This window comes from Hyperolius riggenbachi, chromosome 1, assembly GCF_040937935.1.
Source record: "Hyperolius riggenbachi isolate aHypRig1 chromosome 1, aHypRig1.pri, whole genome shotgun sequence".
Lineage (NCBI taxonomy): Eukaryota > Metazoa > Chordata > Amphibia > Anura > Hyperoliidae > Hyperolius > Hyperolius riggenbachi.
In genome coordinates this window covers 986,529-1,051,213 of record NC_090646.1, presented here as the reverse complement: position 1 = coordinate 1,051,213, position 64,685 = coordinate 986,529, and the positions used below count along the sequence as shown (strand labels likewise).

Sequence of the window (64,685 nt, the reverse complement as noted above, 5' to 3'; positions counted from 1 at the left end):
GTTTTGAAGTGAATGGTTCTGCTTGGCATAGACCATTGTCCTCTCTGCTGTATCTCCTACCTATACATATTCCATCGTGACCAATGACCCCACCACACATCAGATGGGCTTCAGCTCAGGTAAACAAGTGACATGATTTGTTTACCTGGGTGCTGATATGCACCACTTGATATACAGTCAGTAATGGGACTTTTCTCTCAGTCTCAAGTTCCAGCCTCATAACACAGCTGTGGACATCAGAGGACTTGTGTGGCGTCACTGGCAGGAAGTGATGTCAGTGTGACGCAGGACTTGTGGCATCATGGCAGGAAGTGATGTCAGTGTGAGGCAGAGAGGACTTGTGATATTTTCCATAGATCTTCACTCTTCTGTACATCTGTAACTCTTACATGTTTTATAAAGAATAAAGTATGATCAAACAGGATGCTCCTTGTGTGGTGTTTACGCAACGTTTGTGGCTATTCCTTACTGATTCTTATTTCTGCTGCTGTGTCTGCATCGCGTTTCCAAAGTTAGAAGCAATTCTGAATGATATATGTGCCACTTGCTGCCATTTCCCTGCATATTGTCTCCATGAGTGCTGCAGACACAAGATCTATGGTAGTCACAGGGCAGTTTCTAGGCTAAATTGCACCTAGGGTGAGTGTGTAAATATTGCAAAACCCCCCCCCCCCCCCCTCCCCATGGAGCCAGGAATAGGTCCTGCAGTATAGGGTAGACATATCTAGTTGCCCTCAATATAGGTAGCAAGCTATAGGTTGCCCCCAGTATAGGTAGCCAGGCAGGTGTCTGCCTCCAGTATAGGTTGGCTAGGAAGGTGCCTCCAGTATAGGTTGGCTAGGAAGGTGCCTCCAGTACAGGTTAGCTAGGTAGGTGCCTAGAGGCCAGTATACAGTGGTGGGGGAGAGCGGGCATAGTTTAACTCACCTTCCGCAATCCCTGCACGCAGCCTCTCTTCTTCCTGTCCCAGGCGTCCATTGCATTGGTAAGCGCACCCTGCTGTGATGACGTGGTTATGTCATCAGACGCGATGGACACCTGAGACAGGAAGCAGAGGCTGCATGTGGGGTTTGCAGAAGGTGAGCTGTTAAGCTATGCCTGCTCTCCCCGCCGCTGCACCACCCAGTGGTCGCACTGCTCGCACGCACATACAAACAGGCCTGGGTAGTCACCCCCAGTGCTGCAGACACAGGATCTGTGCTAGTATGTCACACAGATGGTGTGCAAAGAAAACAAAATGGTGCTTACTTTGTGGATAGTGGCTGGATGACCACATGGACAGGACTCGCCTGATTTGGTACATGGTGACTGGTCACATGGGACAGGTCTCACCCTGGTTGGTATGTAGTGACAGGATGGCCACGAGGACAGGTCTCGCCTGGTTTGGTACAGTAGTGGCTGGATGGCCACGAGGACAGGTCTCGCCTGGTTTGGTACAGTAGTGGCTGGATGGCCACGAGGACAGGTCTCGCCTGGTTTGGTACAGTAGTGGCTGGATGGCCACGAGGACAGGTCTCGCCTGGTTTGGTACAGTAGTGGCTGGATGGCCACGAGGACAGGTCTCGCCTGGTTTGGTACAGTAGTGGCTGGATGGCCACTAGAGATGGCCTGAACTGTTCGCTGGAGAACAGTATTCTGCGAACTTCCACTGTTCGCATTTGCCCTGTTTGATTCACCCCCCCCCCCCTATACATAATCACTGAGCTAAACTTTGACCCCTTACCTCAGTCAGCAGACGCATAGCAGCCAATCAACTAGCACCCCCTCCTGGACCCCCCACCTCCCTATTAAAATGCAGTTTGCGGTGTCCATATTGGATTAATTCTCTGCTGGCTGCTGTTAGTGAGAGCAGGGTCAGACTTATTGCAGATAGATGGGGAAAGCATTAGCTAGGCCTGTGCTCTTGATCCTCACTGACTACCTGCTTAAAGAGACACTTAAGCCAGAAAAAAAAAGTTTTACTCACCTGGGGCTTCTACCAGCCCCCTGCAGCAGTCCTGTGCCCTCGCAGCCACTCACTAATCCTCTGGTCTCCAGCTGCCAGCTAGTTTCGTTTTTGCCGACAAGCCCGTCAGGACTGGCCACGCATAGCTTTTTCCGCATTCCCGACTAATTAGCACTATTGCGGGCCGCAACGCGTACAAAAATACGTGTTGCCGCATTACAAACGCATAGATATGCGGCAACGCGTATTTTTGTACGCATTGCGGCCCGCAATAGTGCTAATTAGTCGGGAATGCGGAAAAAGCTACGCATGGCCAGTCCTGACGGGCTTGTCGGCAAAAACGAAACTAGCTGGCAGCGGGGGACCAGAGGATTAGTGAGTAGCTGCGAGGGCACAGGATGGCTGCAGGGGGCTGGTAGAAGCAGAGCTAGCTGGCAGCGGGGGACCAGAGGATTAGTGAGTGGCTGCGAGGGCACAGGACTGCTGCAGGAGGCTGGTAGAAGCAGAGCTAGCTGGCAGCGGGGGACCAGAGGATTAGTGAGTGGCTGCGAGGGCACAGGACTGCTGCAGGGGGCTGGTAGAAGCAGAACTAGCTGGCAGCGGGGGACCAGAGGATAAGTGAGTGGCTGCGAGGGCACAGGACTGCTGCAGGGGGCTGGTAGAAGCAGAACTAGCTGGCAGCGGGGGACCAGAGGATCAGTGAGTGGCTGCGAGGGCAGAGGACTGCTGCAGGAGGCTGGTAGAAGCAGAGCTAGCTGGCAGCGGGGGACCAGAGGATTAGTGAGTGGCTGCGAGGGCACAGGACTGCTGCAGGAGGCTGGTAGAAGCAGAACTAGCTGGCAGCGGGGGAGCAGAGGATTAGTGAGTGGCTGCGAGGGCACAGGATGGCTGCAGGGGGCTGGTAGAAGCAGAACTAGCTGGCAGCGGGGGACCAGAGGATTAGTGAGTGGCTGCGAGGGCACAGGACTGCTGCAGGGAGCTGGTAGAAGCAGAACTAGCTGGCAGCGGGGGACCAGAGGATTAGTGAGTAGCTGCGAGGGCACAGGACTGCTGCAGGGGGCTGGTAGAAGCAGAACTAGCTGGCAGCGGGGGACCAGAGGATTAGTGAGTGGCTGCGAGGGCACAGGACTGCTGCAGGGGGCTGGTAGAAGCAGAACTAGCTGGCAGCGGGGGACCAGAGGATCAGTGAGTGGCTGCAAGGGCACAGGACTGCTGCAGGGGCTGGTAGAAGCAGAACTAGCTGGCAGCGGGGGAGCAGAGGATTAGTGAGTGGCTGCGAGGGCACAGGACTGCTGCAGGGGGCTGGTAGAAGCAGAACTAGCTGGCAGCGGGGGACCAGAGGATTAGTGAGTAGCTGCGAGGGCACAGGACTGCTGCAGGGGGCTGGTAGAAGCAGAACTAGCTGGCAGCGGGGGACCAGAGGATTAGTGAGTAGCTGCGAGGGCACAGGACTGCTGCAGGGGGCTGGTAGAAGCAGAACTAGCTGGCAGCGGGGGAGCAGAGGATCAGTGAGTGGCTGCGAGGGCACAGGATGGCTGCAGGGGGCTGGTAGAAGCAGAGCTAGCTGGCAGCGGGGGACCGGAGGATTAGTGAGTGGCTGCGAGGGCACAGGACTGCTGCAGGGGGCTGGTAGAAGCAGAACTAGCTGGCAGCGGGGGACCAGAGGATTAGTGAGTAGCTGCGAGGGCACAGGACTGCTGCAGGGGGCTGGTAGAAGCAGAGCTAGCTGGCAGCGGGGGACCAGAGGATTAGTGAGTGGCTGCGAGGGCACAGGACTGCTGCAGGGGACTGGTAGAAGCAGAGCTAGCTGGCAGCGGGGGACCAGAGGATAAGTGAGTGGCTGCGAGGGCACAGGACTGCTGCAGGGGGCTGGTAGAAGCAGAACTAGCTGGCAGCGGGGGACCGGAGGATTAGTGAGTGGCTGCGAGGGCACAGGACTGCTGCAGGGGGCTGGTAGAAGCAGAACTAGCTGGCTGAGGGGGACCAGAGGATTAGTGAGTGGCTGCGAGGGCACAGGACTGCTGCATGGGGCTGGTAGAAGCAGAGCTAGCTGGCAGCGGGGGACCAGAGGATTAGTGAGTGGCTGCGACGGCACAGGACTGCTGCATGGGGCTGGTAGAAGCAGAACTAGCTCGCAGCGGGGGACCAGAGGATTAGTGAGTGGCTGCGAGGGCACAGGACTGCTGCAGGGGGCTGGTAGAAGCAGAGCTAGCTGGCAGCGGGGGACCAGAGGATTAGTGAGTGGCTGCGAGGGCACAGGATGGCTGCAGGGGGCTGGTAGAAGCAGAACTAGCTAGCAGCGGGGGACCAGAGGATTAGTGAGTGGCTGCGAGGGCAGAGGACTGCTGCAGGGGGCTGGTAGAAGCAGAACTAGCTGGCAGCGGGGGACCAGAGGATTAGTGAGTGGCTGCGAGGGCACAGGACTGCTGCAGGGGACGGGTAGAAGCAGAACTAGCTGGCAGCGGGGGACCAGAGGATTAGTGAGTGGCTGCGAGGGCACAAGGCTGCTGCAGGGGACTGGTAGAAGCAGAGCTAGCTGGCAGCGGGGGACCAGAGGATAAGTGAGTGGCTGCGAGGGCACAGGATGGCTGCAGGGGGCTGGTAGAAGCAGAGCTAGCTGGCAGCGGGGGACCAGAGGATTAGTGAGTGGCTGCGAGGGCACAGCACTGCTGCAGGGGGCTGGTAGAAGCAGAACTAGCTGGCAGCAGGGAACCAGAGGATTAGTGAGTGGCTGCGAGGGCACAGGACTGCTGCAGGGGGCTGGTAGAAGCAAAACTAGCTGGCAGCGGGGGACCAGAGGATTAGTGAGTGACTGCGAGGGCACAGGACTGCTGCAGGGGGCTGGTAGAAGCAGAACTAGCTGGCAGCGGGGGACCAGAGGATTAGTGAGTGACTGCGAGGGCACAGGACTGCTGCAGGGGGCTGGTAGAAGCAGAACTAGCTGGCAGCGGGGAACCAGAGGATTAGTGAGTGGCTGCGAGGGCACAGGACTGCTGCAGGGGGCTGGTAGAAGCAGAACTAGCTGGCAGCGGGGAACCAGAGGATTAGTGAGTGGCTGCGAGGGCACAGGACTGCTGCAGGGGGCTGGTAGAAGCAGAGCTAGCTGGCAGCGGAGAACCAGAGGATTAGTGAGTGGCTGCGAAGGCACAGGACTGCTGCAGGGGGCTGGTAGAAGCAGAACTAGCTGGCAGCGGGGGACCAGAGGATCAGTGAGTGGCTGCGAAGGCTCAGGACTGCTGCAGGCGGCTGGTAGAAGCAGAACTAGCTGGCAGCGGGGGAGCAGAGGATTAGTGAGTGACTGCGAGGGCACAGGACTGCTGCAGGGGGCTGGTAGAAGCAGAGCTAGCTGGCAGCGGGGGACCAGAGGATTAGCGAGTGGCTGCGAAGGCTCAGGACTGCTGCAGGCGGCTGGTAGAAGCAGAACTAGCTGGCAGCGGGGGAGCAGAGGATTAGTGAGTGACTGCGAGGGCACAGGACAGCTGCAGGGGGCTGGTAGAAGCAGAACTAGCTGGCAGCGGGGGACCACAGGATTAGTGAGTGGCTGCGAGGGCAGAGGACTGCTGCAGGGGACTGGTAGAAGCAGAGCTAGCTGGCAGCGGGGGACCAGAGGATTAGTGAGTGACTGCGAGGGCAGAGGACTGCTGCAGGGGGCTGGTAGGGGCAGAACTAGCTGGCAGCGGGGGACCAGAGGATTAGTGAGTGGCTGCGAGGGCACAGGACTGCTGCAGGGGGCTGGTAGAAGCAGAACTAGCTGGCAGCGGGGGACCAGAGGATTAGTGAGTAGCTGCGAGGGCACAGGACTGCTGCAGGGGGCTGGTAGAAGCAGAACTAGCTGGCAGTGGGGCAGCAGAGGATTAGTGAGTGGCTGCGAGGGCACAGGATGGCTGCAGGGGGCTGGTAGAAGCAGAGCTAGCTGGCAGCGGGGGACCAGAGGATTAGTGAGTGACTGCGAGGGCACAGGACTACTGCAGGGGGCTGGTAGAAGCAGAGCTAGCTGGCAGCGGGGGACCAGAGGATAAGTGAGTGGCTGCGAGGGCACAGGATGGCTGCAGGGGGCTGGTAGAAGCAGAGCTAGCTGGCAGCGGGGGACCAGAGGATTAAGGAGTGACTGCGAGGGCACAGGACTGCTGCAGGGGGCTGGTAGAAGCAGAGCTAGCTGGCAGTGGGGGACCGGAGGATTAGTGAGTGGCTGCGAGGGCACAGGAGTGCGGCAGGGGGCTGGTAGAAGCAGAACTAGCTGGCAGCGGGGGACCGGAGGATTAGTGAGTGGCTGCGAGGGTACAGGACTGCTGCAGGGGGCTGGTAGAAGCAGAGCTAGCTGGCAGCGGGGGACCAGAGGATCAGTGAGTGGCTGCGAGGGCACAGGACTGCTGCAGGGGGCTGGTAGAAGCAGAACTAGCTGGCAGCGGGGGACCAGAGGATTAGTGAGTGACTGCGAGGGCACAGGATGGCTGCAGGGGGCTGGTAGAAGCAGAGCTAGCTGGCAGCGGGGGACCAGAGGATTAGTGAGTGGCTGCGAGGGCACAGGACTGCTGCAGGGGGCTGGTAGAAGCAGAACTAGCTGGCAGCGGGGGACCAGAGGATTAGTGAGTGGCTGCGAGGGCACAGGACTGCTGCAGGGGGCTGGTAGAAGCAGAACTAGCTGGCAGCGGGGGACCAGAGGATTAGTGACTGGCTGCGAGGGCACAGGACTGCTGCAGGGGGCTGGTAGAAGCAGAACTAGCTGGCAGCGGGGGACCGGAGGATTAGTGAGTGACTGCGAGGGCACAGGACTGCTGCAGGGGGCTGGTAGAAGCAGAACTAGCTGGTAGCGGGGGACCAGAGGATTAGTGAGTAGCTGCGAGGGCACAGGACTGCTGCAGGGGGCTGGTAGAAGCAGAACTAGCTGGCAGTGGGGGACCAGAGGATTAGTGAGTGGCTGCGAAGGCACAGGACTGCTGCAGGGGGCTGGTAGAAGCAGAACTAGCTGGCAGCGGGGGACCAGAGGATTAGTGAGTGGCTGCGAGGGCACAAAACTGCTGCAGGGGGCAGGTAGAAGCAGAGCTAGCTGGCAGCGGGGGACCAGAGGATTAGTGAGTGGCTGCGAGGGCACAGGACTGCTGCAGGGGGCTGGTAGAAGCAGAACTAGCTGGCAGCGGGGGACCAGAGGATTAGTGAGTGGCTGCAAGGGCACAGGACTGCTGCAGGGGGCCGGTAGAAGCAGAACTAGCTGGCAGCGGGGAACCAGAGGATTAGTGAGTGGCTGCGAGGGCACAGGACTGCTGCAGGGGGCTGGTAGAAGCAGAACTAGCTGGCAGCGGGGAACCAGAGGATTAGTGAGTGGCTGCGAGGGCACAGGACTGCTGCAGGCGGCTGGTAGAAGCAGAACTAGCTGGCAGCGGGGGAGCAGAGGATTAGTGAGTGACTGCGAGGGCACAGGACTGCTGCAGGGGGCTGGTAGAAGCAGAGCTAGCTGGCAGCGGGGGACCAGAGGATTAGCGAGTGGCTGCGAAGGCTCAGGACTGCTGCAGGCGGCTGGTAGAAGCAGAACTAGCTGGCAGCGGGGGAGCAGAGGATTAGTGAGTGGCTGCGAGGGCACAGCACTGCTGCAGGGGGCTGGTAGAAGCAGAGCTAGCTGGCAGCGGGGGACCAGAGGATTAGTGAGTAGCTGCGAGGGCACAGGACTGCTGCAGGGGGCTGGTAGAATCAGAACTAGCTGGCAGCGGGGGACCAGAGGATTAGTGAGTGACTGCGAGGGCACAGGATGGCTGCAGGGGGCTGGTAGAAGCAGAACTAGCTGGCAGCGGGGGACCAGAGGATTAGTGAGTGGCTGCGAGGGCACAGGACTGCTGCAGGGGGCTGGTAGAAGCAGAACTAGCTGGCAGCGGGGGACCAGAGGATTAGTGAGTGGCTGCGAGGGCACAGGACTGCTGCAGGGGGCTGGTAGAAGCAGAGCTAGCTGGCAGCGGGGGACCAGAGGATTAGTGAGTGGCTGCGAGGGCACAGGACTGCTGCAGGGGGCTGGTAGAAGCAGAACTAGCTGGCAGCGGGGGACCAGAGGATTAGTGAGTGGCTGCAAGGGCACAGGACTGCTGCAGGGGGCCGGTAGAAGCAGAACTAGCTGGCAGCGGGGAACCAGAGGATTAGTGAGTGGCTGCGAGGGCACAGGACTGCTGCAGGGGGCTGGTAGAAGCAGAACTAGCTGGCAGCGGGGAACCAGAGGATTAGTGAGTGGCTGCGAGGGCACAGGACTGCTGCAGGGGGCTGGTAGAAGCAGAGCTAGCTGGCAGCGGAGAACCAGAGGATTAGTGAGTGGCTGCGAAGGCACAGGACTGCTGCAGGGGGCTGGAAGAAGCAGAACTAGCTGGCAGCGGGGGACCAGAGGATTAGTGAGTGACTGCGAGGGCACAGGACTGCTGCAGGGGGCTGGTAGAAGCAGAACTAGCTGGCAGCGGGGGACCAGAGGATTAGTGAGAGGCTGCGAGGGCACAGGACTGCTGCAGGAGGCTGGTAGAAGCAGAACTAGCTGGCAGCGGGGGACCAGAGGATTAGTGAGTGGCTGCGAGGGCACAGGACTGCTGCAGGGGGCTGGAAGAAGCAGAACTAGCTGGCAGCGGGGGACCAGAGGATCAGTGAGTGGCTGCGAAGGCTCAGGACTGCTGCAGGCGGCTGGTAGAAGCAGAACTAGCTGGCAGCGGGGGAGCAGAGGATTAGTGAGTGACTGCGAGGGCACAGGACTGCTGCAGGGGGCTGGTAGAAGCAGAACTAGCTGGCAGCGGGGGAGCAGAGGATTAGTGAGTGGCTGCGAGGGCACAGGACTGCTGCAGGGGGCTGGTAGAAGCAGAACTAGCTGGCAGCGGGGGAGCAGAGGATTAGTGAGTGGCTGCGAGGGCACAGGACTGCTGCAGGGGGCTGGTAGAAGCAGAACTAGCTGGCAGTGGGGGACCAGAGGATTAGTGAGTGGCTGCGAGGGCACAGGACTGCTGCAGGGGGCTGGTAGAAGCAGAACTAGCTGGCAGCGGGGGACCAGAGGATTAGTGAGTGGCTGCGAGGGTCTCGCCTGGTTGGGTACATAGTGGCTGGATGGTAACGTGGACGGGTCTCGCCTGGTTGGGTACATAGTGGCTGGATGGCCACGTGGACAGGTCTCGCCTGGTTGGGTACATAGTGGCTGGATGGTAAAGTGACGGGGCTCGCCTGGTTGGGTACATAGTGGCTGAATGGTCACGTGGACAGGTCTCGCCTGATTGGGTACATAGTGGCTGGATGGTCACGTGGACGGGTCTTGCCTGGTTGGGTACATAGTGGCTGGATGGTCATGTGGACGGGTCTCGCCTGGTTGGTCACGTGGATGGGTCTCGCCTGGTTGGGTACATAGTGGCTGGATGGTAAAGTGACGGGGCTCGCCTGGTTGGGTACATAGTGGCTGAATGGTCACGTGGACAGGTCTCGCCTGATTGGGTACATAGTGGCTGGATAGTAACGTGGACAGGTCTTGCCTGGTTGGGTACATAGTGGCTGGATGGTAAAGTGGACATGTCTCGCCTGGTTGGTTACATAGTGGATGGATGGTAATGCGGACAGGTCTCACCTGGTTGGGTACATGGTGGCTGGATGGTAACGTGGACAGGTCTTGCCTGGTTGGGTACATAGTGGCTGGATGGTAAAGTGGACAGGTCTTGCCTGGTTGGGTACATAGTGGCTGGATGGTAAAGTGGACAGGTCTCGCCTGGTTGGGTACATAGTGGATGGATGGTAACGCGGACAGGTCTCGCCTGGTTGGGTACATAGTGGATGGATGGTAACGCGGACAGGTCTCGCCTGGTTGGGTACATGGTGGCTGGATGGTAACGTGGACAGGTCTCGCCTGGTTGGGTACATAGTGGATGGATGGTAACGCGGACAGGTCTCGCCTGGTTGGGTACATAGTGGATGGATGGTAACGCGGACAGGTCTCGCCTGGTTGGGTACATGGTGGCTGGATGGTAACGTGGACAGGTCTTGCCTGGTTGGGTACATAGTGGCTGGATGGTAAAGTGGACAGGTGTCGTCTGGTTGGGTACATAGTGGCTGGATGGTCACGTGGACAGGTCTCGCCTGGTTGGGTACATAGTGGCTGGATGGTCACGTGGACAGGTCTTGCCTGGTTGGGTACATAGTGGCTGGATGGTAAAGTGGACAGGTGTCGTCTGGTTGGGTACATAGTGGCTGAATGGTCACGTGGACGGGTCTCGCCTGATTGGGTACATAGTGGCTGGATGGTCACGTGGACGGGTCTCGCCTGGTTGGGTACATAGTGGCTGGATGGTCCTGTGGACAGGTCTCGCCTGGTTGGGTACATAGTGGCTGGATGGTCACGTGGACGGGTCTCGCCTGGTTGGGTACATAGTGGCTGGATGGTCCTGTGGACAGGTCTCGCCTGGTTGGGTACATAGTGGCTGGATGGTCACGTGGACAGGTCTTGCCTGGTTGGGCACATAGTGGCTGGATGGTCAAGTGGACCGGTCTCGCAGGGTTGGGTACATGGTGGCTGGAAGGTCACATGGACGGGTCTTGCCTGGTTGGGTACATAGTGGCTGGATGGTCACGTGGACGGGTCTCGCCTGGTTGGGTACATAGTGGCTGGATGGTCACGTGGACGGGTGTCGCCTGGTTGGGTACATAGTGGCTGGATGGTCACGTGGACGGGTCTCACCTGGTTGGGTACATAGTGGCTGGAAGGTCACGTGGACAGGTGTTGCCTGGTTTGGAGGGTTGTTCAGGTAAGAATAAGCTGATGTAAGCGTTCATCCCCCTCTGGTCTGAGGTCCGGGCTCAGGTGGTGGTGGTGATCTATTTTTACTTTTTGCGTACAATTTAGTAATTACGGTGTAGAAATTGATTTTACACAATTAGTAATTTTGTACAACTACAAATGTGGCTGATGTAAATGATTTCTTGCATAAATTGCAAAAAATGTTTGCGTAATTTTTCTTTTTTTGATTAGTTCTTTTTAGAAAATTGACTCTTTCCTCTCCCAACTCCCAAGGATGAACGATCCCTGCTGTAGCTAACAGCAGTGACACAGATCAATTTAAAAAAAGCGTTTGCAAGGAGCTTGTCTCAAATTATCAAATGCAAATTATCCCTTTTCGCCCTTGTTAAGCAAAGCAAGCATCCAGAACCGCTGAATTATACCAAGCTTTGCTTTTTTAGTAGGAGGGCTTTTTGGTCCCTTTTATCCCCCTATACATTCCGAGTAGTTTGGGTCACCCTGAGCTGCTTGGTTACTCTGTTGTACTGGTCCAAGCCCTATCTCATAAAGCCATATCAATCCCTGCCATGTACTGATGAGGACCAAAAGTCTGAAACAGGCTGTCTACATGTGGGTTTGATATGACTGTGTAAAACTTAAAGCTATAGGCTTGCTATACACCAGCGGTTCTGGATGCTTGCTTTGCTTACCAAGGGGGAAAAGGGGTAATTTGCATATTTAGTAGTAGTGCATTGTGGGTAACCACAAATGTTCACTAATAGCTGAATTATTGTAGATTTTCTTCTGTTTTAAGAAGGCAAATTACACCAAGCTTTGCTTTTTTAGTAAGAGGGCTTTTTGGTCCCTGTTATCCCCCTATACATTCCTAGTAGTTTGGGTCACCCTGAGCTGCTTGGTTACTTTCAATATCACTCTAACTTAAGTTCTCCTTTAAAGGGACTCCGAGCTCAAAGTAAAAATGAAATTGGTACTCACCTTGGGCTTTCTGCAGCCCAGTGTAGGTCGGGATGTCCCACAGCGGTGTCCTGGCTCTTCTCCCAGGCCTTCGCTCAGAAATGGCTGCCCGGCGGCTTCCCGCGACACTGGGACCGAGTGTCGGGCTCCTTCTGTATATGTCACGTCTGACGTCACCACGCCGGCTGCCTCGCGTCATCACGCCGGCCGGCATGACAGTACGGCGCATGCACGGGTCAAGGACCACAGGCTTCTACCCTGTGACAGGCCATTTTTTTTTTTTTTTTTTTTTTAAACTTTAGTGCTCTGCTGCTTTTTGTTGGGCTCTGATTGCTGGTCTAGAGGTGTGTGTATGTATATACAGTGTATTGTATAGTGTCTGTATGTGTTTATTTGTACTTTTAATTTTAAATACATTTTGTCTATTTTTATTTTTTATTTCCCCCCCCCCCCCCCCCAGCCAATCAGAACGATCTTCACTCATAGACATCGGCCTATAAGAGTGATGGCTCTGTGAGCCTCTCCAGGGGACAGCCGAGTGACACAGCTGTCCCCAGTACAGCCCTGCATTAGACCGCAGCGCTGTACAATGTAAATGGATGGTGGTTTTGCTGTCTAACAGTCTACTAGCGGTGGTCGCTGCTGGCAGACTGATGACAGGGCGGAGCTCCATCATTCCAGCAGCGATGCGCCTGCCGACCCCCTGCAAGCCACTCCCCCAAGACTTGACGCAGATCCGCTTTAGGTGGTCCTGCAGCTGCCACCTTGCCGCCACAATTCGGCATTAGGCAGTTGTAAGGTGGTTAAACTGGAATTAGAAAAAAAGTCTTACTTAATTTTTCCCCTCTTTCAGTTTTTAAAATGCATAGAAAACAATTTCCTTAGGAAAAAATTCCACCCAATGAAAGTTTCTACTTTGTCTTGAGGAAGAAGGAAGGGGGAGGGGGGGATAATTTAGGGTGTCATAAGTAGTGATAAAGTTATTGCTGATTAAATAGATACATAGCTAAACTGTCACAATCTGGATTGTGATGGTTCTTGCCTGGATTCTTTCGCACTTTGGATACTGAATACTAGGTGGTTGCCGAAAGTTATTAGTAAATGTTTAATTTGACAGCTGTATAATTTATTAAACATTTACTAATAACTTTAGGTAATCAATGGTTTTATTACATCCGTTAACAATTAACCAGCATCTCCCAGAGTGTAGCACCGCCAACCTTAGTGTGAGCAGCCTGGGGACCTGACAGCTGACCCTAGTGTGAGCAGCCGACAGCCGACCGTAGTGTGAGCAGCCGACCCTAGTGTGAGCAGCCTGGGGAGCTGACAACCAACCCTAGTGTGAACAGCCGACAACCACCTACGTTCCAGCAGACTATTGGACTCCCTGATCCAGAGACACAAAGGCTTACATCTGCTGATTCCTAACTGAACAGCATACCAAACCAGGTGAGCGCTGTCCACATAGCTATCCTGCCACTATTGTACCAAACCAGGGGAGTCCTGTCCACACGGCTATCCAGCCACTATTGTACCAAACCAGGTGAGACCTGCCCACATGGCTATTCAGCCACTATTGTACCAAACCACACGGCTATCCAGCCACTATTGTACCAAACCAGGGGAGACCTGCCCACATGGCTATCCAGTCACTATTGTACCAAACCAGGGGAGTCCTGTCCACATGGCTATCCAGTCACTATTGTACCAAACCAGGGGAGACCTGCCCACACTGCTACCCTGCCACTATTGCACCAAACCAGGTGAGACCTGCCCACACGGCTATCCTGCCACTATTGTACCAAACCAGGGGGGACCTGCCCACATAGCTATCCACCCACTATTGTACCAAACCAGGGGAGACCTGCCCACATGGCTATCCAGCACTATTGCACCAAACCAGGGGAGACCTGCCCACATGGCTATCCAGCCACTATTGTACCAAACCAGGGGAGTCCTGTCCACATGGCTTTCCAGCCACTATTGTACCAAACCAGATGAGAGCTGTCCACATAGCTATCCAGCCACTATTGTACCACTACCAAACCAGGGGAGTCCTGTCCACATAGCTATCCAACCACTATTGTACCTAACCAGGGGAGACCTGCCCACATGGCTATCCAGTCACTATTGTACCAAACCAGGGGAGTCCTGTCCACATGGCTATCCAGTCACTATTGCACCAAACCAGGGGAGACCTGCCCACACGGCTACCCTGCCACTATTGCACCAAACCAGGTGAGACCTGCCCACACGGCTATCCTGCCAGTATTGGACCAAACCAGGGGGGACCTGCCCACATAGCTATCCACCCACTATTGTACCAAACCAGGGGAGACCTGCCCACATGGCTATCCAGCACTATTGCACCAAACCAGGGGAGACCTGCCCACATGGCTATCCAGCCACTATTGTACCAAACCAGGGGAGTCCTGTCCACATGGCTATCCAGCCACTATTGTACCAAACCAGATGAGAGCTGTCCACATAGCTATCCAGCCACTATTGTACCAAACCAGGTGAGACCTGCCCACAGGGCTATCCAGCCACTATTGTACCTAACCAGGGGAGTCCTGCCCACACTGCTATCCAGCCACTATTGCACCAAACCAGGGGAGACCTGCTCACATAGCTATCCAGTCTCTATTGTACCAAACCAGGGGAGACCTGCCCACACGGCTATCCTGCCACTATTGTACCAAACCAGGTGAGACCTCCCACATGGCTATCCAGCCGCTATTGTACACACCGTGAGTGCTGTTTTTCATTGCCTGCCGTCTTCTGTCATTATGTACAGCTGCACATGTGTGTGATGTCATTAGGTTACATGAGTCATTCACCGTTTTGCTTAAGCAGGCGGAGCGAGCCAGGCGTTAGGGCTGGGAAGGTTTAAAGCTTACAGTGATTGCCAACTCTAGGATGCATCGTGGCAATAAACTGATAAATACTTCGCAGAAACAGAAAATGTGGGCGCCCAATAAAGATTGTTTTCAACATTAGAACATTACATTTTTTTTTTATATAGAAACTCGCAACATTATAGTTCTTGTAATAATATTTTGTTTGTATGTACACATTTTACATTTGTATGGGTGTGTGTGCAGAGATTGGTGGTTAGGGTTGTGCTCCAGCAGAGGGGTCTAATGCTGGGAATACACGGCTCGATTCTGAGCCATTTAGATGACTTTATAGATCATTTCCTACATGTCTGATCTCCCGCCCGATGGTTTCCGTGCTCGATTCCGCATGGAGGACAATGGGAAAAGATAAGAAAAACAAGTGGAAGATAAGAGAATCGCCTGCGGAATCGAGCTTATGTACTTACATGTTTTTGTCTTCACACCATGCCCATTTTTCCTTGCACCTCTATTTCATGCATATTAACTTAGTTGTCAAAAGACTATTATGTCTGATGTGGATCATTCACTCAATCTTTTTACTCAAGATGCTTGTGAGAATCTGTGGAGGTGTGGCCTGTGGTTGGCGCTATGTGAAGGTGTGGCCTGTGGTTGGCGCTATGTGGAGGTGTGGCCTGTGGTTGGCGCTATGTGAAGGTGTGGCCTGTGGTTGGAGCTATGTGGAGGTGTGGCCTGTGGTTGGCGCTATGTGAAGGTGTGGCCTGTGGTTGGAGCTATGTGAAGGTGTGGCCTGTGGTTGGCGCTATGTGGAGGTGTGGCCTGTGGTTGGAGCTATGTGGAGGTGTGGCCTGTGGTTGGAGCTATGTGGAGGTGTGGCCTGTGGTTGGCGCTATGTGAAGGTGTGGCCTGTGGTTGGCGCTATGTGGAGGTGTGGCCTGTGGTTGGCGCTATGTGGAGGTGTGGCCTGTGGTTGGCGCTATGTGGAGGTGTGGCCTGTGGTTGGCGCTATGTGGAGGTGTGGCCTGTGGTTGGAGCTATGTGGAGGTGTGGCTTGTGGTTGGAGGTGTGGCCTGTGGTACACTTTGTGATTTGTTTTCTTTGTGTCGTGAATTTATTAGGATGGCTTGAATGCTGCTCTGTACAGGGGCGTAACTAGGCCCCACCGGGCCCCCCCTGCAGATTTTCAGAGCGGGCCCCCCCCCTGGGGCCCGCTCGGAGTTTTGTGGGTGCTGGAGGGGTGGCAGCATGAGGGGAAAGCCTTGCCCACTTCCGGAAGTGACGTCAGCCGCTAGAGGGAGAAGTCGGCGATGGAACGCACGGAAGCAGGTATGTATCTGCCCGCCGCTCGCTGCCCACCACAGCCCCACACACTTACGAGCTGGAGGGGAGCACAGAGGGGAGAGCCCCGAGGTGAGGGAGAGGGGGGAACTACCCCTCTCCCCGCCGACTGTGGGCAAGGCTTTCCCCTCATGCTGCCACCCCTCCAGCACCCACAAAACGGCCCCAAGCGGGCCCCAGGGGGGGGGCCGGGCCCCCCCGCGGGCGCAGGGGCTGCAGGGCCTATTCCTACGCCCCTGGCTCTGTAGAAATATTGATCCACCAACCCCCTCTATTCCCCCTTGTGCCCCTCCCAGGCTGGGTCCTGGTCACTGGACTTTGCCTTACTTGGTGGTCTTGCTGGTTTTTGTAATCTCTCAGTTGTCCTGTTTATAATCGGGCATGTGAGCTATACATTGCAGTGAGATGTACGGCAGTCTGGTAATAGTAGGGCTCATCAGATCAGGTTACCCGTGTGTAGAAGTCACAGCTGTTCACACTGACGTGTCAGCTCATCCTGTCCCTGGCTGACCCGGTAAGACTTGGACACTGGCCTGGATCTGAACTTGAGCTGTCCCCTTCCCATGGATCTGGAGATCCTTCTCCATAACAGTCACATTATGGTTCCTTGTTTCCCCTTTGTAGTGATGAGCTAAAATGCCAATATTCTCTTTGTGCAATTTGTGCGAAAATAAGTACAATTTACTGTGACAAGTGAAAATTCGCCCGAATATTTTAGCTTTTTTCCCCCTGCCTAATAGCTGTCTACCTTTGCGGTTAAAAGCACAGCCCCCTTACCAGCTACAATCGTCAAATTTGCAGGATATGTTCGGGAGAACAGTGGGTGCAAGAGGAAAAAAAATCGATTTTAAAGTTACGACAGGAAAAAAGTATACATTTAAAATCTGGTAAATGACACCTAATGTAGCAACCTAACGGTGGTGTAAATTTACATGTATTAAAAGAGAGAGCAGTGAATTTCATGTCGGGGTTACCAGGGGATCCGCAATAGTGATGTCGCAAACTTAACATTTTCGGTACTCGAATTTGCAAACCGCCATAGACTTCAACAGGCAAGCGAGTTCTAAAACCTAGAGGGACTGTTTCTGCCCACAAAAGTGGTGGAAAAGTTATTTAACCAATTAAGGACCAACCGAATTTCTAATGATCGGTGCTGCGTGGGCGCTACAGCCCGCAGCACCGATCAGGATTGCAGCAGGGTGACCAGACTTCCCCCCCCCCCCCCTTTTTTTTCCCCACTAGGGGGATGTCCTGCTGGGGGGTCTGATCGCCGCCGGCCATTAGTGAGTTGTGGGGGGGCTCCTCAAAGCCCCCCTCCGCAGCGTTTTCCGCCCTCTCCCCGCTTACCTCCCTCCCCTCCTTTCTCTAGGTGGCGCAGGACGGATATCAGGCTATCATATGCCGGCGATCCCCGGCAGATCAGAGGCCGGGGATCGCCGATCTATGTCACGGCGCTGCTGCGCAGCAGCGCCGTATGATGCAAACAGCGGGGATTTCTTCCCCGCGTGTTTACCTTACGTGTGCGAGCCGCGATCGGCGGCTCGCACACTGTTCACGGAGGCACCCTCCGTGACCTGGCATGGAATGCTATACAACTAACGACCAGGTGCTGCTCATCGGCATTAGCTGCTCATTAAGTGGTTAAAGGAGTCTAACACCTGGACTGTGGCATGCTGGAGGGGGATCCATGGCAAAAGTCCCACCAAAAATTTTGGAGTTGCCCCGGAGTTGTGTTATAATCTCTAAAGGGCAGAAATCACACTACATTGCTAAATTTGTGAAATAAAGTGCTCTAAAATGTCCAGCGTGTGTACACGGCCATCAGGTAGCATAAGGTAAGTACACACGAAATGCCACATTTACCGCACTGCAAACAACCACAAAGAGCTTTAGTGATAACTGCGTATGGAAACCCTGGAAGTGGAAGATTTGGCCAGGAATCACTATACAGCCGCAATATTACTGTATAAAGATCCCTGGCAACGCTGGACGTTCTAAAGCACTCTAGGTTTTAGAAATCGCTTTCCCTTTGAAGTCTATGGCGGTTCGCCAGGTTTGCGAATGTTTGCGGCAAATTTGCATTCCCGAACCAAAAATGTCAAGTTCGCGACATCGCTAGTACGGACCCCCTGGAAACCCCATCATGAAATGCATTGCTCTTTACTTTGACATATGTAAATTGATCAGAAAAATTTACCATTCCCGGTCAACTTTTATCAAATTAACACAGGAAATCCGATCGGATGTCTTGCTCGAATGAAATTTTTTTTTTTTTTTTTCGGATTTTCAGGAAATCTGATCTTTATCGAATTACTATAAAATCGGATCATTTTATTGTATCGTGTGTGTGGCCACCTTAATACTTCTACACGTGTGCATAAACTTTTTCTACTACATTGAGAGAACGGATTTAAGACAAGCAAATGTTTACAGTACATTAATGTATACAGAGTTCCAAGCTCTGTATACTCTTCTGGCAGCAGAGGTGGGGAAGAGCCCCTTGGGGGGGGGGGGGGGGGAAGGATAAAGCTATCCTTCTCTTCCAGTGCCCCCATACCATGGACCATGCTGGCTGGTATAGCTCAAAGTGTGGAGACCCACACAGTCACGGCTCCGCATTCTCCGCACGGCTCCTGCATGGGGACAAGGGGGTTACAGAGGTTTTGGAGGGGGGGGGGGGGGGTAAAGACCCCAGGCTGTCAGTTTTCTTAAAATGTATAAAATGGCTATTTGGAACCTGAAACTCTGTATCTATTAGGCCTCATTCACACCTTAAATCGAAATCGCAAACGCTAGCATTCTGCATTTTTGTGTAAGTTTTTCACACTGCAAGAGCGGTAATTTGATAATTGCTAATGCAATGCAATGCTATGGGTGATTTATAAAATCACTTCGCTCAGGTGAGAATACACAGAGCATTACATTAGCAGGAGCTTTTCAAATGACTACCGTTAAAACAGTGGCGTATTTTGAGGGGTGCAGGCATGGCTAGTGCCATGGGCGCCATAGCACCCATGGGCGCCATGCCTGCCCCGTTCTGTGCTGCCCGCTGTCTCCTTATTGCCTCAGATCAGCGCTGCTGTTGTCCCCTTTCCTTCCTGTCAGACGCATCATTGGCGTGCGTCGGGTGCAGGGGACGCACCACTTTTACCAGGGGGGGAAGTTGCTACAAGCTGCTACTTATAAAAATAAATATACCCTCAGATCAGGCTGGAGCCTGATCTACATTTTCCTCCTGCTTGGAATTTGCAGCTCCAGCCTCCAGCTCTGTGCCCTGCTGAGCTGACGAGAGGAACTGGAGGAATGTGAGCCCGTCCAGCTCCCCCCTCCCTTGGGAAAATGAGGACGCCGGGAGAAGAGGAGAGAGGCGCACAGACACTCGTGCACGGGAGACAGCAGCGTGATGGAGTGCTGTGAGCTGGAGGTGCTGTGTGTGTGTGTGTGTGTGCGCGTGCGTGTGCGTGCGTGTGTGTGTGTGTGTGTGTGTGTAAATGGCTGCGTGTGTGTGTGTGTGTGTGTAAATGGCTGCATGTGTGTCTGGATCTGTGTGTAAATGTGTGTGTGTAGGGTGGGTGGGTAGTCAAAGGAGATACAGACTGCAGGAAGGACCTGGCAGACCTTATAACAGTGCAGAGAAGAATAAAAAAAAAAGGTTGTCTACAATTTGGAATTTGGCAAGAGGGCAACCTGTGTGTGTGTGTGTACATGGCTGCATGTGTGTATGGACCTATGTGTAAATGGCTGCTTGTATGTATGCTTTGTGTGCTGTGTGTGTGTATAAATGTCTGCGTGTGTGTATATATGGCTGCATGTATGTGTGTAACTGTGGGTGTGTGTAACTGTGGGTGTGTGTGTAACTGTGGGTGTGTGTGTAACTGTGGGTGTGTGTGTAACTGTGGGTGTGTGTGTAACTGTGGGTGTGTGTGTAACTGTGGGTGTGTGTGTGTGTGTGTGGGTGTGTGTAACTGTGTGTGTGTGTGTGTGTGTAACTGTGTGTGTGTGTGTGTGTGTGTGTGTAACTGTGGGTGTGTGTAACTGTGGGTGTGTGTGTAACTGTGGGTGTGTGTGTAACTGTGGGTGTGTGTGTAACTGTGGGTGACTGTGTGTGTGACTGTGTGTGACTGTGTGTGTGTGTGACTGTGTGACTGTGTGTGTGACTGTGTGTGTGACTGTGTGTGTGTGTGTGTAACTGTGTGTGTGTGTGTGTGTATGGATCTGTGTGTAAATGGGTGTGTGTGTGAGTGTGTGTATCTGTGTGTAAATGGCTGCTTGCATGTATGCATTGTGTGGCGTATCTAACTGCGCACAGTATAAATGTATTATAGTATTTTTATACAGACATTTTCCCCCTTTGGGCTCGATTCACAAAGCGGTGATAATTCAGTTATCACGCCTAAAAGACTTTAGGCGTGATAACCTTTGCACTAGCAAAGTTATCATCGCTTTGTGCTCTAACTCGCGCGAAGCTACTGTGCGTACGCAAAGTCCCATAGGGCTTAATGGGAGCTTCGCGCAAAATTTTGCGCGAGTTTCTTCTTATCATGCCTAAAGTGAGTTTAGGCGTGATAAGGGGCTTTTCACAGGCGTGCAAACACTTTGCACCGCTTTGTGAATCAAGCCCCTTATGTCCCTCCCTCCTCCCTTGTGTCCAGTGTTGCACCCCTCCTTTACCTCCCCTTCAATAGTAATATGGGGTTAATATACTCACAGAAGTGGGCTCCCATGTGCCTGTACTTTACTCATAGTAAGCTAGCTGCTACCCCCAGTATGTTCTGTATAACCTGTTACTCTGGCCTGTACTGATGGTAAACTAACTGCAGTGTGTGCTGCTATCCCCAGTGTGTGCAGTATAAGCTGTTATTTTGGGCCTGTACTGATGGTAAACTAGTTGTAGTGTATGCTGATCTCTGCAACCCCCAGTATTTGCAGTATAAGCTGTTATTTTGGGCCTGTACTGATAGTAAACTAGCTGCAGCGTGTGCAGATCTCTGCTGCCTCCAGTATGTACAGTATAAGCTGTTACTCTGGGCCTGTACTGATGGTAAACTAGCTGCAGTGTGTGCGGATCTCTGCTACCCCCAGTATGTACAGTATAAGCTGTTACTCGGTGCCTGTACTGACAGAAAACTAGCTACAGCGTGTGCTGATCTCTGCTACCTCCAGTATGTACAGTATGAGCTGTTACTCTGTGCCTGTACTGATAGTAAACTAGCTGCAGTGTGTGATGATTTCTGCTGCCTCCAGTATGTACACTATAAGCTCTCTGTGCCTGTACTGATAGTAAACTAGCTGCAGCATGTGCTGATCTCTGCTACCTCTAGTATGCACTGTACAAGCTGTGACTCTGTGCCTGTACTGATAGTAAACTAGCTGCAGTGTGTGCTGATCCTTGCTACTCCCAGTGTGTACAGTATAAGCTGCTACTTAACCATAGACAATGAACTTGAGAAAGGATGCTTTTTTTTTACAGAGGAAAGGGGATCTGGGGAGGGGGGGGGCGCAATTTGAGTGTTTGCCATAGGTGCTTTATTACCCAGATACGCCTCTGCGTTAAAAACAAGCCGTTACCGTGTGCGGATATGGACAGTAAAAGAAATCCAATGGCGGCTCTCAACCCGGAACAGCACAAACCGGCGCTGGGAAATTTGGGCACAGTATGCACCTCCATAGCGGCGCTCAGACAGTAATTTGGGCGCCATCAAAAGACAGAGCCCAAATGACTTTAAAAACACTAATTCATCTGCCAGCAATAGCTGGATACCAAATTACATCTTTCCCCCACTATCCACGGCGGCCTGGAGACGGAATAGTAATAACGCCTCTGGGACTTGTGCAGGAGTGGGGTGAGCCATTTATCAGCTTTACCCTGCACCCAAATCTCCCGACACCCGTTTTTTTGCATGTATGAGTCTAATCCTCCCCCAGCAATTCTCTATGGAAACGGATTTTACTCCTGTTGATGTAAAGTCATAACCCATCACTGGCCAGTATAAGACCATTCAGCCCAGTACATGGAACCATGAGACAGCAGTCCATAAATTGTCACCTTATATACCTTATACACAGTGGGTTGCAAAAGTATTCGGCCCCCTTGAAGTTTTCCACATTTTGTCATATTACTGCCACAAACATGAATCCATTTTATTGGAATTCCACATGAAAGACCAACACAAAGTGGTATACACATGAGAAGTGGAACGAAAATCATACATGATTCCAAACATTTTTTACAAATAAATAACTGCAAAGTGGGGTGTGTGTAATTGTTCATCCCCTTTGATCTGAGTGTAGTCAGTTGCCTATAGACATTGCCTGATGAGTGCTAATGGCTAAATAGAGTGCACCTGTGTGTAATCTAATGTCAGTACAAATACAGCTGCTCTGTGCCGGCCTCAGAGGTTTTATAAGAAAATATTGGGAGCAACAACACCGTGAAGTCCAAAGAACACACAAGACAGGTCAGGGATCAAGTTATTGAGAAATTTAAAGCAGGCTTAGGCTACAAAAAGATTTCCAAAGCCTTGAACATCCCAAGGAGCACTGTTCAAGCGATCACTCAGAAATGGAAGGAGTATGGCACAACTGTAAACCTACCAAGACAAGGCCGTCCACCTAAACTCACAGGCCGAACAAGGAGAGCGCTGATCAGAAATGCAGTCAAGAGGCCCATGGTGACTCTGGACGAGCTGCAGAGATCTACAGCTCAGGCGGGAGACTCTGTCCATAGGACAACTATTAGTCATGCACTGCACAAAGTTGGCCTTTAGGGAAGAGTGGCAAGAAGAAAGCCGTTGTTAACAGAAAGCATAAGAAGTCCCGTTTGCAGTTTGTCACAAGCCATGTGGGGGAAACAGCAACCATGTGGAAGAAGGTGCTCTGGTCAGATGAGACCAAAATGCAAAACGCTATGTGTGGCATAAAATGAACACTGCACATCACTCTGAACACACCATCCCCACTGTCAAATATGGTGGTGGCAGCATCATGCTCTGGGGGTGCTTCTCTTCAGCAGGGACAGGGAAGCTGGTCAGAGTTGATGGGAAGATGGATGGAGCCAAATACAGGGCAACCTTGGAAGATAACCTCTTGGAGTCTGCAAAAGACTAGAGACTGGGGTGGAGATTCACCTTCCAGCAGGACAACGACCCTAAACATAAAGCCAGGGCAACAATGGAATGGTTTAAAACAAAACATATCCATGTGTTAGAATGGCCCAGTCAAAGTCCAGATCTAAATTCAATCGAGAATCTGTGGCAAGATCTGAAAACTGCTGTTCACAAACGCTGTCCATCTAAGGCCTGGTTCACATTAGCGTTCGCTGTCCGGATTTGCCTGATCGGATCCGGACCGTATACTGTACAAACGGAACGTACGTTCCGCATTGCAATGCAAAGTCTATGCGGACGTTCACATGTGTCTGTTCCGTACAGAACGGAGCCGGATCGGATCCGGACTCCGGACACTTTTCCAACATGCGCTATTTTTTGGGTCTGGATCATCCGGCCGACGCACCCGGACCGGAGCCTGACTGCACCATCCGGATATAGAAACCTATGGGGAACGAAAGCACAGAACACACTGGCTACAAACACCTGACGTTCTACCTGACTTCCTATGCGTATTCTAGTGGCCATTTTGGATGGGGACACATGGGCCAAGCATTTCTGGAGTGGAGCAGCAGTGACTTTGGGCTGGAGCTGTTTGGCAGTATGTCGGAGGTGGAGGTGAGGCCTAAACAGCGGAGGACCTGATTCTACAGGTGCACCTTCTACTAACCTCCCAGACCCCAACAATTATATAGTTTTATTTATAACTTTTACCAAACTGATCTGGATTGCAGCCGTATACTTACCTGATGCAACTGGACCGGATCTGGATCGGATCCGGTCCGGTCATCCGGTCCGTTTGGCACAAAAACGCAAGTGTGAACAGGGCCTAATCTGAATGAGCTGGAGCTGTTTTGCAAAGAAGAATGGGCAAGGATTTCAGTCTCTAGATGTGCAAAGCTGGTAGAGACATACCCTAAAAGACTGGCAGCTGTAATTGCAGCAAAAGGTGGTTCTACAAAGTATTGACTCAGGGGGGCTGAATAATTACGCACACACCACTTTGCAGTTATTTATTTGTAAAAAATGTTTGGAATCATGTATGCTTTTCATTCCACTTCTCGTGTGTACACCACTTTGCATTGGTCTTTCACGTGGAATTCCAATAATATTGATTCATGTTTGTGGCAGTGATGTGACAAAATGTGGAAAACTTCAAGGGGGCCGAATACTTTTGCAAGTCACTGTAATACCCCATTCACAAAGACTCAAAACGGGAGGAACAGATGCACCAGAGGGAAATATATATATATATATATATATATATATATCATAAAAAAGGCAACGGTGGCCTTGCCTATCAAGGAGACAACACAAACAAAAATTTTATTCAAAAAGAGGGACACTCACATGTATAAATGGCATTTATTTGTGAAATGCAATGTCATATTGAAATGCTAAAACTCTAAAGTCGATGAACTTTGATAACACAAATGATGCATACGTGGTCTCCGTTCTTTTGAAACCCACCTTCTCATACAGCTTGAGGGCTGCAGTCTGAGACAAGCAGGTGTCTAACACCACAGCGTCACAGCTCCTCTCCCGGGCGTATTCTATGACCATCCTGCACAGAGCCTTGCCGATCCCTCTTCCTCGGTGTCTGGTGGGAACAGACAGTCTCTTCAGCTCCACATGGTTGCCACCAGTAGAAGAACATGGAGGAATTGCGGCCACTGTGCCCACAATCTCCCCCTCTGACTCTGCCACCCAGAAGCAGTAACCGTCCCTCTCCAGATAGTATCTCCGAATATCCAGCAGGTCGGTCTCCAAGGTATCAATAACATACCCTACATAGCCATACCAGTTTAGGAGCCATAGCATCGCCACATAGACGTACACAGCCAAGACAGAAAGGAGGAAGGATCCAGTGGTCAGCAGAAGACCAAAGAACACGGCCAGTAACAGGCCCCAAACATACGGGAGACTAAGAGTGTGATAGAACGCTGGGCTGATGTGCTCCTTTGTGCCACGAGCAAAGATGTCTCGCACCACCTCGTAATCAGAGTCCTGGTACAGCCGGATATGGAAGCCAGGCATGGCCGCCTCCTGCAGGGGTATAGAAAAACAGCTGAAATTTTGCTTTACAAATAAAATTTTATCATGTTCAATGTTAATTTCAGATGCAAATTGATTGAAATTATGATCAGGCTGCCAGGTTGGGGCATAGATCTTTGTAAAAATTGATCAGTCTATGGGCACCTTAACGTGTAGCCAGGGAGGATTGAAACAAAAGAAAAAAAACAATTATAATAGTTACCTCTAAAGAGGGAGACCTCTGGTTCCTAACCCGTCTTCATGGCCCAGCAGCAGCTCATGTTTTGTGTTTTTAGTTGACTCGCATGGCTGAGACACGACTTATCTCTGTGCAGATGTGGGGTTACCTGCAAACCATGCACTGCTGGTGGGGCGTGAGGACAGGTTTGCTCCAGAAGCTTCTTGTGTCACCCTCACCCGAACCCTGGCCACGCCTACAACCTGGACCATATCTGACAAGATCTTGTTGGATAGGGTCACATATACACACACACACAGGGCAGTTTCTAGACTAAATTGCTCCCAGGGTGAGGGTAAAAATTGGCCTTCCAAATCTGACTAACCCTGTGCAACGGGCCTGATCACCCCCCAGAGGAGCCGACAGGAACTGCATACAGAGCACCACGTGGCATCACATCAGCAGCTGCCACCAGAGGAGGACACCACTAGAGAGGCGGATACAGGGAGGGGAAACTGACTGGGCCCCAAGGACAGCCCCTCAGCTCAAAAGTGTCCATGGGCCCCGAGGACAGCCCCTGAGCTCCAAGTGTGCATGGGCCCCGAGGACAGCCCCTGAGCTCCATATGTCTATGGGCCCCGAGGACAGCCCCTGAGCTCCAGGTGTCTATGGGCCCCGAGGACAGCCCCTGAGCTCCAGGTGTCTATGGGCCCAGAGGACAGCCCCTGAGCTCCAGGTGTCTATGGGCCCAGAGGACAGCCCCTGAGCTCCAGGTGTCCATGGGCCCCGAGGACAGCCCCTGAGCTCCAGGTGTCCATGGGCCCAGAGGACAGCCCCTCAGCTCCAGGTGTCTATGGGCCCCGAGGACAGCCTGAGCTCCAGGTGTCTGTGGGCCCAGAGGACAGCCCCTCAGCTCCAGGTGTCCATGGGCCCTGAGGACAGCCAAAGATCCAGGTGTCTATGGGCCCAGAGGACAGCCCCTCAGCTCCAGGTGTCCATGGGCCCCGAGGACAGCCCCTCAGCTCCAGGTGTCTATGGGCCCAAAGGACAGCCCCTGAGCTCCAGGTGTCCATGGGCCCCGAGGACAGCCCCTGAGCTCCAGGTGTCCATGGGCCCCGAGGACAGCCCCTGAGCTCCAGGTGTCCATGGGCCCCGAGGACAGCCCCTGAGCTCCAGGTGTCCATGGGCCCCGAGGACAGCCCCTGAGCTCCAGGTGTCCATGGGCCCCGAGGACAGCCCCTGAGCTCCAGGTGTCCATGGGCCCAGAGGACAGCCCCTGAGCTCCAGGTGTTCATGGGCCCAGAGGACAGCCCCTGAGCTCCAGGTGTCCATGGGCCCAGAGGACAGCCTGAGCTCCAGGTGTCCATGGGCCCCGAGGACAGCCTGAGCTCCAGGTGTCCATGGGCCCCGAGGACAGCCCCTGAGCTCCAGGTGTCCATGGGCCCCGAGGACAGCCCCTGAGCTCCAGGTGTCCATGGGCCCCGAGGACAGCCCCTGAGCTCCAGGCGTCCATGGGCCCCGAGGACAGCCCCTGAGCTCCAGGCGTCCATGGGCCCCGAGGACAGCCCCTGAGCTCCAGGCGTCCATGGGCCCCGAGGACAGCCCCTGAGCTCCAGGCGTCCATGGGCCCCGAGGACAGCCCCTGAGCTCCAGGCGTCCATGGGCCCCGAGGACAGCCCCTGAGCTCCAGGCGTCCATGGGCCCCGAGGACAGCCCCTGAGCTCCAGGCGTCCATGGGCCCCGAGGACAGCCCCTGAGCTCCAGGCGTCCATGGGCCCCGAGGACAGCCCCTGAGCTCCAGGCGTCCATGGGCCCCGAGGACAGCCCCTGAGCTCCAGGCGTCCATGGGCCCCGAGGACAGCCCCTGAGCTCCAGGCGTCCATGGGCCCCGAGGACAGCCCCTGAGCTCCAGGCGTCCATGGGCCCCGAGGACAGCCCCTGAGCTCCAGGCGTCCATGGGCCCCGAGGACAGCCCCTGAGCTCCAGGCGTCCATGGGCCCCGAGGACAGCCCCTGAGCTCCAGGCGTCCATGGGCCCCGAGGACAGCCCCTGAGCTCCAGGCGTCCATGGGCCCCGAGGACAGCCCCTGAGCTCCAGGCGTCCATGGGCCCCGAGGACAGCCCCTGAGCTCCAGGCGTCCATGGGCCCCGAGGACAGCCCCTGAGCTCCAGGCGTCCATGGGCCCCGAGGACAGCCCCTGAGCTCCAGGCGTCCATGGGCCCCGAGGACAGCCCCTGAGCTCCAGGCGTCCATGGGCCCCGAGGACAGCCCCTGAGCTCCAGGCGTCCATGGGCCCCGAGGACAGCCCCTGAGCTCCAGGCGTCCATGGGCCCCGAGGACAGCCCCTGAGCTCCAGGCGTCCATGGGCCCCGAGGACAGCCCCTGAGCTCCAGGCGTCCATGGGCCCCGAGGACAGCCCCTGAGCTCCAGGCGTCCATGGGCCCCGAGGACAGCCCCTGAGCTCCAGGCGTCCATGGGCCCCGAGGACAGCCCCTGAGCTCCAGGCGTCCATGGGCCCCGAGGACAGCCCCTGAGCTCCAGGCGTCCATGGGCCCAGAGGACAGCCCCTGAGCTCCAGGTGTCTATGGGCCCCGAGGACAGCCTGAGCTCCAGGTGTCTATGGGCCCAGAGGACAGCCCCTCAGCTCCAGGTGTCTATGGGCCCAGAGGACAGCCCCTGAGCTCCAGGTGTCTATGGGCCCCGAGGACAGCCTGAGCTCCAGGTGTCTATGGGCCCAGAGGACAGCCCCTCAGCTCCAGGTGTCTATGGGCCCAGAGGACAGCCCCTGAGCTCCAGGTGTCTATGGGCCCAGAGGACAGCCCCTGAGCTCCAGGTGTCCATGGGCCCAGAGGACAGCCCCTGAGCTCCAGGTGTCCATGGGCCCAGAGGACAGCCCCTGAGCTTCAAGTGTCCATGGGCCCAGAGGACAGCCCCTCAGCTCCAGGTTTCCATGGACCCAGAGGACAGCCCCTCAGCTCCAGATGTCTATGGGCCCAGAAGACAGCCCCTGAGCTCCAGGTGTCTATGGGCCCAGAGGACAGCCCCTGAGCTCCAGGTGTCCATGGGCCCAGAGGACAGCCCCTGAGTTCCAGGTGTCCATGGGCCCCGAGGACAGCCCCTGAGTTCCAGGTGTCCATGGGCCCCGAGGACAGCCCCTGAGCTCCAGGTGTCAATGGGCCCCGAGGACAGCCCCTCAGCTCCAGGTGTCCATGGGCCCAGAGGACAGCCCCTCAGCACCAGGTGTCTATGGGCCCAGAGGACAGCCCCTGAGCTCCAGGTGTCCATGGGCCCCGAGGACAGCCCCTGAGTTCCAGGTGTCCATGGGCCCCGAGGACAGCCCCTGAGTTCCAGGTGTCCATGGGCCCCGAGGACAGCCCCTGAGCTCCAGGTGTCAATGGGCCCCGAGGACAGCCCCTGAGCTCCAGGTGTCAATGGGCCCCGAGGACAGCCCCTCAGCTCCAGGTGTCCATGGGCCCAGAGGACAGCCCCTCAGCACCAGGTGTCTATGGGCCCAGAGGACAGCCCCTGAGCTCCAGGTGTCCATAGGCCCAGAGGACAGCCCCTCAGCTCCAGGTGTCCATAGGCCCAGAGGACAGCCCCTCAGCTCCAGGTGTCTATGGGCCCTGAGGACAGCCCCTCAGCTCTAGGTGTCCATGGGCCCAGAGGACAGCCCCTCAGCTCTAGGTGTCCATGGGCCCCAGCATTTAGGAGCAGCTCCCATGTAACACATGGTCCATCGGTGGTGGGACCTGCCGGCCACCTGTCTGCAGGACCTTCCGCGTAGGAATGAGATCCGTTATACGGGTCACGACTAGAGCTGCTCAATGATATGCTAATTCCAGCTTGTATGCAAATTGCATACAAGACGTGTGCTGCCTGGCATTAGGAAGGGAATAATCATTCCAGTTGTATAAACATTGCATTAGGTTTGCATGCAAGCCAGGACTGGCATCTGATTACCCCGCTCCAGTGGCGAGCGTTCCCCCCCCCAGGAGGAGAGTCATGTGACTGGCATCTGATTACCCCGCTCCAGTGGTGAGCGTTCCCCCCCCCCCCCAGGAGGAGAGTCATGTGACTGGCATCTCATTTCCCCGCTCCAGTGGCGAGCGTTCTCCCCCCAGGAAGAGAGTCATGTGACTGGCATCTCATTTCCCCGCTCCAGTGGCGAGCGTTCTCCCCCCAGGAAGAGAGTCATGTGACTGGCATCTGATTACCCCGCTCCAGTGGCGAGCGTTCCCCCCCCCAGAAGGAGAGTCATGTGACTGGCATCTCATTACCCCGCTCCAGTGGCAAGCGTTCCCTCCAGGAGGAGAGTCATGTGACTGGCATCTGATTACCCCGCTCCAGTGGAAAGCGTTCCCCCCCAGGAGGAGAGTCATGTGACTAGCATCTGATTACCCCGCTCCAGTGGCAAGCGTTCCCCCCCAGCAGGAGAGTCATGTGACTGGCATCTCATTACCCCGCTCCAGTGGTGAGCGTTCCCTCCCAGGAGGAGAGTCATGTGACTGGCATCTGATTACCCCGCTCCAGTGGTGAGCGTTCCCCCCCAGCAGGAGAGTCATGTGACTGGCATCTGATTACCCCGCTCCAGTGGCGAGCGTTCCCCCCCCCCCCCCCCCAGGAGGAGAGTCATGTGACTGCCATCTCATTTCCCCGCTCCAGTGGCGAGCGTTCCCCCCCCCAGGAAGAGAGTCATGTGACTGGCATCTGATTACCCCGCTCCAGTGGCAAGCGTTCCCCCCCAGGAGGAGAGTCATGTGACTGGCATCTGATTACCCCGCTCCAGTGGCAAGCGTTCCCCCCCAGAAGGAGAGTCGTGTGACTGCCATCTCATTACCCCGCTCCAGTGGCAAGCGTTCCCCCCCCCCCAGGAGGAGAGTCATGTGACGGGCATCTGATTACCCCGCTCCAAAGCGTTCCCCCCCAGGAGGAGAGTCATGTGACTGGCATCTGATTACCCCGCTCCAGTGGTGAGCGTTCCCCCCCAGGAGGAGAGTCATGTGACTGGCATCTGATTACCCCACTCCAGTTGCCAGCGTTCCCCCCCCTAGAAGGAGATTCATGTGACTGGCATCTGATTACCCCGCTCCAGTGGAAAGCGTTCCCCCCCCCAGGAGGAGAGTCATGTGACTGGCATCTGATTACCCCGCTCCAGTGGCGAGCGTTCCCCCCCCCCCCCCAGGAGGAGAGTCATGTGACTGGCATCTGATTACCCCGCTCCAAAGCGTTCCCCCCCAGGAGGAGAGTCATGTGACTGGCATCTGATTACCCCACTCCAGTGGTGAGCGTTCCCCCCCAGGAGGAGAGTCATGTGACTGGCATCTGATTACCCCACTCCAGTTGCCAGCGTTCCCCCCCCTAGAAGGAGAGTCATGTGACTGGCATCTGATTACCCCGCTCCAGTGGCAAGCGTTCCCCCCCCAGGAGGAGAGTCATGTGACTGGCATCTGATTACCCCGCTCCAGTGGCAAGCGTTCCCCCCCAGAAGGAGAGTCATGTGACTGGCATCTCATTACCCCGCTCCAGTGGCGAGCGTTCCCCCCAGGAGGAGAGTCATGTGACTGGCATCTGATTACCCCGCTCCAGTGGCAAGCGTTCCCCCCCCCAGGAGGAGAGTCATGTGACTGGCATCTGATTACCCCGCTCCAGTGGCGAGCGTTCCCCCCCCAGGAGGAGAGTCATGTGACTGGCATCTGATTACCCCGCTCCAAAGCGTTCCCCCCCAGGAGGAGAGTCATGTGACTGGCATCTGATTACCCCGCTCCAGTGGTGAGCGTTCCCCCCCAGGAGGAGAGTCATGTGACTGGCATCTGATTACCCCACTCCAGTTGCCAGCGTTCCACCCCTAGAAGGAGAGTCATGTGACTGGCATCTGATTACCCCGCTCCAGTGGCAAGCGTTCCCCCCCCAGGAGGAGAGTCATGTGACTGGCATCTGATTACCCCGCTCCAGTGGCAAGCGTTCCCCCCCAGAAGGAGAGTCATGTGACTGGCATCTCATTACCCCGCTCCAGTGGCGAGCGTTCCCCCCAGGAGGAGAGTCATGTGACTGGCATCTGATTACCCCGCTCCAGTGGCAAGCGTTCCCCCCCCCAGGAGGAGAGTCATGTGACTGGCATCTGATTACCCCGCTCCAAAGCGTTCCCCCCCAGGAGGAGAGTCATGTGACTGGCATCTGATTACCCCGCTCCAGTGGTGAGCGTTCCCCCCCCAGGAGGAGAGTCATGTGACTGGCATCTGATTACCCCACTCCAGTTGCCAGCGTTCCCCCCCTAGAAGGAGAGTCATGTGACTGGCATCTGATTTCCCCGCTCCAGTGGTGAGCATTCCCCCCCAGGAGGAGATTCATGTGACTGGCATCTGATTACCCCGCTCCAGTGGTGAGCGTTCCCCCCCCCAGGAGGAGAGTCATGTGACTGGCATCTGATTACCCGGCTCCAGTGGCCAGCGTTCCCTCCAGGAGGAAAGTCATGTGACTGGCATCTCATTACCCCGCTCCAGTGGTGAGCGTTCCCTCCCAGGAGGAGAGTCATGTGACTGGCATCTGATTACCCCGCTCCAGTGGCGAGCGTTCCCCCCCCAGGAGGAGAGTCATGTGACTGGCATCTGATTACCCGGCTCCAGTGGCCAGCGTTCCCTCCAGGAGGAGAGTCATGTGACTGGCATCTCATTACCCCACTCCAGTGGTGAGCGTTCCCTCCCAGGAGGAGAGTCATGTGACTGGCATCTGATTTCCCCGCTCCAGTGGTGAGCGTTCCCCCCCAGGAGGAGAGTCATGTGACTGGCATCTGATTACCCCGCTCCAGTGGTGAGCGTTCCCCCCCCCCCCCAGGAAGAGAGTCATGTGACTGGCATCTGATTACCCTGCTCCAGTGGTGAGCGTTCCCCCCCCCCCCCAGGAAGAGAGTCATGTGACTGGCATCTGATTACCCCGCTCCAGTGGCCAGCGTTCCCCCCAGGAAGAGAGTCATGTGACTGGCATCTGATTACCCCGCTCCAGTGGTGAGCGTTCCCTCCAGGAAGAGAGTCATGTGACTGGCATCTAATTACCCCGCTCCAGTGGCGAGCGTTACCTCCAGGAAGAGAGTCATGTGACTGGCATCTGATTACCCCGCTCCAGTGGTGAGCGTTCCCTCCAGGAAGAGAGTCATGTGACTGGCATCTGATTACCCCGCTCCAGTGGTGAGCGTTCCCTCCAGGAAGAGAGTCATGTGACTGGCATCTGATTACCCCGCTCTAGTGGCCAACGTTCCCTCCAGGAAGTCATGTGATCCAGTGACCAATCTGCGCCTCTTCCCTTCTATAGGCTGGAACTTTACATACATGTGACTGGCCTAATTCCACCGCCCCATACAACTGACTTATTACCACTCTAGCCAAAACAGGAAGCAGTTCAAATCTGACAGAACCAACATGTTGTGGATTAGTCCATCTCCTTATGGGGGATTCTCAGGGTTTTCTGTGTTTTCAAAAGATTTCTTGAATATCAGTTTAACTGCCAAAACAGTAAGATACCAACTTGGCAACTACCATTCAGGGAATGCTTCTGAAAACAAAGAAAACTGTGAGAATCCCCCATGAGGACATGGACTAGTCCAAAACCTGTCCTTTCTTTTAACTGCTCATTTTTTTGCTGGAGTGGTCCTTTAAAGGGAGCAGGTAGGGAAAAAAGTTTGTACTTTGGGGGCTGACAGGACAGATGATGACAGATGGAGACGGCTATACTCATTTCCTTTTAAGCAATACCAGTTGCCTGGCTGTCCTGCTAATGCTATGTACACACTTGCCACTATGGTCGTTTGTAACAGCAGCTTAACGATCGGTCTGCCGACAATCGGGGAAAGAACTTTACCAAACGATCATTAAGTACAACGAGGAACGAACGATATCGGCACGATGGAAGAATCCGACAGGACGGATCATATTGAATGACAATTGTTACAAAACTATAGTGTGTACAGACATCGGCCGACAACGATCGTTACAAGGGCCAATGCGCCTGCGTTGTATTCTGCCCAGCTTCCGTACTTCCTGTGCAGCGCGGCCCGTAACGATTGTTACATTACACATTTTACATCAACTCTGTTTTCAAGCTAAATATCATATTTTTGTATCTATTGTAACCCCATGTTTGTGTTTTTATATATATATATATATATATATATGTAACTTTCCCTCGTATTGTTCTTTTCTGCGAGAATGGTCGTTAATATGTGTATGATGATTGCTGCATCCCATCGTTGCATTCCAATAGTTCCAATATTGTTCGTCTGGTAACTATCGTTCCTTACAAACCATCGTTATTGCAAGTGTGTACGTAGGATAATTCTCTGCCCGACTGCCTCTACTTTAAGCCATAGACCCGGAACAAGCATGGAGATCAGGTGTTTCTGACTAGATTAGCTGCATGCTTGTTTATGGTGTTATTCAGACACTACTGCAGCCAGAGAGATCAGCAGGACAGCCAGGCAACTGGAATTCTTTAACAGGAAATAAATATAGCTGCCTCCATAACCCTCTAGTTAAAGTTGTTTAACTAGGTAGAGGGAAGCCTTTGGGCAATCCAGATTTCCCATCGCGCTCCTCCGCTGGGTCCAGCAGAAAACCTTTGACAAGCCCTTGTCCCCAGATCAGAGGACAGATCACGTCCGCGCTTCCGCAGGAGCGTCTGACTAGCCAGGAGCATGGACACGATCCGGCTTGGCTTTTCACACTGAAGTCCCAATATGTCCATACTACTGCACAGGCCAGCCACACCTCGTGGTCTTAGCACTGGGTGGGCTAGGCAGAGGACAGGGCAAGCATACCTCACATACCAAGATTGGAAATATGAGCTCTTGCTCCAGGAATCAGTGCTAAGTCCTCTTGAGTCCTGGCACAAGAGCTCATTTCTCCAATCCTGATCTGTAGTGTGTGGTGAGGTAGGACTAACATCACTGATCTCTTTGCAGCCTTTATATGTAAGATCAGAACAACAAGCACTGCAATTAAAGTGAATTTGATACCTCACCTACCCACAGGACAAAAGCTTCCCACTGACATCTACAGGAGTTGGGGTTACAGATCTGCCAACAATGGCCTTTATGAGCAGAGAGGGGAGATCAGGTTCATTCATCTCTCCAAGGTTGGGAACATCAAGCAATATTGCCCCAAAGATAACAATGCCTGGACTTCCAAGGTGGAATATGGGGAGGTCAGACATGTAAGCCACAAGTGCTCCAAGCAGCAATAACTCCCTAGGAGTCTAAATCGTTTCTGTAAAACTTCAAAACATTCCTCTAAAAATGTTCATCTTCATAAGACATCTCAGCAAACAACTTATACGCCTCATAATACTCACAAGTGATGGTCTTCTGGCTGTGGAGAACGTCCTTCAGATAGAGCACATCTCAGCATATGTGGAGGTCTCCACTGAGTTCCTCTGGCTCATCTGCTTCTGAATGTTTTATTTGAATCCTCCAAAAGTCAGATCTTCCAGGCTCCCCTCTCCTCTCTGGCCAAGCAGAAGACCTCACCACGTGTTAAACATGGACTTTAGGGTTGAGAAGAGGACACGACTGGTGGACATGGTGATGGTCCCAGCTCTGGTCACTGAGTGAGCTCTCTGATGGACAGGGAATGTGTGTTGTGCATGACGTGTCAGAGGCTGGAGGAACATATGGAAACTATATAACCTCCGGCCAGAGGAAGGAGACCAGAGACAGATATAGTGCCTGCAGCAACGTATAGACACCTCCTCCACACCTGCAGGGATCCCAGACACTAAATATAGGCTAAGATATGGGATTTAACTCTCATTTTCTTGACCAGGAGAAACGTATTTCTCGCTTGTCTCCTCAGTTTTCTATCTTGCCTAACACTCTCTTTATACATCTTAACCTCCCTGGCGGTAGGATTATTTCCAGATTTTTTTCCAAAAGCGGTGCAATTTTTTACCAAACTTTCAGACCCTAAAAATCATACCGATTGATAGATCTGCAGCAGCCCTGCACATTCCACACCTCTGATGGATCCAACTCTGAATTACTGCCCTCTCCCGAGCCTGACTTAGGGTTACCGCTAAGGATACCCGATGTGACATAATGAGATAGACATGTTTATGTACACTGCCTAGCATACAAATAACTAGGCTGTGTTCCTTAGCCTTAGCACTATGTACTTTTTCCCCTGATGAAGCCTCCAATTAAGGGGGGGTGAAACGTGTCAAATTGGTGGGGGGCCTTCATGTAAATAGTAGCATTTCATTCAAGGGTTCAGACTTATAGGTCCTACTGATAATTTGACTGTATTTATAAAGAGGAACCTATTCTTGACTTTAAGGATACCCGAAGTGACATGTGACATGATGAGATAGACATGTGTATGTACAGTGCCTAGCACACAAATAACTATGCTGTGTTCCTTTTTTTCTTTCTCTGCCTGAAAGAGTTAAACATCAGGTATGTAAGTGACACTACCTGTCTGAGTCAGGAGTGGGTCAGACTACAGCGTGACCCTCACTGATAGGGAATTACAACCATAAAACACTTTCCTAGCAGAAAATGGATTCTGAGAGCAGGAAAGAGAAAGAGTCAATAGTATATAGATTTTAGCTCTGGCATACTTCAATGAATGTGTCATTGAGCAAAAACAATGAAGCAGTAAAAACTTAAAAAGTGGATTTAAATGGTCAGTATTTCCAATATGGCGATCATCAATTAATCGAATTGTATATGATCAAATAAAAATAAGCATAATTTCCCTTTCCTTAGGAACAGAACTTGAAGATCCGAGTGTATGATATAGAAGTGTATCAATGAGAATATTATTAAAATTGAGATATGATTTATAGACATTCAAATACACTTTCTAATAGAGAGGTACAGACTAACCAGCAAGCTCATGGTGACCCAGAACTCATTGGAGTGTGTAGGGGACTACAATGGTCCTAAAAGCCCCCTTACTAAGAAAGTTTGTTTTCTTAAAACAGAAAGAATTTGCGATAATTCAGGTTGGAGTGAGCTCGAGATGTCTCCCAGGCACCACTGCTGAATATATGCAAATTAACCATTCTACCCTTAGAAGCTAAACACACCTCCAGAACCGATGGAATGTAATGATGTGTCAGCTTGTTAAATTGTACAGAGCCATAATAATCCAACATGCATACAGACTGTTTCGGATTGTTTGATCCTCATCAGTGCATGGCATGGATTAATTTGGCTCTATGGAGTAGGGCTTGTAACACCGAGAGGTACAGACTAACCAGCAAGCTCTAATAGAAGTAGATGTTTTCAGCCCTGGCTGTCAGTAAAAAAACCCTGAACAAGACTGGTTGGAACTGACGGAGATAGAGGATCAAGCTCTATTGTTAAACGACCTAGGTTGCAGAATATCTTCTGCCTTGAATGCAAAATCTTGTTTGGAGGGGATTAGAAAAGAATGGACAGCCAATGTTATCTTGAAGTAAACTTTGCATGGAGCTGCAGTGGCCATTTTAGTGAAAATGTGCCTCGTCTTTAGGGGGTTTAACACTGTGATCCTCAAGTGGTTAATATAAAGATTGGGAATAAAGTTCATTCAAACACATTTTCAGTAGTAAAATACATATATTTACAGAGATCTGTACAGGAGTCCTGAAAGAGGGAACGAGGGACGAATGAGGAAGTAAGAGGGACAGGGTTCCCAAAGATAGACTTGTCTCCAAAACAGGGACAGTTGGGAGCTGTGAGGGAGAGCCATCTGAGAAAATCACAGCCTGAAGTGCTTGCTGCCTGTGCTGCAAGGGTTAACTGAGCCTGACAAATACTGTGGCTTATTCCCCAGAGCACATTACACTCCACAGGGCAAGGTGACCGCCTGTGTGTGTCTGGTAAATAGCAGACAAGCTTAGCGTGTTATGGAAGCCCCCTCTCTCCTGTGCTCCCCCCACCCAGCAGAAAGAGCAGACTACCTGCAGGAGAAGAAACCTTGTATCTCTCTTACCTTCCTGTCGCACCGCAGCGAGGCCACGTGGTGGAAGAGGAGAGGGAGGAGATGCCAGGCACTAGGGCGAGCAGTGATTGTATCTCTCTCACCTTCCTGTCGCACCGCTGCGAGGCCACGTGGTGGAAGAGGAGAGGGAGGAGATGCCAGGCACTAGGGCGAGCAGTGATTGTATCTCTCTCACCTTCCTGTCACACCGCTGCGAGACCACGTGGTGGAAGAGGAGAGGGAGGAGATGCCAGGCACTAGGGCGAGCAGTGATTGTATCTCTCTCACCTTCCTGTCGCACCGCTGCAAGGCCACGTGGTGGAAGAGGAGAGGGAGGAGATGCCAGGCACTAGGGCCAGCAGTGATTGTATCTCTCTCACCTTCCTGTCGCACCGCTGCGAGGCCACGTGGTGGAAGAGGAGAGGGAGGAGATGCCAGGCACTAGGGCGAGCAGTGATTGTATCTCTCTCACCTTCCTGTCGCACCGCTGCGAGACCACGTGGTGGAAGAGGAGAGGGAGGAGATGCCAGGCACTAGGGTGAGCAGTGATTGTATCTCTCTCACCTTCCTGTCGCACCGCTGCGAGACCACGTGGTGGAAGAGGAGAGGGAGGAGATGCCAGGCACTAGGGCGAGCAGTGATTGTATCTCTCTCACCTTCCTGTCACACCGCTGCGAGACCACATGGTGGAAGAGGAGAGGGAGGAGATGCCAGGCACTAGGGCGAGCAGTGATTGTATCTCTCTCACCATCCTGTCGCACCGCTGCGAGGCCACGTGGTGGAAGAGGAGAGGAAGGAGATGCCAGGCACGAGGGCGAGCAGTGATTGTATCTCTCTCACCTTCCTGTCGCACCGCTGCGAGACCACGTGGTGGAAGAGGAGAGGGAGGAGATGCCAGGCACTAGGGCGAGCAGTGATTGTATCTCTCTCACCTTCCTGTCACACCGCTGCGAGACCACGTGGTGGAAGAGGAGAGGGAGGAGATGCCAGGCACTAGGGCGAGCAGTGATTGTATCTCTCTCACCATCCTGTCACACCGCTGCGAGACCACGTGGTGGAAGAGGAGAGGGAGGAGATGCCAGGCACTAGGGCGAGCAGTGATTGTATCTCTCTCACCTTCCTGTCACACCGCTGCGAGACCACGTGGTGGAAGAGGAGAGGGAGGAGATGCCAGGCACTAGGGCGAGCAGTGATTGTATCTCTCTCACCTTCCTGTCGCACCGCTGCGAGACCACGTGGTGGAAGAGGAGAGGGAGGAGATGCCAGGCACTAGGGTGAGCAGTGATTGTATCTCTCTCACCTTCCTGTCGCACCGCTGCGAGACCACGTGGTGGAAGAGGAGAGGGAGGAGATGCCAGGCACTAGGGCGAGCAGTGATTGTATCTCTCTCACCTTCCTGTCACACCGCTGCGAGACCACGTGGTGGAAGAGGAGAGGGAGGAGATGCCAGGCACTAGGGCGAGCAGTGATTGTATCTCTCTCACCATCCTGTCGCACCGCTGCGAGGCCACGTGGTGGAAGAGGAGAGGGAGGAGATGCCAGGCACTAGGGCGAGCAGTGATTGTATCTCTCTCACCTTCCTGTCGCACCGCTGCGAGACCACGTGGTGGAAGAGGAGAGGGAGGAGATGCCAGGCACTAGGGCGAGCAGTGATTGTATCTCTCTCACCTTCCTGTCACACCGCTGCGAGACCACGTGGTGGAAGAGGAGAGGGAGGAGATGCCAGGCACTAGGGCGAGCAGTGATTGTATCTCTCTCACCTTCCTGTCACACCGCTGCGAGACCACGTGGTGGAAGAGGAGAGGGAGGAGATGCCAGGCACTAGGGCGAGCAGTGATTGTATCTCTCTCACCTTCCTGTCACACCGCTGCGAGACCACGTGGTGGAAGAGGAGAGGGAGGAGATGCCAGGCACTAGGGCGAGCAGTGATTGTATCTCTCTCACCATCCTGTCACACCGCTGCGAGACCACGTGGTGGAAGAGGAGAGGGAGGAGATGCCAGGCACTAGGGCGAGCAGTGATTGTATCTCTCTCACCTTCCTGTCACACCGCTGCGAGACCACGTGGTGGAAGAGGAGAGGGAGGAGATGCCAGGCACTAGGGCGAGCAGTGATTGTATCTCTCTCACCTTCCTGTCGCACCGCTGCGAGACCACGTGGTGGAAGAGGAGAGGGAGGAGATGCCAGGCACTAGGGTGAGCAGTGATTGTATCTCTCTCACCTTCCTGTCGCACCGCTGCGAGATTACGTGGTGGAAGAGGAGAGGGAGGAGATGCCAGGCAGTAGGGCGAGCAGTGATTGTATCTCTCTCACCTTCCTGTCACACCGCTGCGAGACCACGTGGTGGAAGAGGAGAGGGAGGAGATGCCAGGCACTAGGGCGAGCAGTGATTGTATCTCTCTCACCATCCTGTCGCACCGCTGCGAGGCCACGTGGTGGAAGAGGAGAGGGAGGAGATGCCAGGCACTAGGGCGAGCAGTGATTGTATCTCTCTCACCTTCCTGTCGCACCGCTGCGAGACCACGTGGTGGAAGAGGAGAGGGAGGAGATGCCAGGCACTAGGGCGAGCAGTGATTGTATCTCTCTCACCTTCCTGTCACACCGCTGCGAGACCACGTGGTGGAAGAGGAGAGGGAGGAGATGCCAGGCACTAGGGCGAGCAGTGATTGTATCTCTCTCACCATCCTGTCACACCGCTGCGAGACCACGTGGTGGAAGAGGAGAGGGAGGAGATGCCAGGCACTAGGGCGAGCAGTGATTGTATCTCTCTCACCTTCCTGTCACACCGCTGCGAGACCACGTGGTGGAAAAGGAGAGGGAGGAGATGCCAGGCACTAGGGCGAGCAGTTATTGAAGAATATTCAGCAACAAATGGCGAGCTGAGAGACGCAATCTTTTCATTGCTCTGTACACACACTGCTGCTCCATGCTCTGTACACATGCTGCTGCTCCATGCTCTGTACACACACTGCTGCTCCATGCTCTGTACACACGCTGCTGCTCCATGCTCTGTACACACGCTACTCAATGCTCTGTACACACTGCTGCTCCATGCTGGGTACACACACTGCTGCTCGATGCTCTGTACACACTGCTGCTCCATGCTCAGTACACACGCTGCTGCTCCATGCTCTGTACACACACTGCTGCTCCATGCTCTGTACACACACTGCTCAATGCTCTGTACACACGCTGCTGCTCCATACTCTGTACACACGCTGCTGCTCCATGCTCTGTACACACGCTGCTGCTCCATGCTCTGTACACACGCTGCTGCATGCACTGTACACAGCCTGCTGCATGCGCTGTACACACGCTGCTGCTCCATGCTCTGTACATACACTGCTGCTCTATGCTCTGTACACAGGTTGATGCTCCATGCTCTGTACACACGCTGCTGCTCCATGCTCTGTACACAGGCTGCTGCTCCATGCTCTGTACACACACTGCTGCTCCATGCTCTGTACACACGCTGCTGCTCCATGTTCTGTACACACGCTGCTGCTCCATGCTCTGTACACACGCTGCTGCTCCATGCTCTGTACACACGCTGCTGCTCCATGTTCTTTACACACGCTGCTGCTCCATGCTCTGTACACACGCTGCAGCTCCATGCTCTGTACACACGCTGCTGCTCCATGCTCTGTACACACGCTGCTGCTCCATGCTCTGTACACACGCTGCTGTTCCATGCTCTGTACACACGCTGCTGCTCCATGCTATGTACACACGCTGCTGCATGCGCTGTACACACGCTGCTGCTCCATGCTCTGTACACACGCTGCTGCTCCATGCTCTGTACACACGCTGCTGCTCCATGCTCTGTACACACGCTGCTGCTCCATGTTCTGTACACACGCTGCTGCTCCATGCTATGTACACACGCTGCTGCTCCATGCACTGTACACACGCTGCTGCTCCGTGCTCTGTACACACGCTGCTCCATGGTCTGTACACACGCTGCTGCTCCATGCTCTTTACACACGCTGCTGCTCCATGGTCGGTACACACACACTGCTGCTCCATGCTCTGTACACACTGCTGCTCCATGCTCTGTACACACACTGCTGCTCCATGCTCTGTAACCACACTGCTGCTCCATGCTCTGTACACACGCTGCTGCTCCATGCTCTGTACACACGCTGCTGCTCCATGCACTGTACACACGCTGCTGCTCCGTGCTCTGTACACACACTGCTCCATGGTCTGTACACACGCTGCTGCTCCATGCTCTTTACACACGCTGCTGCTCCATGGTCTGTACACACACACTGCTGCTCCATGCTCTGTACACACTGCTGCTCCATGCTCTGTACACACACTGCTGCTCCATGCTCTGTAACCACACTGCTGCTCCGTGCTCTGTACACACGCTGCTGCTCCATGCTCTGTACACCCGCTGCTGCTCCATGCTGTGCACACACACTGCTGCTCCATGCTCTGTACACACGCTGCTGCTCCATGCTCTGTACACACACTGCTGCTCCATGTTCTTTACACACGCTGCTGCTCCATGCTCTGTACACACGCTGCTGCTCCATGCTCTGTACACACACTGCTTCATGCTCTGTACACACGCTGCTGCTCCATGCTCTGTACACACGCTGCTGCTCCATGCTCTGTACACACGCTGCTGCTCCATGCTCTGTACACACGCTGCTGCTCCATGCTCTGTACACATGCTGCTGCTCCATGCTCCGTACACAGGCTGCTGCTCCATGCTCTGTACACACGCTGCTGCTCCATGCTCTGTACACACGCTGCTGCATGCGCTGTACACACACTGCTGCATGCTCTGTACACTCGCTGCTGCTCCATGCTCTGTACACACACTGCTGCTCCATGCTCTGTACACACGCTGCTGCTCCATGCTCTGTACACACACTGCTGCTCCATGCTCTGTACACACGCTGCTGCTCCATGCTCTGTACACACACTGCTGCTCCATGCTCTGTACACACACTGCTCAATGCTCTGTACACACGCTGCTGCTCCATACTCTGTACACACGCTGCTGCTCCATGCTCTGTACACACGCTGCTGCTCCATGCTCTGTACACACGCTGCTGCTCCATGCTCCGTACACAGGCTGCTGCTCCATGCTCTTTACACACGCTGCTGCTCCATGCTCTGTACACACGCTGCTGCATGCGCTGTACACACACTGCTGCATGCTCTGTACACACGCTGCTGCTCCATGCTCTGTACACACGTTGCTGCTCCATGCTCTGTACACACACTGCTGCTCCATGCTCTGTACACACGCTGCTGCTCCATGCTCTGTACACACACTGCTGCTCCATGCTCTGTACACACGCTGCTGCTCCATGCTCTGTACACACTGCTGCTCCATGCTCGGTACACACACTGCTGCTCCATGCCCTGTACACACTGCTGCTCCATGCCCTGTACACACGCTGCTGCTCCATGCTCTGTACACACACTGCTGCTCCATGCTCTGTACACACACTGCTCAATGCTCTGTACACACGCTGCTGCTCCATACTCTGTACACACGCTGTTGCTCCATGCTCTGTACACACGCTGCTGCATGCACTGTACACAGCCTGCTGCATGCGCTGTACACACGCTGCTGCTCCATGCTCTGTACATACACTGCTGCTCTATGCTCTGTACACAGGCTGCTGCTCCATGCTCTGTACACACGCTGCTGCTCCATGCTCTGTACACAGGCTGCTGCTCCATGCTTTGTTTACACACTGCTGCTCCATGCTCTGTACACACGCTGCTGCTCCATGTTCTGTACACACGCTGCTGCTCCATGCTCTGTACACACGCTGCTGCTCCATGCTCTGTACACACGCTGCTGCTCCATGTTCTTTACACACGCTGCTGCTCCATGCTCTGTACACACGCTGCTGCTCCATGCTCTGTACACACGCTGCTGCTCCATGCTCTGTACACACGCTGCTGTTCCATGCTCTGTACACACGCTGCTGCTTCATGCTATGTACACACGCTGCTGCATGCGCTGTACACACGCTGCTGCTCCGTGCTCTGTACACACGCTGCTGCTCCATGGTCTGTACACGCTGCTGCTCCATGCTCTTTACACACGCTGCTGCTCCATGGTCTGTACACACACACTGCTGCTCCATGCTCTGTACACACTGTTGCTCCATGCTCTGTACACACACTGCTGCTCCATGCTCTGTAACCACACTGCTGCTCCATGCTCTGTACACACGCTGCTGCTCCATGCTCTGTACACCCGCTGCTGCTCCATGCTGTGCACACACGCTGCTGCTCCATGCTCTGTACACTCGCTACTGCTCCATGCTCAGTACACAGGCTGCTGCTCCATGCCCTGTACACACGCTGCTGCTCCATGGTCTGTACACACGCTGCTGCTCCATGCTCTGTACACACGCTGCTGCTCCATGGTCTGCACACACACTGCTGCTCCATGCTCTGTACACACGCTGCTGCTCCATGCTCTGTACACACACTGCTGCTCCATGTTCTTTACACACACTGCTGCTCCATGCTCTGTACACACGCTGCTGCTCCATGCTCTGTACACGCGCTGCTTCATGCTCTGTACACACGCTGCTGCTCCATGCTCTGTACACACGCTGCTGCTCCATGCTCTGTACACACGCTGCTGCTCCATGCTCTGTACACACACTGCTCAATGCTCTGTACACACGCTGCTGCTCCATGCTCTGTACACACGCTGCTGCTCCATGCTCTGTACACACGCTGCTGCATGCGCTGTACACACGCTGCTGCATGCGCTGTACACACGCTGCTGCTCCATGCTCTGTACACACACTGCTGCTCCATGCTCTGTACACACGCTGCTGCTCCATGCTCTGTACACACGCTACTCAATGCTCTGTACACACACTGCTGCTCCATGCTCTGTACACACGCTGCTGCTCCATGTTCTTTACACACGCTGCTGCTCCATGCTCTGTACACACGCTGCTGCTCCATGCTCTGTACACACGCTGCTGCTCCATGCTCTGTACACACGCTGCTGTTCCATGCTCTGTACACACGCTGCTGCTTCATGCTATGTACACACGCTGCTGCATGCGCTGTACACACGCTGCTGCTCCATGCTCTGTACACACGCTGCTGCTCCATGCTCTGTACACACGCTGCTGCTCCATGCTCTGTACACACACTGCTGCTCCATGCTATGTACACACGCTGCTGCTCCATGCACTGTACACACGCTGCTGCTCCGTGCTCTGTACACACGCTGCTGCTCCATGGTCTGTACACGCTGCTGCTCCATGCTCTTTACACACGCTGCTGCTCCATGGTCTGTACACACACACTGCTGCTCCATGCTCTGTACACACCGTTGCTCCATGCTCTGTACACACACTGCTGCTCCATGCTCTGTAACCACACTGCTGCTCCATGCTCTGTACACACGCTGCTGCTACATGCTCTGTACACCCGCTGCTGCTCCATGCTGTGCACACACGCTGCTGCTCCATGCTCTGTACACTCGCTACTGCTCCATGCTCAGTACACAGGCTGCTGCTCCATGCCCTGTACACACGCTGCTGCTCCATGGTCTGTACACACGCTGCTGCTCCATGCTCTGTACACACGCTGCTGCTCCATGGTCTGCACACACACTGCTGCTCCATGCTCTGTACACACGCTGCTGCTCCATGCTCTGTACACACACTGCTGCTCCATGTTCTTTACACACACTGCTGCTCCATGCTCTGTACACACGCTGCTGCTCCATGCTCTGTACACACGCTGCTTCATGCTCTGTACACACGCTGCTGCTCCATGCTCTGTACACACGCTGCTGCTCCATGCTCTGTACACACGCTGCTGCTCCATGCTCTGTACACACGCTGCTGCTCCATGCTCTGTACACACGCTGCTGCTCCATGCTCTGTACACACGCTGCTGCTCCATGCTCTGTACACACGCTGCTGCTCCATGCTCTGTACACACGCTGCTGCATGCGCTGTACACACGCTGCTGCTCCATGCTCTGTACACACACTGCTGCTCCATGCTCTGTACACACGCTGCTGCTCCATGCTCTGTACACACGCTACTCAATGCTCTGTACACACACTGCTGCTCCATGCGCTGTACACACACTGCTGCTCCATGCTCTGTACACACACTGCTGCTCCATGCTCTGTACACACACTGCTCAATGCTCTGTACACACGCTGCTGCTCCATGCTCTGTACACATGCTGCTGCTCCATGCTCTGTACACACGCTGCTGCTCCATGCTCTGTACACACGCTGCTGCATGCACTGTACACAGCCTGCTGCATGCGCTGTACACACGCTGCTGCTCCATGCTCTGTACATACACTGGTGCTCTATGCTCTGTACACAGGCTGCTGCTCCATGCTCTGTACACACGCTGCTGCTCCATGCTCTGTACACAGGCTGCTGCTCCATGCTCTGTACACACACTGCTGCTCCATGCTCTGTACACACGCTGCTGCTCCATGCTCTGCACACACGCTGCTGCATGCGCTGTACACACGCTGCTGCTCCATGCTCTGTACACACACTGCTGCTCCATGCTCTGTACACACGCTGCTGCTCCATGCTCTGTACACACGCTACTCAATGCTCTGTACACACTGCTGCTCCATGCTCGGTACACACATTGCTGCTCCATGCCCTGTACACACACGCTGCTGCTCCATGCTCTGTACACACTGCTGCTCCATGCTCTGTACACACACTGCTGCTCCATGCTCTGTACACACGCTGCTGCTCCATGCTCTGTACACACGCTGCTGCTCCATGCTCTGTACACATGCTGATGCTCCATGCTCTGTACACACACTGCTGCTCCATGTTCTTTACACACGCTGCTGCTCCATGCTCTGTACACACGCTGCTGCTCCATGTTCTTTACACACGCTGCTGCTCCATGCTCTGTACACACGCTGCTGCTCCATGCTCTGTACACACGCTGCTGCTCCATACTCTGTACACACGCTGCTGCTCCATGCTATGTACACACGCTGCTGCATGCGCTGTACACATGCTGCTGCATGCGCTGTACACACGCTGCTGCTCCATGCTCTGTACACACACTGCTGCTCCATGCTCTGTACACACGCTGCTGCTCCATGCTCTGTACACACGCTACTCAATGCTTTGTACACACTGCTGCTCCATGCTCGGTACACACACTCCTGCTCCATGCCCTGTACACACACGCTGCTGCTCCATGCTCTGTACACACACTGCTGCTCCATGCTCTGTACACACACTGCTGCTCCATGCTCTGTACACACACTGCTGCTCCATGCTCTCTACACACACTGCTCAATGCTCTGTACACATGCTGCTGCTCCATGCTCTGTACACACGCTGCTGCTCAATGCTCTGTACACACGCTGCTGCTCCATGCTCTGCTCACACGCTGCTGCTCCATGCTCTGTACACACACGCTGCTGCTCCATGCTCTGTACACACGCTGCTGCTCCATGCTCTGTACACACGCTGCTGCTCCATGCTCTGTACACACACAGCTGCTCCATGCTCTGTACACACACTGCTGCTCCATGCTCTGTACACAAGCTGCTGTTCCATGCTCTGTACACATGCTGCTGCTCCATGCTCTGTACACACACGCTGCTGCTCCATGCTCTGTACACACGCAGCTGCTCCATGCTCTGTACACATGCTGCTGATCCATGCTCTGTACACAGGCTGCTGCTCCATGCTCTGTACACACGCTGCTGCTCCATGATCTGTACACACGCTGTTGCTCCATGCTCTGTACACACGCTGCTGCTCCATGCTCTGTACACACTCTGCTGCTCCATGCTCTGTACACACCCTGCTGCTCCATGCTCTGTACACAGGCTGCTGCTCCATGCTCTGTACACAGGCTGCTGCTCCATGCTCTGTTCACACGCTGCTGCTCCATGCTCTGTTCACACGCTGCTGCTCCATGCTCTGTACACATGCTGCTGCTCCATGCTCTGTACACAGGCTGCTTCTCCATGCTCTGTACACACGCTGCTGCTCCATGCTCTGTACACACGCTGCTGCTCCATGCTCTGTACACACGCTGCTGCTCCATGCTCTGTACACACAATGCTGCTCCATGCTCTGTACACACCCTGCTGCTCCATGCTCTGTTCACATGCTGCTGCTCCATGCTCTGTACACAGGCTGCTGCTCCATGCTCTGTTCACACGCTGCTGCTCCATGCTCTGTTCATACGCTGCTGCTCCATGCTCTGTACACACGCTGCTGCTCCATGCTCTGTACACACGCTGCTGCTCCATGCTCTGTACACACACTGCTGCTCCATGCATTGTACACACTCTGCTCCATTCTCTGTACACACGCTGCTGCTCCATGCTCTGTACACACGCTGCTGCTCCATGCTCTGTACACACGCTGCTGCTCCATGCTCTGTACACATGCAGCTGCTCCATGCTCTGTACACACCCTGCTGCTCCATGCTCTGTACACACGCTGCTGCTCCATGCTCTGTACACACCCTGCTACTCCATGCTCTGTACACATGCTGCTGCTCCATGCTCTGTACACAGGCTGCTGCTCCATGCTCTGTTCACATGCTGCTGCTCCATGCTCTGTTCACACGCTGCTGCTCCATGCTCTGTACACACGCTGCTGCTCCATGCTCTGTACACACGCTACTGCTCCATGCTCTGTACACACACTGCTGCTCCATGCATTGTACACACTCTGCTCCATGCTTTGTAACCACACTGCTGCTCCATGCTCTGTACACATGCTGCTGCTCCATGCTCTGTACACAGGCTGCTGCTCCATGCTCTGTTCACATGCTGCTGCTCCATGCTCTGTTCACACGCTGCTGCTCCATGCTCTGTACACAGGCTGCTGCTCCATGCTCTGTACACACGCTACTGCTCCATGCTCTGTACACACGCTGCTGCTCCATGCATTGTACACACTCTGCTCCATGCTTTGTAACCACACTGCTGCTGCATGCTCTGTACACATGCTGCTGCTCCATTCTCTGTACACACGCTGCCGCTCCATGCTCTGTACACACGCTGCTGCTCCATGCTCTGTACACATGCTGCCACTCCATGCTCTGTACACACGCTGCCGCTCCATGCTCTGTACACACGCTGCAGCTCCATGCTCTGTACACACTCTGCTGCTCCATGCTCTGTACACATGATGCTGGAGCGGGGCTGCAGGCTATTAACTGGCGCAGCATCTAATAGACGCCGCTACCAGTTCATTCAATAATACGGTGGCCAGAGTCCCGAGGCTGGGACGTCCCGCGGCTAAAAGCGGGACGTTTCTCGGGACCTCATGCAGCCTGGGACAGCGGACCCTGAAGGCAAGATGCGTCCCGGGTAAAGTGGGACGTATGGTCACCGTATTTAAAGGGACGGTCCAAGCTGACAAAAAAAACAAACTCCACTTACCTGGGGCTTCCTCCAGCCCCTGGCAGTCGATCTGTGCCCTCGCCGCAGCTCCTCTCACTCCCGGTGTCTTGTGCTGAAGAAGCCGACCTCGCCAGGTCGGCTTCCGGGTCGGCTTCATGTGCGCTCCACGGCGCGGTTCACGTGGTGAATGCGACGTCATCGGGTCTCTACTGCACAAGCGCAGAACTACTACTATTACTGCGCAGTAGAGACCCGATGATGTTGCATACACCACATGACCCCCCCACTGTGGAGCGTACATAAAGCAGACCCAGTTGCCGACCTGGAGAGGTCGGCTTCTTCAGCGGAGGACACCGGCAGTGAGAGGAGCTGCGGCGAGGGCATAGGACGACTGCCAGGGGCTGGAGGAAGCCCCAGGTAAGTGGAGTTTGTTTTTTTTGTACAGCTTGGATGTTTCCTTTAAGTGACGCTGCGTATTTATGCAAGATGTTTTGAATCAGGATGATGCCATTTATTGGCTAATTTAGAGATGAATAACAGTAAGCTTTCAGCTTTTGAGCCTTCGTCAGACTGAATCCTGTATGCTTACAAGACAGTTGTATACATCCAACATCAAAGGGGATACATGGTGATATGCTGCATTTTTGTTTGTTTGTCTTTATTGATGGCGAGGGGGCTTCATCCAACATTTTATTGGGCAGGCCTACTTAGACTGCTTTTAAGTTCATGTAAATTTGGCTCCACCCATTGCCACACCCACAATGAGACCTGGATGCAGCCGGCGCCACCATAGACTGTAATAGGAATAACCGCTATAGCGGCACACAGGGAGTAACATCGGCGCCGTCAGAAGACAGAGTTGAAGTTACTTATAAACAGGGGCGTTGCTAGGTTCCTAAGAGATCTTTTTGGGCACTTCAGCCATAAAATGAGTGTGGCCATGCACTGGAATGTGGGTCCCACATTCCAGTGCATGGCCACACTCATTTTATGGCTGAAGTGCCCAAAAAGATCTCTTAGGAACCTAGCAACGCCCCTGTTTATAAGTAACTTCAACTCTGTCTTCTGACGGCGCCGATGTTACTCCCTGTGTGCCGCTATAGCGGTTATTCCTATTACAGTCTATGGTGGCGCCGGCTGCATCCAGGTCTCCAGCACTGGATTGCCAGTGTTCTCCCTTGATGATCTGATACTACTAGATGTTGTATATATGAGAAGCACAAACTATTCTATAATTGAAGTCCAGCGCACATCTCCTATTAACACACACACAGTCCCAGTTTTGATTTCCTTGCCGTTTGCTTCAATCTTCTCAAGTTCCACCACCAGAAATCACCAATATAAAGCGCACTCACCAGATACAGAGTGACCACTATCAGACTGGTCAATCAGCGCTCATCTCCAGGTTACCCCAGCACTTCAGGTCCTGGTCCTGCTAGCGTTCAATCCGCATCCAAAATCACTTGCCCAGATTAGTAGTACCTCAAACAAGAGCCTCTCATAGTATAATACTGTTTTAAAACCACTGAAAATTGTATTAAATATTGCACTCACATGTCATCAAGTTGTAATCAAGGCACAGAGTTTTTTTTACCACGGGCTCTCCCCCGTTTGCCAAGCCGGGCTGGGTGATGTTCCTGCGTTCTGGCGTTCCAATCGCCGCTGTTTACTTCCCAGTGCGTCCAATTCCCCGCTCGACTAGTTTCGTCACTGCCTCGTGACTCATCAGGAGCATAGGGATTGGACGCCACACTGGGATATTTAAGTCCGCCGCTCCACCTCATTGGATACAGAACGCCAGAACGCAGGAACATCACCCAGCCCGGCTTGGCAAACGGGGGAGAGCCCGTGGTAAAAACCTCTGTGCCTTGATTACAACTTGATGACATGTGAGTGCCTCACCTCGGGGCTCTCCCCTCCAGCATTAATATCAGTCTCTGTGCAGTCGGCGGGCAGCGGCAGATATACATACCTTCCTGCGTTCTACCATGGATGTTCCTCGCTCCAGTGTCTAACACTACTTCCTGTATTTCCAGGAAGTAGTGTCAGACACTAGAGAGAGGTACATCTGTGGTGGAACGCAGGAAGGTATGTGTATCTGCCGCTGCCCGCCGACTGCACAGAGACTGATATAAATGCTGGAGGGGAGAGCCCGTCCCCCCTCCCCGCCGATGTGCAGCATGGCTTTCTCCTCATGCTTTCACCCCTCCAGCTCCCCAAAATGTCCCTGAGTGGGCCTCCCCCCGCAGGTGCAGGTGCTACAGCCCCTATTGTTATGCCTCTGTCCTCAGGTATAAAAAGTGGACCCAGCCTCTGATGGCCATTGTAAGTAGGCGGATGTTACTGGCACATGCCTTCCTCAGCCACTCCTGGCCTCGGGCGTGTCACTTCATGGGTAGCCACATGGCTTTCACACCACACACTCTATGGCTCATGCTATCAACCGTTTATGTATTAGATATTTCACAAGACTACTCGGCAACAACGACACCACAAGGCAAGTCATGTTTTCAGTGGTCCTCCTTGGGTTCCAGATAGTGGATGTTTTTAGCAGCAGATCTTCTCAATTCTATGGCTTTTTGCTTGACAGACATTTCTATCCTATGTGTAGTCCTTGATGAAGGGACCCTGCTGGTACTGAAACTTGGGCTATATCAGAATTTGGAGATATATTTTGTTTCTTCATTTATGTCATCTTTTTTGTGGCTTTAAATCTTTTGAAATAAGTGGTGAGGAGCTGAGAGACAATGACCACTTCATGTACCGTAGCTGCTCTAGGCTGCATTCTGGTAGGCTGGTCTGAGCCCCGCCTCCTTGTGGTCTGGACAAGCCTAGCCCCGCCCATAGTCTAAAACTGTGTATTGAAATACTTGTGATCATGTATTTAAGCTGTAGAAGCCTCATTCTACACAAAATGTAACACCTGAGCTCTCACTACTAATCTCTGAAACCTGCTACACACTAGCTGGTAGTGTTAATCACTTTTGAACGACGCTAATTGAAATATACATCAAACTAGTGAAACAAGTTGGCTGCAAACTGAATTGTAAGCCAACAGAGGCATGCAGAGCCCCATAGGGGCTAAATACATGCATTGAGTGCAAATCAGATGCAAATTATGTACTAATTCCTAATCTAAAAATGTGAATGCAGGTTGAAGCACATGAATGCAGCTAGCCAAATGGTATACTTACATTAATTTTGTACAGCAGGAGAGATTGGCAGTGCTTTCAGACAGAGGCTGTACCCGAATTAGCTATTTGCAAAGATGTGCAGAGCTCCACAATATGCACAAAATTACACAACATGCATTCAAAACAGGTACAGCAAAGGAGGGCATTAGCTTCAGTATAAATAAAATGTGCACAAATTATTCCCTACTAGATTTTCCCATGGCGTTGACGGCCCTCGGGGGTGGGAAGACCTACTTCTAGTCTAACAATAAAAACATAATTTTTTTTTTAACCTAGTGCTGCTTAGTGTTGGGCGAACAGTGTTCGCCACTGTTCGGGTTCTGCAGAACATCACCCTGTTCGGGTGATGTTCGAGTTCGGCCAAACACCTCATGGTGTTCGGCCTTTTTAGTTCGGGTTCGCCCGAACAGCTCAATGCCCATCCGAACAGGCCGAACAGGGCCCCTGTTCGGCCGAACAGGGCCCTGTTCGGCCGAATACTGCCCCCCTATGGGGTCGCAGGCATAAGGGGGGAGCATGCCCCGGTCGCGGGGGGGGGGGGGGGGTCGGAAATTCCCCCCACCCCCTCCGCTAGCGCTCCCCCCTCTGCCCGCTTCCCCATACAAAAATTTTCCGTAAAGTTCAATAGTACCTTCAGTGGCTGGCTGGCACTGTGGTGTGAGTGAGTAGGAGGAGTCCGAGTAGGATGCGTTGAGGCCGGGCAGCGGGCGGTTCAGCGGTAGTACCCTTGTGGTACTTCCGCCCTTTCTCTGACCTCACGTCCTCTGCATACGAGGGTACGCGTCATCACGTAGAGGACGTGAGGTCAGAGAAAGGGCGGAAGTACCACAAGGGTACTACCGCTGAACCGCCCGCTGCCCGGCCTCAACGCATCCTACTCGGACTCCTCCTATTCACTCACACCACAGTGCCAGCCAGCCACTGAAGGTACTATTGAACTTTACGGAAAATTTTTGTATGGGGAAGCGGGCAGAGGGGGAAGCGCTAGCGGAGGGGGTGGGGGGAATTTCCGACCACCCCCGCGACCGGGGCATGCTCCCCCCTTATGCCTGCGACCCCATAGGGCCCCCAAAAGCGGGATGTTCGGGGGAGTTCGGGGTTCGGGCCGAACATGCCGAACATCTGGCCCATGTTCGGCGAACGGACCCGAACCCGAACATCCAGGTGTTCGCCCAACACTAGTGCTGCTTAGTGTTGGGCGAACAGTGTTCGCCACTGTTCGGGTTCTGCAGAACATCACCCTGTTCGGGTGATGTTCGAGCTCGGCCGAACACCTGATGGTGTTCGGCCTTTTTAGTTCGGGTTCGCCCGAACTACTAAATGCCCGCCGAACAGGGCCCCATAAAAAAAGTTTGATGAAAGTTAAATAGTACCGGTGGCAGGCAGTGGAGTGAGTGAGGAGGAGGAGTCTGACTAGGAGAGTGACGCGTTGAGGCCGGGCAGCGGACGGTTCAGCGGTAGTACCCTTGTGGTACTTCCGCCCTTTCTCTGACCTCACGTCCTCTGCATACGAGGGTACGCGTCATCACGTAGAGGACGTGAGGTCAGAGAAAGGGCGGAAGTACCACAAGGGTACTACCGCTGAACCGCCCGCTGCCCGGCCTCAACGCATCCTACTCGGACTCCTCCTATTCACTCACACCACAGTGCCAGCCAGCCACTGAAGGTACTATTGAACTTTACGGAAAATTTTTGTATGGGGAAGCGGGCAGAGGGGGGAGCGCTAGCGGAGGGGGTGGGGGGAATTTCCGACCACCCCCGCGACCGGGGCATGCTCCCCCCTTATGCCTGCGACCCCATAGGGCCCCCAAAAGCGGGATGTTCGGGGGAGTTCGGGGTTCGGGCCGAACATGCCGAACATCTGGCCCATGTTCGGCGAACGGACCCGAACCCGAACATCCAGGTGTTCGCCCAACACTAGTGCTGCTTAGTGTTGGGCGAACAGTGTTCGCCACTGTTCGGGTTCTGCAGAACATCACCCTGTTCGGGTGATGTTCGAGCTCGGCCGAACACCTGATGGTGTTCGGCCTTTTTAGTTCGGGTTCGCCCGAACTACTAAATGCCCGCCGAACAGGGCCCCATAAAAAAAGTTTGATGAAAGTTAAATAGTACCGGTGGCAGGCAGTGGAGTGAGTGAGGAGGAGGAGTCTGACTAGGAGAGTGACGCGTTGAGGCCGGGCAGCGGACGGTTCAGCGGTAGTACCCTTGTGGTACTTCCGCCCTTTCTCTGACCTCACGTCCTCTGCATACGAGGGTACGCGTCATCACGTAGAGGACGTGAGGTCAGAGAAAGGGCGGAAGTACCACAAGGGTACTACCGCTGAACCGTCCGCTGCCCGGCCTCAACGCGTCACTCTCCTAGTCGGACTCCTCCTCCTCACTCACTCCACTGCCAGCCACCGGTACTATTTAACTTTCATCAAACTTTTTTTATGGGGAAGCAGGCAGAGGGGGGAGCGCTAGCGGAGGGGGTGGGGGGAATTTCCGACCCCCCCCCCCCCCGCGATCGGGGCATGCTCCCCCCTTATGCCTGCGACCCCATAGGGCCCCCAAAAGCGGCATGTTCGGGGGAGTTCGGCCCGAACATGCCGAACATCTGGCCCATGTTCGGCCGAACGGACCCGAACCCGAACATCCAGGTGTTCGCCCAACACTAGTGCTGCTAATCATAAATGGTATACACATTTCTTCAAGTAGACATCAAACAAGTGACAGCGCTCCAGGCTGCAAACTGAAATGTAAGCCAACAGAGGCATGCAGAGCTTTACAGGGGCTAAATACTGTACAAAATTAATATACTATTGACCCATAAACAAACATACTGTCATTAAGTTACATTAGTTATATTAATTAAAATAGGTAATATAATCTCGTACCCACCCTGTTTTAAAAGAACAGGCAAATGTTTATGATTTCATGAGGGCAGCCATCTTTTTGGCTGATAGGAAGTGACAGGGAGCATGAGACACAGTTCCAGCTGTCCTGTGTCCTGATCACCCCTCCCAGCTGTGCGCTAGGCTTCAAATCTCAATTTCTAAAAAAAAAAAAAAAAAAAAAAAAAAAATTTGCACCACAACAGCAGAAGGAGAACAACATCAGGAATCCCATCATGCTTTGCACAGCATCACAGAAAAATTTTCGGGCAGTTTTCTTCTGTGCAGCTAAAAATGAGGCTTGGGTAAGAAAAACAAAGATCTGATCTGAACTGTTAAACAAACACCACGCCTTTTCAGTGCTGCTGAGTAGATCTTTAGTCTGGAGGTTCACTTTAAAGGACGACTGTAGGAAGAGGGCTATGGAGGTTGACATATTTATTTCCTTATAAGCAATACCAGTTGCCTGGCAGCCCTGCTGATCCTCTGCCTCTAATACTTTCGGCCATAGCCCCTGAACAAGCATGCAGCAGATCAGATGTTTCCGACATTATTGTCAGATCTGACAAGATTAGCTGCATACTTGTTCCTGGTGTTATTTAGACACTACTGTAGCCAAATAGACCAGCAGGGCTGCCAGGAAACTGGTATTGTTTAACAGGAACTAAATATGGCAGCCTCCATATACCTCTCACTTCAGTTGTCCTTTAACTGAGGGTGGAGCATATATTTGTTTATAAACTTACAGGCGCACTGTGCAGTCACATAGCAGTAATTACACCCCTGTTATGTATAATTAATGTGTGCATAGTGTGGTAAGTATTGGAAATCGCTGTGCAATATGCTTAGTGATAGGGATTTGCAATGCAAGTGAGCATCCGGCCACATTCAGTAACAGCGTTTCTACCACATAAGATAAAGTAACTGTACGCAGTCATCATACATCATACATTAATAATCCACCACCATAGTTTCCAACTGTCCCTTTTTCCTCCTCATGTGTCCCTCTTTCAGGACTTTGTCCCTCTTTCTATGTAAATATATATATTTCTCTACTAAAATGTGTTTGATTGACTCTAAACTTTATTCCCATCCTATTAAATTGATATATTACTAAATTTAAAATGTTAATATGAGGGAAAATGCACCAGGATAGAAAGGACCAGTGTGGTTTGAATTATAAAACAACATATTTTTCCTATGAAATCTTTATGGTATGCATGAATAGGGGCGTGGTGGGGCATGATCAGGGGTGTGGCTTAAGTGTCCCTCTTTCTCATCTCAAAAAGTTGGGAGGTATGCACCACCAAAGATCTCCAACAGGTCCAAACTCACCAGATGGATGGACTTATACAGGAGTCTCTCAGCAGCTTGAGAGGATATGGCACCTCTCCTGCCTCCCTGGCTCCTCCATAATCTTTTAGCTCAATCTGGAGGATTCTGGGACCTCATGTGAGACCAGGAGGATTCTTCAAGCAATAACAACAAGATCCAAGAGCCAGAAACTAGCCAGGCAAAAGGACATGATAGAACAGTGATGGCTAACCTTGGCACTCCAGCTGTGAAAAAACTACAAATCCCATCATGCCTCTACCTCCACCAATTATTATGCTTAGAGCTGTCAGAGTATTGCAATGCCTCATGGGACTTGTAGTTCCACCACAGCTGGAGTGTCATGGTTAGCCATCACTGTGATAGAACCACTTTGTGGTGAATCCAAAATCACCAGCATGAAGCCACTGGGAAGGGCTTGCAAACCTTGCTGGCTGGGGAGTGGCAGATTGTTTGGCCAATGAGCATTCAGAGTATACAGGGGTGCTGTGCAAGGAGGTGGGTGGGATATCTCCCACTTGTAGAAGGGGAGAATTTACGAGCATTGAGGGGGTTTGCACATTTGGAAGTCCTCCCCAGTGGCTTTGTGTTGGTGATCTTGGATTCATCACAAGGTGGTTATATCATGTCCAGTGGCGTAGCTAAGGAGCTGTGGGCCCTGATGCAAGTTTTACAATGGGGCCCACCAAGCACTGTATACATAACAATTGATAACAATTGATACGGCGCACCAAAACCTGCCAATGGCAACTACAGTGTCAGAGGTGCAAGAAGGGGATGGGGAGCAGTTTGTTAATGATTACCACTATTCAAAGTATCTATAGAAGTTATTATTATGAGCACAGGACCAATAGAGAGCTAATACTGTAGTTGAGGGAGGGCCCTTTGGGGCCCCTCTGGCCCAAGGGCCCTGATGCGGTGGCTACCTCTGCAACCCCTATTGCTACGCCCCTGATCATGTCCTTTTGCTTAGCCAAGTTTCTGGCTCTTGGATCTGGTTGTTATTGCTTGAAGAATCCTCCTGGTCTCACATGAGGTCCCAGAATCCTCCAGATTGAGCTGGAAAGTTTGAGGAGCCAGAGAAGCAGGAGGGGAGCCATGTCTTCTCAACGCTCTGATAGACTCTTCTAATATCCATCTGGTCAGTTTGGACCAGTTGGAGGTTTTGGTGGTGGATTATCGGTGTGTGAACATTACTGATCACTGACACTTATCTTTTTTGGTGGCAGTGTTGTTGAATAAAAGTTCTACACCCAGCCTGAGGCAATTCATACTGAATAAGTGGAAGCAGCCCAGAGCCGTATTCTGAGATTGGGGCATTGCGTGTTGTAAGACTGACTGGTTTATTTCTATGTGTGCTTCCAGGACCAGAGGATGTCTAATTTCCACATCCGCCTCTACAAGGACTCAGATTATAAGGTGGCGCGAGACCTGTTTGCAGGAGGAACAGATGAACATTCTGGAAAGACCTTCCGCCATGCTCTCTCTCTTCCTCATGTGTGGCTTCTGCTGTTGGCTGTATTTGTGGTTTCCCTTAAAGTCTCTGGATCCTTCATCTTCTCCATGGTGGTAGTGCTCAGTGGGGTGGCAGCTCTGTGGCTCTTGGTTAGGTACATCTACATAAGCTACATCTCTGAAGGCCTGGCCACTGACTTCCTGGATATTCGGAAATACTACTTGGAGCAGGACAACCACTGCTTCTGGGTGGCGGAGTCTGATGGGGAGGTTGCGGGCATAGTGTGTACAGCTCCTCTGTCACCCCCCATTAGTGGTAATTATTTGGAGCTCAGGAGACTCTCTGTTCCTGTCAAACACAGAGGGAAGGGGATCGCCAAGGCCTTGTGCCGCGTAGTCATAGATTTTGCCCGAAAGCAGGGCTGTGACGGCGTGTTTCTATACACCTCCATCTTCCAAATGCCCGCTGTGAGGTTATACCTAAACATTGGCTTCAAAATGACGGACATCACTTACGCCCCAGTCCCCTTCAAGAAATTCTTTGATTTCAGGCGGTTCAATTTCCAGTATAAGATTTCCCGTGACAAATAAGAAGAGTAAGCCGATGAGATGTAAGGTTTAAATCACGTGATGTGTGGTGATGACTAGGCATGTCAATGGCATGCAAATAATTCTGAGCAGAGGCGGGATTATGCAAATGTCAGTAAATGTATGCCGCTTGAAGATGGACCAATGAAATTCTATCTCGGCGGGATTCCATTGGTCCAGTTTCAAGCTGAATATATTTGCATCTCATTGACCATCCCTAGTGATGAGTAAATACGAACAAATATGCAAATTTCAATGCAATTATATTGGGGATTTGTGGGGGATGAACTAAGCAAACATCCAAGTAGATTCAGAATGCAGTACATTACCGTATTTTGCGGACTATAAGACGCTCCGGACTATAAGACGCACCTAGATATAGAGGGCAAAAACCAGGAAAAAATAAATACTAAATCTTGGTGCATCCATGGTCCAGGAGTCTCCTATAGACCTTTAACCTCCCCCTAAGATGTTTCTATCTAAGTTATACTGGCCAGCTACACTAACGACTTCTGCCCCCACCAACTACACTAACAACTGATACCTCACCCCCAGTTACACTATACTTCACTAACCACTGATGTACCCCCCACCCAGCTACACTACACTACACTACACAAACCCCTGTCACCTCCCCCCGCCCCCAACATAGATACACTAATTAACCATTACTATTAAACTGAGAGCTCACCCATAAGGATGAGGTTCGTGGCAGCAGAGTTATCCGGCGGTGTTCCAGCATAGCAGCAGCTGCTGCAATGATCTGTATGCCGGTGTCCATTGTCTTGTCCCCCGAGCAGCAGCAGTGGGATCAGCGTGTACAACTCCATGGGTGGCATAGCAGCAGCGTGATCCGTGATAACTCCCCGGGAGGCATGGCAGTAGGTGCTAATAAGATGGACAATGGACACCGGCATACAGATCATTGCAGCAGCTGCTGCTATGCTGGAACACCGCCGGATAGCTGTTCAGCTGCTGACACAGTGCCCGCCCGGACAGGTAAATTGTTACATTTGGACTATAAGACGCAGTAACTTTTTCTCCCCATTTTTGGGGGAGAAAATGTCCGTCTTATAGTCTGAAAAATACGGTAACCGGCAGCAGTTGGTCAATTAGCCAAATGTCTAAGTGTTGGCGCACACTAGAGCTAATCAGGGGCATGTTGTCAGTACCGCACAGAGCGATGTACAGTGGTGAGTTGGGTAATGAGCAGGTTATCAGAGGAGAAGCATTGGGCAGAGTACTTATGCCAGAGCTGAAATAAAGATTGAGCATCAGTGGTGGTCGTAGTGGAGTTATGCTTAGAGCTGTCAGAGTATTGCAATGCCTCATGGGACTTGTAGTTCCACCACAGCTGGAGTGCCAAGGTTAGCCATCACTGCTATATACCATATGTCATTAATGGTCCTGGGCATGTAGTATACCATTATCGCCAGTCTGTGCATCTGTAGTGATTGCATGCGACCACTAGGAGGCGCACAGCTTGGGAACCCCAGTGCTGTACAGATGCATTGCTAGCAAGTTGTACTCTGCTGAATTTAGAGGTTAATAGTACAGCCGCCATACATGTCAGGGTGCAGTGTAGGAGGGGGCGCAGGGTGGGGCAGAGGCAAGAGAGGCTCCAGCCTCAGGGCGCAGTGTAGGAGGGGGCACAGTGTAGGAGGGGGCAAGGCAGGGCTGAGGCAGAGGCAAGAGAGGCTCCAGCCTCAGGGCGCAGTGTAGGAGGGGGCACAGTGTAGGAGGGGGCAAGGCAGGGCTGAGGCAGAGGCAAGAGAGGCTCCAGCCTCAGGGCGCAGTGTAGGAGGGGGAACAGGGCGGGGCCGACGTGAGAGAGGCTCCAGCCTCAGGGCGCAGTGTAGGAGAGGGTGCAGGGCGGGGCTGAGGAGAGTGGTTAGGGATGTGACCTAAGTGTCCCGATCCCTAGCTTTAAAATGTTGGGAGGTATGTGTCAGTTCTCCTGATCCTGTGTATCTAATACTTTTAGCCACAGCCCCTGAACAAGCCTGCAGCAGATCAGGTACTCTGACTCAGGTTTTACTGGATTATACTTATACTTGTTCCAGGGTTTTGACTCAGACTCTACTTATGTCAGAAAATCAACAGAACTGCCAAGCAACTGGCATTGTTTACTAGGAAATAAATATGGCAGCCTCCTTATCCCTCCCACCTCTGGTCTCCTTTAACATAAGCAGCAATTATGGTGATCATAGCATGTACAGGGTATTTTTTATTAAAGGGACTCTACAGCAAAAACTGTAAAATGTAAAATATGTGCAAACACATACAAATAAGAAGTACTTTTCTCCCAGAGTAAAATGAGCCATACATTACTTTTCTCCTATGTTGCTGTCACTTACAGTAGGTAGTAGAAATCTGACAGAAGTGACAGGTTTTGGACTATTCCATCTCCTTATAGGGGATTCTCAGGGATATATTTATTTTCAAAAGTACTTAGTGAATGGCAGTTGCTCTGTCCAACTGCCAAAAAAACTGTGTAGCGAGCAGGGAAGCTGGCCAGCATCATTATTTAAATCCTTTTTCAGGAATATCTTTATAAAGAATAAGGTTGGTCGCTGGATTCCGCGGAATTAAGAATTCCGTGATTCCGGCCGGAATTTGGTGATTCCGTTCCGTTCTGACGGAACGGAATTGCTTTATCGCTATGGCGGAATTTCCGCGGAAAAATACGAAATTCCGCGGAATTTTACGGAATGCAAATTTTTTTTCCCACCGAACTAATTTTTGCCTAATAAGAAGTATTTCTGCTCAACAGACTTCCTTGTTTCCTTTCTCCCTCCTTGTCTTCCAGGGAATTGTAGAATTTCAAAAGCCAGCTTACATACATTGGCCGGGAATCAAACCCAGGTCTAGTGCTTGGTAGGCAGCTCTCTTCACCACTATACCACCACCAATACTACATGCTGAAGCCAGCCTAGCATGTACCATTATGATATACCCAAGAGAAAAATGAGCTTGCTTAGGGAATTGTAGGATGTCAAAAGCCAACTCACATTGGCTGAGAATAGAACCCAGGCCTACCGCTCTGTAGGCTGCTATCCTAACCATTATACCACCAACACAACACACTACAATGCTACATGCTGAAGCCAGCCTAACATGTACCATTGTGATATATCCAAGAGAAAAAAGGACTAAGGGAACAGTCAATGGGCCTGATTCACAAAGCGGTGCAAACACTTTGCACGCCTGTGAAAAGCCCTTTATCTCGCCTAAACTTAGTTTAGGCGTGATCTGAAGGAATTCGCGCGAACTCCCTCGCGCAAAGTTTTGCGCGCGTAGCGCGGTGCGCTACGCGCGCAGCGCACCGTGCTTCGCGCGAAGTGCCCATTAAGCCCTATGGGACTTTGCGCGCGCGCGTACGCGCGTACGCGCGGAAACTTCGCGCGAGTTAGAGCACAAAGCGGTGATAACTTTGCTGGTGCAAAGGTTATCACGCCTAAAGTCTTTTAGGCGTGATAACTGAGTTATCACCGCTTTGTGAATCGAGCCCAATAGGTTCTATGGGCTACTATTTAGCATAAACAAGGTTCCATTTGCGATTACTTTAATGTTTCCGTCGGAATCCGGAATTCCGTGGAATTTTACGAAAATGCAACGGGTTTTCATAGCGACGGAATTATGGGCTGGCAGAATCCGCGAATTCCGGCGGAACGAAATTTGCTGTTTCCGATCATCCCTAATAAAAAATAAAAGCCTTGCTGAGAATCCCCTATGAAGAGATGGACTAGTCCAAAACCTGTCACTTCTGTCAGATATCTACTGCCTACTGTAAGTGACAGTATTATAGGAGAAAAATAATTTATGGCACATTTTACTCTGGAAAAAATGTACTTCTTATTTGTAAAATTTGAAATATGTGCAAACATCCAGTTTTTCGCTGTAGTACCCCTTTAACTGCTACAGTCAGCATGAATTTACCCAAATATTATGCAAAATTGTGAAATTACGGTTCCTGATTCTGTTTACAAATACAATTAATGACGATTTTACCTGAAATTTCACATTACAAATTTGTTAATTGGCTCCACTGCGGGTCCAATCACTTTAAAGGACGTTATCCCCGCACTTTGATTGGCCCAATCAGCTGCCTGTCGCTTGACAGGAAACTTGACAGGCAGCCTATTGGGCCAATCAAAGTGCGGGGATAATGTCCTGTAAAGTGATTGGACCCGCAGGGGCTCAGGGCAGGACGAGTGGAGCTCGTCATTGCCAATGAGCAGGCATAAGTTTGTAGTGCTCGCTATGCTACTCTGATAAGGCATGTTAACTCTGATAAGGCAGGTTAACTCTGATAAGGCATGCTATTTGTCTTAGTAAATCAAGTCCGATGTTCGCCACGCAGGGAAAATAAGCCTCATTGAGGGAATTTCACTAAACTGCAGAAATCCCAGTATCTATTACTAGCAGGGCGTAATTCCAGGTACAGGCGCTAATACGCTTTTCCACAACCGATCATATGTAAGGCAAGCGGGACATCCGTTGTGCATTATCTCTATGAGTAATGTATCACCGCAGGAATAGTTACACACGGTAATACGCCTCTGGATACCGCGCATAATCTATGCTTATCCACCACACTACACCGCAGTTTCCTGATTAGAATTCATTTCCATATTTACACACTCTCTGACACAATGCAAACCCTGCACTCTGTATTATGTATGTTTTGTACATGACCATTTTTTTCTGACAGAATCAGAATCCTGTGTAAGTTCTGTAAATGACAAATTTCTTGGCAAAATATAAAAATCTTCTGCATTCAGCCGCCTCTTGTCCTTATTCCATGCGCTGTAGATGAGATTACCGTGAAATGAGCTCAGCCAGCATTATGGATGAATTGTGTTTATTATGCAGGGTACATAATGCAGACGACGTTCCCAAGCCCGTGATATCACCACCAGCAAGCCTCATAAAGTTCTAACGGATCAGTTCCATAGCAGTGCACTGTGAAAAGCTTTAAAACACATATAATGTGAACTGGCCCATAGGGAAACATGGGCACTGGACTGCACAGCAGCTGTCTGTTCAGTTAAAGGATACCTGAAGTGACATGTGACATAATGAGATAGACATGTGTATGTACAGTGCCTAGCACACAAATAACTATGCTGTGTTACTTTTTTTCTTTCTCTGCCTGAAAGAGTTAAATATCAGGTATGTAAGTGGCTGACTCATTCCTGATTCAGACAGGAAGTGACTACAGTGTGACCCTCACTGATAAGACATTCCAACTATAAAACACTTTCCTAGCAGAAAATGGCTCCCGAGAGCAAGAAAGAGATAAAAAGAGGCATTTCTTATCAGTGAGGTCACACTGTAGTCACTTCCTGTCTGAGTCAGGACTGAGTCAGCCACTTACATAACTGATATTTAACTCTTTCAGACAGAGAAAGAAAAAAAGGAACACAGCATAGGTATTTGTGTGCTAGGCACTGTAAATACACGTCTATCTCATCATGTCACATGTCACTTCGGGTATCCTTTAAGCCACATACACATTTGTAAGATTAATGAAAGATCACAGACCAATTTTACCACCTTTTATGTAGCATGAGAGCCAAACCTACACAGTCTATTCTATTGAGCTGAACTCCCCTTGTAACTCGATTTATCCGTTAGCACTCGGTCCCAGCTGGGAGGAATCCACCAGACTGACTCAGGTCACACATAAATTCTTGATAATCACATCTAACAGCGGTCAACTGGCAAACTTTTCCAACCAGTAACTCTCAGCACAAATATAGACTTTCCTTGCACATCAAAGGTCAAAATAATACAATCTTCTCCTTTTCACAGCCGGTGCAACGGTAAAAGCTGCGGAACAAAAAGGTCACACAATAACTTCTAAATACATCTGAGCTACAACAGGTCTTCTTATACAATCATCAACCACTTTACAGCATGTTTAAGTCACAGTACGATTCACTGAGGCATAGGGGCTTGGGTAGGGACAGGTCTGCTGAGAAATTCAGTTCCTAAACAATCTCAGTCCCTTGCAACCAAGTCCAAGCTATATTGCTCAGCAAAACCTCGGGGGAACCCGTGACTCTTTTCAACATGGTACTGAACAGTTTCCACAGTTCGTTGGTTGGCAATATGGCATCCAAAAGAATGTCCGCTTTACTCAGAAGATCTCTTAGACTCTTATGCTTCATACACACTTGAGATAAAAGTCTTTGGAAAAGGCAAGATCACAGACCAATCTTACCACCCTTCATGTAGTATGAGAGCCATACTCTACACAGTCTATTCTATGGAGCTGCACTCCCCATCTGATAAAATCTTTGCAAGATGCTGCACACACAGATGCTGTACACACTCAAAAGATCATTATCTGCAAAAGATCTGTTCCTGCAAAATATCCATTCCTGCAAAATGCATTCATAGTCTATGAGATCTGCAGATCATCATACACACTTGGTTTAACAGACTTCATCTGCATATCTGGCAATCATCTGCAGATCTGAAAATCCATCCTGGTGGATGTGATCTGCAGATGATCTGCAGATGATTGTCTGTTAAACCAAGTGTGTATGATGATCTGCAGATCTCATAGACTATGAATGCATTTTGCAGGAATGGATATTTTGCAGGAACAGATATTTTACAGATAATGATCTGTTGCATGTGTACAGCATCTTTGTGTGCAGCATCTTGCAAAGATTTTATCTGATGGGGAGTGCAGCTCCATAGAATAGACTGTGTAGAGTATGGCTCTCATACTACATGAAGGGTGGTAAGATTGG

At 52.5% G+C, this 64,685-nt stretch overlaps 2 protein-coding genes across 2 annotated transcripts; one reads left to right on the top strand and one right to left on the bottom strand.

The window, feature by feature from the left end:
* Positions 1–12,877: 12,877 nt before the first annotated feature.
* LOC137544814 (probable N-acetyltransferase CML1) lies at positions 12,878–59,503 on the top strand. Its single transcript, XM_068265905.1, has 2 exons — positions 12,878–13,082; positions 57,241–59,503. Exon 2 carries the CDS (start codon positions 57,250–57,252, stop codon positions 57,919–57,921), a length of 672 nt encoding a protein of 223 aa, XP_068122006.1. The 5' UTR covers positions 12,878–13,082; positions 57,241–57,249; the 3' UTR covers positions 57,922–59,503.
* Positions 24,301–34,504, bottom strand: LOC137544810 (N-acetyltransferase 8-like). The gene is made up of 2 exons (XM_068265899.1): positions 34,487–34,504; positions 24,301–24,981 (listed from the first exon to the last, which is right to left on the bottom strand). Exon 2 carries the CDS (start codon positions 24,970–24,972, stop codon positions 24,301–24,303), a length of 672 nt encoding a protein of 223 aa, XP_068122000.1. The 5' UTR covers positions 24,973–24,981; positions 34,487–34,504.
* Positions 59,504–64,685: the final 5,182 nt, after the last annotated feature.

Excerpts from the sequence above, each read along its gene's own strand:
- LOC137544810 (XM_068265899.1), bottom strand. The coding sequence starts at position 24,972 with ATGCCTGGCTTCCATATCCGGCTGTACCAGGACTCTGATTACGAGGTG.
- LOC137544814 (XM_068265905.1), top strand. The coding sequence starts at position 57,250 with ATGTCTAATTTCCACATCCGCCTCTACAAGGACTCAGATTATAAGGTG.